This window comes from Ochotona curzoniae, unplaced genomic scaffold, assembly GCF_017591425.1.
Source record: "Ochotona curzoniae isolate NIBS_2020 unplaced genomic scaffold, NIBS_Ocur_1.0 contig_46, whole genome shotgun sequence".
NCBI lineage: Eukaryota > Metazoa > Chordata > Mammalia > Lagomorpha > Ochotonidae > Ochotona > Ochotona curzoniae.
In genome coordinates this window covers 3,435,472-3,507,560 of record NW_024466340.1, presented here as the reverse complement: position 1 = coordinate 3,507,560, position 72,089 = coordinate 3,435,472, and positions in this window count along the sequence as shown.

Here is a 72,089-nt window from a genome sequence, read left to right as displayed (position 1 = left end):
TGCATAGGTGGCACATTTATCCACTAGACCATAGCTTTGTTTCTATGAATATTCAAGGCAGCTGAAGTTTAAGAGGCTTATTTTGTTCAATGTGAGATTAGAGTCCAAGAATGGGCAAACCTGTTGGTTTGGCCTAAGATGAGAAAGAATCACATGAGCATAATGAGGAGGCTGAGGGCACCTGGGCTTCAACTCCGGGTTTTATAATAGCTCTCAAAACTTCCTCCGGAGGGCATGCCTCCAATGACCTAAGAACCTTCCTATATCTCAAACTAATGCTTAGGAGGTGAGTTTCTGTACCCTTAATACCATTCATTTATAACAGGCTTACATTCCTGTAGAAGGTTAGTGGCTAGATAATAAACCATAACTCCCTGTTCTCTTTTCCTTGCCACACTTGAGCTCAGTTCAGAAGTCCCCTTCCTCCAGGAAGTCTTCATCAGCTGTGAATTCCCTCTTGGTAATGTGCTCACACAGATCTGCTGGCTCTGTCAGATTGCCCCATATGCCTAGCCTAACGTCCCTCCATTCCCTGTGTAGCTCAGTAACGTTCATAGTTTTAAAGGATTGAAGGCCATGGCCGGGAGTCTAGGAAGGGTCATCCTCATTCGAATTAAGGCTGCTGGGCCCTACACTGCAGCTCAGCTCAGTCCCACTGCTAGCTCCTGCACCTCCTCTTCGGAGGTGGACATCAATTGTCCCCAGTGGCACTAGTCAATGTATTAAAGTAGAAGCTGAGTAGGACAGCTGCAAATTTACACCTAATGCTCTGGACAAGCTGAAGGACAGTCTAGTAAGGGCATGGCTTGAGTATGTAGGATCTCATGAAATGCTCTGAGTAGCTTGAGTCTCATGTCACTCAAAAAGGGCTTTAATGAGTGGCTTTGCTTAAGGTTTTAGAGCAGGTGAAAGGCAGAACTAAGATCTGACAACTAACCTGTGCTTGTAGGCATCAGTTCCCCAGTTCCCCCTGGCTTATCTCTGCATCAATCTCAGGATGAGCCATGGGCCTTGATTCCCATTTCCATGATGTAAAATGTCAGTGCATGACTGAACATTATCAGTCCCCTGTTAGCTGAAGTAGAGCCAAATTTGTTTGGAACCATCTCATTTCACTTGAGCTTTACATCAAGGTCCCAGTTATGCCTCTTAATGTAGAGCCACACTTCATTAAAGCTGTACAGGTTAGCCAAGAAAGGCTCTTTGTAGAAGAGACCATGAAATCCCAGGGCAGTAGGGGAAGATAACCTGAGCCAACACTGTGTGACTGAGCATGAAGCCTCGGTAACAGTAAGGTGCCTGTGCTTCCCAGGGAATGGGAGCCTGCTGTTACTGTATACATCAGCAAAAGGGACCCAATTTTTACTATCAAGCACCATAGCTAAGAACTCTTAGCTATGCAAGAGTAAATGCAAATGTTAGGTCATTGCCAAGGGTAGCTCTGAAGTGCGAAGATAGATTGGGATTTGATTATACACTTGTGCAAGTTCCTTACTCCCATTTTACAGCTGAGAAAACCAAGGCTCTGAAGCTGAGCAGTTCCTGTCTATCTCCCAGCTAGTCCCTTCAAGGTCTTTTATGAAGCACACTTGATTTTCTTAGCATGTCCATGTCTCTGAAACCAAGCAGAAGGGAGTATCTCTCCTCAGCCATGGAGTCTGAATGTCAGGAGGCTCTTTCATATTCTTGTATAGGGCTCCTGGAGAAGGCATTTCTAAGTCCTATCTCTGTACGTGGGATTGACTAACCCCGATTTGTCATTTTCCCCAAACTAGTCAGATCAGTAAGCATAAGGGGTCTGATTTAGGGTCACATTTGCGAGTTAAGTCAGCCTTTGTCTTGACAGAATTTCTGTTCTCTGAATGTTCATGTGAAAGGTGTGTATCCCTCCACATCTTCCAGGCAGGATTGCAGATCTGCCATGATCCCTGTTGGTTATTCTCCAGAAGCTCTTTAAGTAGCAGTCATTCATTTTGCCCAAGAAACTGGGGTGGGAACAGTTAGGGGATGGCTTGTCCCGTTATCGGTTGGGACAACTTAACAGCATCTTTCAAGTAACTTTCTCACCCTCACTCAGTCAATACAGGTTACTGATTCCTTCTTCAGTGGTGCCTGGACTTCACTTTAAGTTCAGTTCTGTGTCCCCTAATCCCATTTCAAGGCTTTCAATTCCTTTGTTGTTCTCCCAGAAGAGCGAGCCAGTACTGGGCAGCTCAGGAACTAGGGGTTTGACTGTGGCAGTTTAGCTTTTATAGACTGTCTAACCTTGCAAGGTTCACTAGGTGTGTGGTTTCTGGCTCTGTCTCTTGGCTTCTGGAGGAGCTATGAAGATTCAGTTTGTTGAAAGGATGACTGGTACCTCCAGGAACTGACTGCCACTAGAATCCTAGAACCTTAACTAGGTTGCTGTTACACATGTTATAATGAACACATCACCCTGGATTGCTCCAGCAAACTTGGATTCTTAGCAGGGAGGGTGGTAGGAGTGTCCCCATGGGGCAGCCCTGGAAGCATGCTGCTTGAAGTTAAGAGTGAGCTGGCCATGCAGTTGTAATGACCACATGTAGTGCTTTGACACCATCGTAGCATTCACTGTGCCCTCCATCTTCCCTGGCAACAGCAGCTAAGGGCATATTGAGCATAGCCAGGCCCTATTCCAACACAGGACAGCCTCATGAGCAGTCTCCATAGCACCCTGATGGGGCTGCAGAAGTTTTCATGCCTGCATGACAGCCTTATGGCTGACTCTGCTTATGTCTGCTCCTCTTTCTCCTTCACAGGCTTTATCTACTGCCAGCATATATTGTTTGGATTCCCAGCTTCTGGGCTCTTCTAGATGGTTGCTTACACAAATGGAAGCACTCCCCAGGCAGGGTAGTGGCCACTGTCCAACTCTTAGCTTGTGTGCAAGGATTTGGATCTTGACAGTAACAGCAAGCACTTTATGGCCAGTGTTAGATTAAGAAACTCCTTCAGTTCAGCTTCCTTTATTGGTTTCACGCCTCATCTGCCTCCCCTATCAGAGCAAAACCATCCTAGGGAGGTTCTACCCCAGCCCCTCCCGCAGGGTTCTTAAAGCTACAATCGTTGACCCAGGATGTATGGGTGCCGAGTTTATCAAGCAACTCAACACCAGCATTCTTCAGCTTGAGCGCCAAAACTAATGTAAACACCCAGCTCCTCATTTATTTCTCTAATTCCATCAGCAAGATGACCAGGCCTGACCTCATCTGGAGCCTGATTTATGGCCTTACCAACAGATGCTGTGGCTGAACACAGAGGCAGGCACCTGGTACCTGGAAGGAGCATGGTTCAAGAGGGATGTCAGCTTCCAACATCCATTGTGGGTAGATTTAAGCAGCTAGGCATCTCGCAGGATGAAAACGACAGTTAGGGATTTCTACTCCAGATAACCTTTCTGCGTCTCCTCCCCTTCCTCCCCGAAAATAGCCGATCTGGAAGAGGGGAGAATCAACTCTGGAGTATATGGTCAGTGATGTAAATAGCAGGCATGAAAGTTCTTACTCCTTCATCCACTCACTTCCATGATTATGCAGAAGATGTCAAATCCTGTTATTTTGGTACTACGACAGGATGGAAAAAGCACTCAGTTACATTCTAATGTTACCTCATTGTCACCTGTTAGTACTTACACTTGATTGTTACACCTCTGAGTTTGAGTGAACTCAAATGTACAGCTGTAATTATGAAGCCATCCTTGTACTAGGGTTCTTTGTACAAAGCTGCTTGAAGAATGTTCCTACATGCTGGAAAACTCACTTGGTATGTACTTTACAAGGTCTTGATTTGGGCAGGGGGACCACTGAAATAAGGATCTGGGGAGTCTGCAGCATGTGGCCTTCTAGAATTATTAGAACTGTGTAGATACAGTGTTGTGTCGTCCAAATTTCACCCCCGTTGTATCAACGAGTTTGTGTGATGTCAACGAGTTTTTGAACCATGGTTCAAACTCGAGTTCCATCTCTACTGTTTTCATCAAGTCCTAAGCACATCCAGGAGTGAATGCCAAGCTTCAAGTTCATCTACTGCCTGCCAATCTTTGCCATGCCTTATGCTTCAGGAGGATCAGCTCCCTGTTCACTGCAACACAGAAGCAGAGAGAAAAAGTTAGGGGCTTCAGAAGTGCACTAGCAAGAGACAAGCTCAAGTATTCAGTCTTCCTCTTCTTCCCAGAGTCTGGATCCATGAGTGGTTTTACTTTCTGTGACAACAGCTCAGTTTGATCCAAGAGTGCTGGTTACTTCCCTTACCCTTTTCAGTTGTTACAGTGGTGACAATGTTGGTTTCCTCAACTCTGACCCTTTCCTGGAAAAAGTTGGCCACAGTGGATCCCAGAGGGGGAAGGGTAATTGTGGTTGAGGATTGGATTCATTCCTGAGAGCACTAAGTGAAACAGGTGCACTAAGTCAATTCCTTGATGTCAGTTCATGGGCCAGCAAGCCTTTGCAATGAGTAGGGACATCCCTGCCATGAGTTGGCTGCAACTCAAAAGCTCTCCCTTTAAATGTCATTAAGACATAAAAGCTTCAGTGCGTGAGGACACTACTCAGTAATCTGATTCAGGGGGAAATAAGATACATTAAAAGGTGTCCTTTGAAGAGGGCTTTTTGACCTAGCATCAGGGAAGGGCCGACTCAAGTGAAGGATTCAAGTCCACAGGTTAACCCATTTTATTCTAGTAACTTATTCTGGGAAGACCTCTGAACAGAACTAGAGCAAGATTGCTTGAAGCCAAGTCAACATTCATATTATAGATGAATAGATCCCTTTAGTTTAGCAGAGAAAACCAAGGATGACCCGCATCAGGACTATTAGAGAACTTGGTTCTATAGTTTAAGTATTCGAGAAGAGAGCTCACCACTACAATACAAAATCAGTATCTTGTATTCTTGTTAAACACAACAGGGACCATGAATTAGTACCACTACAGATCGGTTCTTCATGTTTGAGATAACAGGTTGGAGGTTTGTGTGTGAAGTCCTCATAACATCTTCGGGTTGCCCAAGGCTCCCCAATAGAGTTTGAACCTGCACACAAGATCAGATCCTTATGCCCACATGTAGTCAGGAATGGAACAGCTCTTATTCAGAATGGGTCAAACCCAAGGTGACATCAGCTAACACTCCCAAGGGATACAGGCCAATAAACTCATCTTGGGGGAATTCTAAGGCATTATTAATTCCATAATGGAACCACCCAGTGAGTCCAATGGCCTTGAAGATTAGACTGAGTGAACCCAGGCTGAGCACCAATTTTTCTAGAAGCAGCCTTTTATAACCAAGAGCTACTGAAAACCCATGTGACTCAGTTGGCAAATTCAGGATTTTTCCTCATCTGAGAACTTTGACAAGGCTAAATGCCTCTCAGTTGTCAGAAACTGCAGGGTTATAGCATTGCAAGTGGATCTGCAAGTGATTTGGACACCAAGATGTAACTATTCTTGTGAGGACTTAGGACCCTTGCCATTCATCTGTCTAGTGTGTGGTTCTAAACTTGTGCTGGTGGAATCACTTGAGATAAGGCACCATCGGAAGCTTGATTGGGACTCCAGTTTCTCAAGCAGTGTACTTCACTTTCAAACCCAGGCCTTCCCATTGTTTAGCTAAAGGTTTCATGTGTCTTCTTAGACTTCGAAGATTTTACCTGAAGAGGCATAGGAATGCTGCCATCTTTTGGTTCACTCCAAGTGCCTGCAATGCCCGAGTCTGGGCCAGGCTTAAGCTAGGAACTCAATCTGGGTTTATCATCTAATAACTTGAGCCATTCCTACTGCTTCCCACGATGTACATTAGCCTATGCTAGTGAGCTGTTGGGGATGGACACAGTGGGAAACTCACAGGCCCCCTTACTTCAGGGACTAATAGCAAATAGAGAGCAGCTCAGGTGTCTTATGAGACCCTGCCTCGTTGAACCCTATTAGGGCTCCCAGCATTTGGCTCAAGGAGCATTTACTCCACAAATAAAGGGATTGCAAGAAGGAAGTATCCCCTACCTGGCGCTCAAGGAACTTGTTCTCAGCATGAAGTATGCTAGGGGCAGGATGAGCAATGCTGATGTCCCACCCTGCCCTATGACAAGTCTCTGCTTGGGAGATGGGCAGGAAAAGCAGTCCTTTCCTGAATACGCCCTGCTGAAGCCTTCCTTCTTGCTGAGCAAGGGTGGGAAAGGCAGTCCTGGGTTCTAGGTTTAAGTTCATCTTATGTGTCTGCTTAGGATTTTAGGGCTATTCCCAGAGACCTTTCAGAAGTTTAAGGATCAGCGACTATGTAGACTGGGTACACCCTGGAGCTCCTCATGTTTCAATATTAGGACTTCAAGGAAAATCAAAGCATTTGCTTCTGAGATAGGATGTGACATGCTTGCCTTGAACAGTTCAGCGACTCAGTATTTCAGAAAGGATACTTGGGGAAATGACTTCCCAACTCTATGGAATGTGGTATTTCTAGATATTTTCACATGGTGGTATGTGATCCTTATAGCATCACAGTTCAGTGCACATGTCACTGGGAAGGTTAGGCATCACAACCATAGGCTTCCTTCCAGTATGACAATGTGCCCCTAGATCTGATCAGTACTTGATGTCAGAAGGAAACTTGCCTATGGATTGGAGTATTTGATGTAGAGTGTTAGATTATGATTTCTACCACATACAAATTCATCTATGCCCAATCCTCAAAGAGGTCTGACAGTTATTCAAAGTTGACTGCCCTAGTTCTGAGGAGACAGCTGTAGGGCTATTGGAGGGCCGAATTCTGCAAGGATATTGAAGATTGAGAGTTACTCTGTAGTAAGAATAGCCGTAGTGGTTGCCCAAGATGCCAGGCAGCCATCACTACCCAAAGGTGGGAGGCATTCGATGCAAGTCAGGTTTCATTTCTTATGGGAAATAGTCTTCCAGGGGACAGAAATGGGAAGTGAGAACAGTCATAGCCACTCCTATGTCTATTTCCATCACGATGCTCGTTTTTAGATTGAGAAGGCAATGGCACGCTTCTCTTGTGGCTTCAGTGAGCTTGGCCGATTTGTTTCTCTGGAAGAAGTTCAGGTCCACGTTGGAAACCGGGATGCGCTAGATCTGTGCTGGAGATGCAGTTTCAGTGGAATCAGCAGATTAAGACCTTGGTAGCACCAAGTGTAGAATTCCAAATTCTTAGAATTTGACTCATTACTGAAACCTAACAAGAGAAAATTGTAGTCTGTATGTTTAGATAAAACTTATCTACTTTATCTGGCTAAGCTAATACAGGATTCTGTCATGACCACTGTTCATTTCTCTACTCATCGTTAGCTGTTTCAGGCTTGATTTCCAACTTGTTTCCAAAACAGTCAACCACTGCAGAATTCTCATAGTATAGGAACGAATGCATCACAACTCAGATTTAGTTTTAGCTCCTCGATATTCAGGATTCATTTGAACATGGAATCACCACTTTACAGTAGTTACCTGCACATTACCTTCCGAAGGCTAAGGAGGAAGCTTGAGTCAGTCCCCAATAGGAGATGACAGCAGGGAAGGGATCAGGACATGAAGTCTTAGGAATTTATTAAGGTCCAAGTTAGGATGGATCACATTCGCTAGATAAAGTGATTGAGCAACTCAAGCAGGGTAGGGGAAGTATTTTCCCACATGATCCATTTAAAATGGTGGTCGTGGCTATTTCCGTGAGATACAAGGGTGTTATGGAGACTAGCATGCTCATTCCTGTTTCTAGGCATGCTATCACTTGTAAAGACCCCAGATACTTGTGTGAAGACTCGTTATACTGTCAAATGCCCATCTCAGTTCAAGTGGTTAGAGACCTGCACCTCTGCAAACCTTTTCCTGCTTATTTCTTTGTTATACTCTGGTAATTAAGAACATTGGGGTTACTGGACTTTGAGTAGAAGTCAAATTCCTAGCATGAACAGCATCATCTTCCAAGTAAAGCTGGTATCACTCCAATTTTGCTCCATAGGGGTCTGATGATACCCGCTTTAGAATGTCCTCATTTCCCTTGGCCTTTGATGAATGCTCAGTTCCATACTATTGGCTGTGACTCAGGATTACACAAAAATGATAGTGATTTAAGGTGGGTCAGTTGTGTTACAGGAACTGATTTTGAAATATTCTGCAGGACTTCAAAGCCAATATGGAATAGTCCATGGAGTTACCCTACTTTTCTTCTAGACTAATGCTGATAGTCTAATGCTGTCCTGAGAAGTGATGCTAGTTGGCCTCTTCAGGCAATGTCCATTAGTCTTTAGGTACCCATGCAATCTGTGCTGGTTCACTATAGAAGGACTGTTATTCATGTACATACCTTGAGTAATATGCTCTGGCATGCTATTACATAGTAACTTGACAGAAAATGACACTGTTGTAAATCTTGAGGTTAATATTTAATGTAATGGAGACAGGTATTTCCCAAGTGGACATTACGGTGTACACAAAAACAAATGGACTTCCCATGTGTTTCCTGTGTCAGTGATCTTGCAATTCTATGTAAACAGCTATAGGTGAAAACCATCGCACAAGCAAAAGTGAGGAATGGCTTGCTAGCAACACCAGGTCTACGTTTCCATCGCTCAGCTTCTCTTAAGCCAACCAAGAATTTGGATTGAGCAGCCATAGAAACAGTGCAAAATGTAAGAATATTAAGAAGTACCTCTTAATTTTGGGACATCTCTAGACCCATGCAAATCCAAGACAAGCACTTTAACTACTGACATCTTGATTGACATGAATGCTATAATTTAAGCCCAATATTTCAATGTTAATGGCATCAATGGGCACAATTGAAGTTTCTTATGGGAAAGGAATACAGGCCCTGTTACCAGGCAGGTCTCCCCAGAGGGAGACAATTGGGGAATGCACAGCTATGATTTGGCACTAAGTATGCCATATTTCAAGTAGCTCCACTTAAGAGTCAAAGTCTTCAGGTTTGGGTAAAATCCTCCATCTCAAATGGTAGAACCGAATTCTTAAAGTCATCCATGGACTAATTCTATTCAAATGTTTAGTTTCAGGAACCCTTAAGCTCACTGCTGGAAAGACATTAGTTATGCTAGAGAGACTACCACAGCTTTGCTAGTTCTGTCTGGACTGTCAGTCCATATTATGGGAGTTACCCTTAGCACAACATGTAAAGCTATAGATCAAGACAATCATTTTAGACAACCTTGAATTTGTGGCAGAAAGAGACTGTCAGGCACAACTTGGAAGCCCATGTTATTCATAAAGGCCATTGTATTGGATTATAGTCCAATTTGTTCAGGATGAATTAGACACAAGGTCACATCCTTTCTATCTCCTTGACGATTTTGGTCGAGGTTACGTGACTGGTTTTTGTGAAGATGCTGAAACTTAGTAAGTTCAGTTTCTTGCCAGAAGAAAGCATCAATATTGTAAATCCAGGTTTGTAATACATTCCTATGTTATTTCTGTAAGTCCCCAGAATATGTTTGCATATTCTTTGCCTACCTCAAACACTGCTCTTCCACCTTAAGCAGAATGGTTATTACATCAAAGGCTAGTGGTAAACCACTATTTAGACAGAGTTGAGGATTAAAGCTCTATGGTAAATTGAAGAGTCTCAGAACCATGTGTATTGGGGGATGGGAAGCTCAGTAGACACAAAGAACATCCAAGGTCCATCAATATGACTTTCATAAGCAGACTATGGGATTAAAGAAGACTTCAGAGAAAGTCAAAAGATCCATTTCCTAGCCTTAGGGTAACCAAACCACATTTAATATAAATTAAGGTTTTCTGAGTCAAAGAGACCAAGCCTGAGCAGGTCAAGGAACATAGCTATACTGAAAAGCTAACCTATGAAGAATATGCCATATCCTTTTGGCATTCCAAACAACTGGATACACAGAGATACGAGGCTGTGAGCTTGGCACACCTAGGTCATTCATTCAAGATATGTCCCATGAATGAGGATGTGCTTCTAAGATTAGAATCCCCATGACGGTCCCATCTGGACTTACATGGTGACTAAACTACCAGTCCCTGCCTCAATTCACAGCACTCACAGGGATAGGGTGTCTTGCTTATGTAAGCTGTTCTAAGCATTCTAGTTTTGATTCCGTAAGATTTCTTGTGGGTATCCAACACCATTGCTTGGTCTCTGTACACCTAGCAGGGACTCATAACCCAACGCAATGCCAGGCAGAGTTCTCAGGAGCCACAGGCTGACTCAATTCTTTGCATTCTTGGCATCATTTATGCAGTTGATGTGCATAGGAATTCCAAGTCTGATGTCTCAAGGTACTGTATAAGTTAGGAGGCTGCATCAAAATTTCAGAAAGCAACTCTCAAGGCTGAAAGAATGACCAGTGTTCTTGGGTTTTCAAAAATATTGGCAGGTTCTTAAATGGCTTGGGTGCTCTCATAGCTTTTAGTTCTACATATCTTTGCATACTTGTAAGTTATGAACTTGAAGTTGTATGGGTGGAATTGCTTAAGAGATGTGAAGGAGACACATGAAGATTTTAGAGCCTTGAGTGAAGGCTTTTCTGACCATCCTGGGTAGTGGACTGGGAACCCTTCAAAGCATTCTGACTCATTTTCAGCCCAGTTCTTCCAGCACAGTGGCTCAAGCCTGAAGACTTTGGGATTCTAGGCCTGGGTCAGAGTGACCGTGACATAAGGTTACAGCTGCCAAGGAACAATTGCCTTGGAGGTTCATAATTTCTTATGTTGTACAGTTAGTTTGGTCATTTGTCTCAATTATCTATGACCTTGAGATCAATTGTAGAGTTCCTCTGAGGACTACTGTCTGGAGAAAAATCACGATTCAAGTTTCTGGACCCCTCTAGGAGGGCAGTGGAGGAAGCGACTATTATGATCTCCCACTCTGTCATGGGTCTCAGCGGCTGGCAGCTTCTCTAGGTTTTCATTCAGTTGTGTGAGCTGACAGGCTCCTTTTCATTTGCCAATAGAGCTTTATGCTATACTAGAAGATGAAGGATTCCTTCATCCCTCTTAGTATCGTGTAGGTTTCCAATGACTAATTGGAGATCCCCTCTTTCATTACAAGAAATGTGGGAATTTGTTGTGAACTTAGAGCTCAAGTCACTTCCAAAAAATCAACTACGTTGTGATGTCTTAAAAATGTAGTTCCATTAGTCCTTAGGTATGCTCTCCTATAGGAGAGAATTCAGCTGGTATGTTTTCAAAGTTGGCAAGAGCTTTGTAGTCCAGTTGGTTATGTTGCAGTGAAGGAACCTGAGGACCTAGATGGCGCATGCGTGCATGTACTGTTCCATTTTCCACATGGGGTTTTCCCAGAGCAGTTCCAACAGTGAATTTGTTCTCCGTGATGTCGGATGGTTAGGAAGTTGTCAGGCTTGTTGGAACCTGGGGATAAGCCCTGCCCCCAGCGTGTCAGACCTGGACTCTGGGTTACACTTGGCTGGGCTGAGATTTGAGGAGAAAACTTTCAAAGCGACAGACAAGAATGACACCATCCATAAGAATGAGCCATCCAGATGGCTCAGTTTAGAGGTAAATGCAGAGTCATTCTGACCTGCAAAGCTATTTTTAAGTTGGAAGAGTTTGCTTTGGAACTGAATTTCTCTAATCATGCAGAATGCAAGAGGAAAGGGGTTGAACTTAAGAATTTCAGAAATGAGGAGCATGAGAATTCGATTTAAGTATGTATCACTACAAGTTAACTACAACAGTATCTAGAGTACCTACTCTATCTGCATCAGGTATTAAGATTAATTGCCAAAGATCCATGGGAAGCCAGAAAGTTTGGTCTGACATTGGCAGGATGGCATGACAAGGACCTCTGAAAGTGACAATCCCAACACCCTGCTGCTCATTAAATTGGGGCCCAGCTGTGTGGGCCCAAAGCCATCTGTTAAACTCAATACCAGAGGCTGAAGTTATTTGTCTACATGAACTGCTTATAGCAAAAAGGGTTATTTCTGATCAGGATATCAGGAATAAAGGATCAGTAGGATAGACAATGACTGGCAGGCAAAGGAGAAGTGTGAGAATAGAACAGTGGCAACTACTCCAGTGGAGTTACCTTCCCTGACTGGGTCTGCCACTCATGAGGCAGTGAACCATGGTGACAGCTATTACTCAGGAGACTGTTGGCCTTCACAAACAGGGCCAGGGTGGTAGAGATGACAATCAGGACTATGGCAACAGGTGCTACTGAGATCCTTGGAATTTCACTGGAAAGGCCAGTGTTTGGACTACTTCCTGCTAGACACACCTTGATTTCCAAGATAGACATCTCTGCAATTGCTTCCTGCGATTTTCTACCCTTGCAACAATTACGCAGTGTATTACCCTGTTCTTGCCTCTTGGACTGGTCTTTCATGCGTGTTATATATATGCTGGTAAGGGGAAGAGTGAGAATAAGGATTTTTCACTCTTGTTTTGCCTTGGCGACAACATACTATGGATCCTCCCAACTGCTTTCATGGACGGCTCCCGTGAGCCAAGGTTCAATGCAACCAACTGTCCTGTACCACTTGGACAATCATGCTTTGATAGAACGTTCTGAGTTCAACTGGCTCGTGAGAGGACAATTAGCTAGGGATTGCCTTTGTTGCCTGACCACTTCTCTGCAGCGTGATGAACGGCTTCATCTTCAGAAGTTCGAAAGCATAGTGTGTCCAGTCATTGACACGATCTGGTTGGACATGTTCTAATGTGGTAGAGGTTTCAAAATACAGGCGGTTGACTCACCCAAGTCTCCTGTTGTCAAGACCAAGTCAGTATCAATTGAGGGAGATGGCTGTAGATTACCTAGAACCTCTCAAACTAGGTTGAAACTACTGTGTTCTTCATTTGAGAATTTGTATTCAGCAACAAGATAGGGTGTTAGGAGCCAGCAACCAGTCAGGTTGCCGGTGAGATAGTGAATCAATGGCTACAGCAGCATCTCTGGTAAAGTTAAATCCGTTTCCAATTATCATTGGTCCTAGAAGTCAATGGGTCTTTAGTCTAAACCCTGTCCTCAGTGCCACACAGCCATGGTGAGGGACTTCCCTAGCTCTGGGTCCCTGTCTGAGAGGGACTTACTCCATTACCCAGGATAAGCCTCAGAATCCAAGCACCCACCCAGTTCTGGAGAACATGTTCGATGGGATCCATGAAGCGACAAATATGGGCATATGATGTAGACAGTATGGGGCCATCTCTAGAATATTGATCTTTCAAATGCCTGTAGTGAGCAGAGGAAAGGTGACCAGGTTGTAGAGGCAGCAGTTCATTGTAATCTAGTCCCGATTTAAACTTGAAGTTTGTTACAAGGAGCAGTTCAACATCAAGTTCTAGTTACAGTCAAGGAGTTGTGGCGTAAACTGGGTTCCAACTCTAAAGTGATTTGGATAAAGTACCTTCCCATCTTTGGAAGTACACATACTGTAGTGTGAAAGCCCAAGCTCGGCTTCACAGGACTCAAGGCAGCTAGGGGCACAGATGAGTCCAGACTACTTGTGCCAAATATTGGGTGTGATGAGCTGACCTGTTCAGTTTTGGATAGGCCTGCAGATTTCCAGATGAGATTCAGGCCAAGTTTTCTAGGGCACCCAGAAGGGAGTATTCATGACTCACAGGTTCAGGGACCACAGGGAAGGTATTTTTTGAGGGCTTACAGTAAAGCTTCTCATGTTCAAGTTTTGGGGAAATCAGGAATTCTGTGTCCATGGCAAGATTGTATGTCGGATTTAGTGCTTCATTTTGCTTTCCTTTGTTAATGAGGAATCTACATGGTCAATGGGAAGCTGTTGCAAACAAACTGCCTACATTGAGACTGAGGCAAGCTAACAGTTGCTTCATTAACATTCATTAGGCCTTCCAAATGACTCAGGGGCAATGACAATCGTTCACTATCAACAGAAGGTAGTATCTGCCAACTGAGCAGTTGTAGTGACTGTCACAATGAGAATTGAGCATAGAGCACCACATTTACTCCATTTCAAGGCCCATTTGCAGGCCCAAATAGAAGTCCAAGTACAATTCAAGGCCAAAATTTTGAAATACTTAAGGTGACCAAACTCTTCAAATTAGGGTGTCATATTTCTAACTCTTTCCAAGAACTTAGTCCCTCTAGTATCAATTCCTGTATCATAGACATTAAGACCATTGGACTGCTAGTCATGTAGCAAGTCAAAGCTGTTTGCCAGCATGGACAGAGCAGAATTTCCTAGAAGCATAGGAACAGTATAATTCCCAGGAATATTTCTCATTTAACCTCCCAATGATACAAAGCTTGGTGCATTATTTAGTGAAACCAATTCCTGCTTAATGTCCTCAGCCAGAACCAATGGTATGAACTCTGAGTTGAGGGTAAGGACATGGTTGCCATTTTTTCCAAATTCAGTTTGAAATATTCTTTCAGACTGAAGGACCATGGCACAGAATTCAAAGCCACTACACTGTTACTTTAGTATCAGCAGGGCAGAGGTATAGGTTTCTTTGCACCAAGAAGTGGCGCATTCTTTTATGTTGAAGCCTACACACACATCCAGGTCTGTGCTGGCTGATGAGGGGCTTCAAGTAGTACCTTTCCTGAGAAGGAAGTATTTCCTTCAGGCTAATGACTACACATAGTGTCACAGAAGGCAAGACTGGCTCTTGTCAGGTATTAGCAGCTTTCTATAATGTTTGTCTTAGGGCAACCTAGAGTTTTAGTGAAACAAATACGTGATGGAAAAACAATCTAATGTGAAATGAGCAGCATAACAACCAGAAACGGGTCTGAAAATATGGGCTCGTATCTAGACCTATTTGGGAAAACAAATTCGAGAAACCAAGAAGCTTAAGGTTTTATTACAGGACGTCTCTCCTGATTATGAGCGTGCCAACAGGAATGCTGGCAATGGCAGTGTCTCAAGTGAGGCTGTTTGCCTTTCTAGAAGGTGAACAGGAACTCCAATAAATCCAAGTCCATCTACTGTTCCTGCTCATGTGAATTGCCTGGTCTTGGGAAACCATGCATTCACTGGTGGGAAAGCAAAGACCATCCCAGCTCCAGATAGGGTCCTACGGAAACTAACCATAGGCTCTTCCATGCCTGCCTAGATCTTCCCATTCAGGTCATGTCATTGTATCTGGTGCAAGTATCTACTCAGCTATAGATAGGCTGGATCTGTAACCAATCACATTACAACCGAAATAATCTGAAGACTAACAATGTGTTAGTTCATGAAACTAGCCTTAGGCCACACTTCAGGTAACTGATTCAGAAGGTGGAAACTCACGCACTAATATGGCTTCCAGATTGGAGTCCCTTGTGTTATGTATTAAGGTTTTATGGAAAAGGTAATGAACTATCAGTTTAGTTAAAATCTGTCACTGTTGTAACGTTGAGATAACACAAGCATGCCTTCTTCCCACGAATTCCCAGGTGATGCCTTTAGCTTTCTGCTCCTTGGTTTGGTGGTTCTGCTTTCCTCAAACCCACCTTAAATGGAGCTGTTAGTGGATCAAAGACTAATGGCAAACCACAGTTTAAACAGAACTGAGGATTAAAGCTGTACGGTAATTTCCAGAATCACAGAACCATGTGTTGGGGGAAGGAGGCCTAGTAGGCACAAAGAACAGCCATTGTGGGCCAACATGACTTTCATGAGCAGACACTGGCTGTCATTGACGAGAACTTCAGAGGAATTCAGATGATCCATTTCCTAGCCTTGGGGTGAGCAAAACCACATTTGGCTCAGCAGGAGTTGGAGAATGTCCTTCCTCCTACCCTGAACACAGACAGCTCAAGTCAAGGGACATAGCTTCATTGTGTGTGCTCACCCACAAGCATGTCTTCTGGATTCAGGCTGCCAAGAAAAAACCAGTGCTTCTCAGGGGGTTTGAGTTAAAGTTTATATCAGAATTCATGCTTAGAGTTCACATACTCAATCTCATGGGCTATTCACACATGGAGATAACCAACCCAAATGAGAGGCCCAGAGGTCTTTTCACTGCACTGAAGTATGAACTCTGTTTCACCCAGACCTTAGAAGTAACTGAGGTTTGAAAGCAAGCACTGGCATTCCATCTGTGACAATGGAACATGTTCTGGCAGGTGACATACCCTATGCACCTGGATACAGTCATGGTGCTGGAAACAGATGTTGCTACATGCTAGGGAAGAGTCTCTCATGAATTATGGCATCTTCAATAGGTAAGATAAAACAGGAGCCCTTCCACAAGATCTAAACTTCCAGGAGACCTTTCAAATTTCCCTCATTTGCAGGTTAGTTTAAGAGCAGGTTTAGGATTTCAGATAAAATGGACCAGGCACAGGTTCAGTCCATACTAGCATTTGAGTAGTTGTGTGTGGGGTTGTCTGAGGTTCTCTACTGCTGGTTTTGCTTTCAATACTTCAGAAACATGTAGTTAGATTCATTAGGCCACCACCGAAATGGCAACTCAAGCCATTGCTGGCCTTTTGAGCCTCAGTTCTCTTGTGTTCATATCCAAGTGCATCCCTGTATTGAGGATGCCATAAAGTGGTTTGCGATTTAAAAGCAGAAAAAAGTGCAGTTAATAAGAGAACAAGGTATTTGCCAATTCTTGGTCAAGTTGTTTAGGACCTCACTGAAATCCCCCTTAAAGCCATGTTTGCACAGGTTTGATCGACCCTAGAAATCCCATTGTTCTTTTCATGAATCCCAAGCTTGCTCTACATTAAAATCTGGCTAGTTGGAGAACATCTAGTACTTCCCACAAGCCTCGTTTCTTTGCTTTCCCTGGGCTTTGAAGCAAGCCTTAGTGGATATAAGAAGGCAGACACCCTTTATTAGTAGCGCTAAGTTAAAAGCAGGGTTTTGCTTTAAAAGTAACTCCTTAGATCACTCTTCTAAAAACAAACTGCCTTTCATGTTAGTGCAACACTTCAGATGTTGAGAAAAAGTATGGTTGCTTAGCGAATCTCAATTTCTAGTCCAGCCTTGGTAGGTGGAATCAAACCGCTGACTGAAGTCATGCTTTGCAGGAATTGAGTACTTTCTGCAGCTTCTGTTGTCTTCCTTGGCTTGGTAAGTGATCATGCCAGTATTGCGATTACTCAGTACTGAGCAACTGAGCCTTCCCTTGCACCTTTTGCCAAGATCAAATTCTGCTCAAGTTTGGGAAGTTACTCTTTCTGGAGACTCATTTAGAGAGGCACTGGCAAGAATATACTGAAGGGTATTCAGGTTACAGAACAAGTCCTCAACTACTATTGAAACCTGTGGCCAACCCAATATTTTGGCCTAAGTTGGTGCCTGATAATTGATGCCATCCTTAGTTCCAGTCCATGCCACAGATAGTAAGTTTAGAGTTAGGATTCCTGCTTCATTTCTGTTCCATGTTACAAGTAGTGAGAATGGAAAGATGAAAATCCAAGACCAAGAATGTCTATCCCAGCCAAATGTGATGCACTTGAGCTCCATTCCTAAGAATCTGCACGTAAGCATCCAGATTCAATAAGCTTCAAGATTCAAAGCCAGTGGCAATGAGTATACGCTGTTATACATAGACAGCGTACCTTGGACGTTTGTTAGTCTGGGAGCAGAGAACATGAAGCATCCTGGGTCACGTCCCCCAACACAATGAAGGGGGGACTTCATGAGGAAGGAGTCAAAGTGACAGTTTGAAAGACCTCATTGTCTGCCACATAAGCCATAAATGTCTAGCACTTCCTAGCAGTGTGAAGGAAGATTGACATTTTGATCAACAGCTAACATCTGTTGATCTTTGTATTAAGGCCATTGAAGGATGTCACTTATCCTACATACTGACCACAAAATCAAGAACCAATGTAGAGCAAGCACGTTCAGGTTAACCAGGCAGCAGTATCCAACCCTGCAGCAAGAGCGTATTTTCGAGTACATGCCTCTAGACAAGACACTAGGACATTTCTATCACTTCTGTGGGACCACTGGACAACCTTCAGTCTATTCAGGCAGGAACTAGAAGAATCTAAGTCATTCATCTTGCATGTTCTACCTCATTCAGGATGAGCCCATTAAGAAAACCTGGCAAAGCACATTGCATCCTGTAAAGTTCTATCCTCTTGAAAGGTAGAAATGCTTAGCATTGCCAAGGCAACAGCCACATTTGAGGTCATATTGTATCAATGATGAGTGCATACACAAACCCTGATGACCAAATCCTCTTGTACTCGAGGTGAGTGGAGGAAGGGAAGATGCAGTTGCAGGATAGCCCTCTAGCAAGGTTCTGAAGTGTGAGCGCTTCGATTGTAGTTGGAAGTGTAGATCTTTTTGCAGAAGTCTAGTTACTGTTCTCTCCACCCTTAAACCAGTCCTCAGCACTACCTCCAGATGAAAGCCTTCACTGCAGAGACCTTGAGTTCCTCACGTTCAATGGAGAATCTCAAAGAGTAAGATGTAAACCCAACCAGAATGCTTTTGTCACAGGAAGTCGTGAGATGTTTAGATCCATGTGAACTAGATGTGTGCCACCTTCGAAGTGTTAGCCATCCTCTTTGGGTGAAACTTGAAAAGGCCAGACCAAGATGAAGGGGCACTTGTGATTTTAACCAACCACAAATATAATTCACTAAATTAGGACACCTGTGCATTTATGACTCGTTTTTAATGCTTAGTGATCATGGAACTCCAGTTGTTAAGACGTAGGTATAGGGAAGTTCCGATCCCTGCTTCAATGTTTCCCAGGAGTAAGAGGTATACCACAGCGGTGAATTCTGTTAGGCATGGTTCATGTTCACTTAGGAATAGCCTGTTTATTTGTAGTTTCTTTAAGTGGCACATCAAGGAAGCTTTCCAGGCTAGCCGAAAGTCCCCTAAAGTTATTTTGCCTTTCCTGTTGTCCTGACCCATTATGTCACTTCAACTAAAGGCTGTTTACTTTCATAGCAACAGTCTATGTGACCAGGATTACTTTCTAGGGGGCTAAGTGTGCTTTCTTTTTGGCTAATTCAGGCATGTTCAAATTGTCAACTTGAACTCCAAGGACTGTAAGGTTAATTAAGGACATTCACTATCGTGAATACACACTCGAGTTGTTACTGCACAGTGGCAGTGACAAGCATTCTAAAGACACCTGACAGCCAGGACAAGACTGGCATCAGCCAGGGATGTGAATGCCATGCAGGATGCTCCTGCCAAGTCTGATCACACATGCTGGAGTCATGGTGAGCGAGAACAGTGGCACTCCTAGGGAAGGGTTTGGCAGTATCTCACTCCATGAGGCTTCCACATCATGGCCCCAGTGTCAAGTCACTCCTCAAAAGACTGGTTTAGCGTTCTTCAAAGTGAGGAATTGCTCAGGGAGCCTACATCAGCTTTTGTTCTTTCTTCACTCTGGGATTTCAAGTTCCACATCGACTATTCTCATTGCTCAGGTAGATACTAGCTCTGAAGTCTCCGTCAAGTTCAGTTCACTAGCCTCTAAGCCTGGGGCATAGCCCCACTCCATGCTGACACAGAAGTGGGAATTAGTGACTAAATAGCTGAGAGTTACCACTTACATGCATTTGTCGTCAGAAAAAGACTTCCACTGGAGTGTGGTCCAGTTTGTCACCCAATTTAAGAACTATTTCTGTGGTTCTCTCAAGCTTCCCATGGAGCTAGAATTGAAAGTCAGAATGTCTTGTAGAAGTAGCATTCCACAAAACTCCCAGATCAATTGCAATGTGTTCCAGAACTGAATTAAGTCCTCCACAACCCAAATGTTTACCAAAATTGTTCCCCAGTTCAAGAGAATGCCACCAAATTGTTTAGAGTTACTGGACTTGGTATGGCAACAAGTTGCCGTTTGTCTTGTCCTGTGTCACTGCTTCGTCTTTTAGGAACTTTATAATCTAATGCAGGAAGCAACACAAACAATATTGTGTCATGGGCTCAGAAGTATGTGAGGGATATTGAATGATATGTGATAGTGGCTACCTTGACGAAGTTCCTGTTCTACAGGAGTTAAAAGCAAAAAGTTCTAGTACCCCTCAGGGATTAAGGAGAATTATTTCTACAGATCGATCTAGTTAGAAGTGTTGCTAAACTCCCAGCAGAGTTAGTGCTATAGCATTTGGAAAGCACTTCTCATTTTTTAGTGATGCAAAGTAATCCTACAGATCCTGGAAAACAAGTTCTCCCCGCAGGAGAGATGTTCAGCTCACTGAAAACCAACTCTGCCTCAACGGCAATGTTTCTCCATGTACTTCAACATTCAATGTACGAGACCCATCAATGACAAGTAGCCCTTCAGACACATTCTCAATCTTATGGTAAGCCTTTGACAAGTCAAGGTTAGTGGCGTTATAGGTTATCCTATGGTGTTAAAGTCCTCAAGCCAGATGACTTCAAGGGGATGAAGCTAGTATAGGTCTATAGTTCTTCCTGCATGCCTGAGAAGTGGCCTTTGATCAAGGTCAGACCCCACTAGAAGTTAGAAGTCTATTAGTCATTTTCTTTGAAGTAATATGATAGGGGCAATCCTTATGTGCACCCTACAGTTCCTTTAGCAGCTAGGATCGTAGTTAGATGTGGGCTCTCTTTAGGGTACATGAAGGATGTTTTCACTGCATCTCAGAATCAGACAAGGATCTGGAAATTATTCCTTGGAAGGAATTATTTGAATATCCCACCCTGGACCCAGCGCCATTCTTTCTCACAACTCATGAAGCTCACACCAGTCCAGCTGTGCATTAGTCAGACATTTCACCCGAGAATCTCACCCAGCCCCTTCCAACCCTGCCTGCTTACCAGTCATCCTTAGGCAATTACCTGTGAGTCTCAGGCACCAATCCCCTGGGACCTGCCCTCAAACCCTCCCAATCCCTGCCCCCTAAACCTTGTGGCTCACCTGTATGACATGAAAGCCCCCAGGTGCAGCTCTGGCCCTCTCTTCCTGGCTTCCCCTCCTCTCCCTTCATCTCCCACCACCTGTCTGGTTCCTGCCCTTCTAGAATACATCTTCCAAGATACCTCACTGCATCTGGCATTTTCAGCTCATGGAAGAACTAGGCTGCGGGTATTAGCTGCATGTAATAACGTAAGAACTAGACCTATCAGGAATGTTATTTAAGACAGTTAAAGACCAAGGCGTGATATGCTGCCAGAAAACCATCTATCCCCCAAAGCATTGTATTTGCCTTAGCTTGAGAACTTTCTTAGGTGAGTGAGTGCAGAAACAGTTGAGGATGCCCAGAAAGACAGTCATGTCTGTTCAAAGCAGCTTTGTAATTCTATCATGAAACTTTTAGATATGCCTATATGCCACAGACCATTTAAACCCTTAAGTCTTATTGCTGAGGTTTTAGATGGACAGCCATCTAATCCTAGCGTATTATGCTTCCTTTCAGGACCAGCTGTCATTCTCTTGACCTTAAGTCAATGACCTAGCCTGGAACAGACTCAGAGGAAACATGCCCAGGACTCTTAGCATAATCTCCCAGATACGCCCCCAGAGTTGGACAATTCCATAGGAGCAAAGGTAGAAGCTAAGATAGTGGTCACAGTAGTAACCAGGCTTAATATGGCTTAAGCTGGTTTCATGGTGACTACCCACATGTTATAGTCCCCAGAACATTCCTACCAGACAGGTGGGATAAAAACTGGACAGCCATGAAGGGAGCATCATGGACTCCATCGAGGGTAGACCAAGACCCAGTGAGGGTTCTTCAGCAGCTTCATTTTCTGGAATCCACATTTTCTGGTGAATTGATGGGAGAGGGCTGGCTTCTTCATTTCTACACAGAAGCTGGCACATGCTCCCGTGTTTTAGACGAGTACAATAGATTAGAAAACAAAGAGGGGATCCAAAATAGGACATCCTGGATTGGATGTTCGTTTACTCGGGACAATATTGTAGGGCAAACTGGTCTATTCGCAAGATATAGTGGGACTGCAGACTGAAGAGCATTCCAAGAGAAGGGAAAACAGAAGGGCAGCTCTTAATCCACCCCTCAGCATAAGATAATGTTGTGTGGCAGTGCTGAGGGGCACACTTGTTCCCCTGTAGAGAAAGACAGCCATCAAGGTAATCTTGGCAAATCCAGTCATCACCACCAGCAGGCAATAGCTACGGGGCATGGGGTGTTCAGAGCACACACCGAATAGTTACTGAATGGCCACAAGTTGAAGTGCAACCTTTTGATAGGAGGCAGGAGTTTAAGCAGAGACTTAAATCCTCATTTTAGGGCAAAGGTACATTGAGCCTAAGCAGAAGTTACTAGAGCACCACAGCCAAGGATGCAGTACCCCTGCTGTGATAGACATCTTGTCAGATCTGATTCACTGAATCAAGCTTTGTCTCAATGTATACACAGCTATAATAGAGGGTCTACCTGGGAAGGTTCAGTATGCATCATCTCCTCATGGTATGTTGAGGAATATACTGGCTGGGATCCTTAGCTCCTTTCACAAATGAGATCTGGGTCAAGGCTTGAGACTGGAGTTCTCTGTAGAAGCCCCCCGGACGCCCATACTAAGGCAAATTGAGCAAGGTGGCATCTCAGCTAGGTGAGACATCAATTGATCAAACGGAGGTGTGAATTCTAAACATACAGATTAACTTGGGGCAGACTCAAATGTTGAGGTTGACACCATGGCAGTCATAGAATAAGCCTATCTCACTTGCATGAGGACCCAGCATACAAGGCCTTTTCAATGGAAAATTGGAGGAAAAGCTGCAGGAGAGAGATGAAGTGGGGCAGTCTGCCACCCAATGGCTGTAGCACAGGATTTCTATGCCTGCAGTGTCTCTGCACGTACCTCCAATCTGTCATTCAATGAGGAATGCCAAGACGTTCAAGAAAGCCTATTTCTCTTTTTGGGAAATGGGGGAAGAACAGGGATCAGTTCTTTCTCAAGCTGCAGAGATCTGTCCAAGTGTAACTGGCCACTTGTTTCCCAGTATGCAAATTCTTTTCTTGCCATAAATCCAGATTCTAACTTATGGGGTATTTAGTGAAGCAATGTCTAAGTTACTACTCATGAAGTAGCACCAGACCATGTGAGGAACAGCTGTGCAAACGGCAAGGATGGTTTGGCATGCATGACCCGCTTCCCACAGCACCAAATCGCCTGGAAACGCCTTATGAATGTAAGCCTTGGGAAGCAAAGGCCACTGTGGATCTGAAACCTAATTGGTCTTCAGAGTTTGGGATGAGGGGTGAGAATAATGTCAACTCAGTTTTATTTGGCTGTGTCTGTAATGTCACTCAATTTGAAGCAAAGTAATTTAAGTGTGAGGCTAATGCAGACAGAGCCTGGTTCATTGGAGACTAAAGCATCGTTAAAGCTATGTATTACAGGGAACACCCATTAGGTTGCATTTTTCTTGGTCTATGAGTCAAGCATTGGGTTTTTTAAAACCTGTGGAAATACATTCTATATTAGCCACGAATGAATATTCATCTTGGTAGAGTGCTTGTGTGCACTTAGTTCTTTTGGTCAGACAACCAGAGTGAATCAGACAACTCCCGGGCTTTTGTAGCCTTCAGGGATCACACATGTTTTTAGAAGAGCTGACTAAAAAGCGCTACTACAGAACATGCTCAAGCCTCCAGGGTTGTACTGCAAACAGGTAGGTCTAAGCATCTCATTTAGAAAGTTGAGAATGCAAGCCGAGAGGCAATTCAACTGAAACCCAAGTTCCCCCAGCAACACGTGCAAGAGTGAGATAATCACACCCATTTACAATGTGCCAAGCACATTTCTCAGCAGTTGGCAACCTGGGGAGAGGAGGAGAATGTTATGTAGACACAGCCCTCACTGGTGAGTCTTGACTACTTGACTGTTAAGTAGCCTGAAGTCTTCATTCTGGGTCATACCATCGAGTTACATTCCTTCTTGGAGAAGGAGGTGGTGCAAGTTTAACTGGTTATTTCTTTGGCTCCTTCTTGGCATAATCCATCACTTCAACTGCCAAGACAAGGAATTTAGAAAGGCTAAAGCTTTGTCATTAGAAATACCCCTGACATTGCTAATAAATGGTTATTTAAGGACAGTCTGCTTTTGGTACCCTCAGTTTTCTGAGGGATGGTCTCAGGTTCAGGATTTGGTGACAGGTGTTTAAGCTGGATGTTAACATTCTGCCTGTGCACCCAAGGGAATGAGCATCCATAACTTTTGCCATCTGTACTCAGACCCAGACAAAGGAAATCGGGTACACTCTTACTGTCAAACAAACCAGATTGCGTGCAGAGTGGGTCACTTGTGGAAAGCCCCGAGTCTATGATGTATTGACCTTTCTTGGTCAAGGACAACAGGCACTTCACATTGCTAACCTAGAATTCATTCCACAGCCACTCACATGAGTGGGATTTCTCATCTCAGTAGGGTGTCCATGTTTGTTTCCCAGTCAAAAGCACCTACTCAGTGCAGTAGGCTGTGCTGGACTTACCCCTTCGGGAATCAGGGGGTGTCATTAGCATTTAGCTTTAATCTTAAGATGCAACCAACCATTTGAGTGCCGGAACACTCATGCACACATGTTTGAGGATTTCTTGGCATGTGTACTATGTTTAATTAAGCTTAAGATGGATCCAACTAGTTATGCAAATCACTAGTCTCTGGTGTTGCAGCATCTTTGCTGTGAAGCCATTTGGTCTGCTCAAGAGATTTATCAGTGCTGATGCAAACTGAGGGGCAACCGAACTCCAGAAATCTTTGCTTCCCAGCTTTAGTACGTACAGGGATGAGCAACTTTGCCATTGATGACTAACATGAGCTGGCTGGAAAAGGGTTAGACTTAAACTGGACATGGTGCCACAAACCCCTCTGGAGGAGCCACAGACCTTGCTTTCTGGCCTGGACCACCCAAGACCATCTACTTGAATTTTTGCCTATTGAAGTACCCTGGTAGAGTTGGCTGAAGCCGAGTAGTCTGTGGCACACATGCAGTTGAACAGTGAAGCTTCAACATAGTGGAACTTGAGGATCACGATCAGCATTGTTGCACGTTGCCCTCCTGCCATGAGCAATCCTAACATACACTTAGCAGCCACTAGAATAGCAAACCCAGAGGAACAGGATCCCCCAGATGTTAATTACAAATGCCAGTTGTGAGCATATCATGTAGTTCATCCACAGGCTTTAGGGATAAGAGCTCTGAAGAAAACGGGGCCCTTAGGCTCCAAGAAAATAGCCTCGTGAAAACCTAGTCCACAGTGGACACTTTCCTATTTTGGTAAGAGGTTGTTACAGTCCTGTGAGTTTTACTTCAGTGTAAGCGGTCTTCCTCAGGATGTGACCATATCTTGAACACAATGGAGGTTCGACATCCTTGCCTTTATTCCAGTAGCTTTGGAAGGTATTAGCATGTCAGGAATATTTTCTTGGGCTGGGCAAGAGTTCCATGAGCTCTGTAGAACAGCTCTTCTTGGCTACTTCTGCTTGCTATAGGGCTAAGTCACATAGTACAGTGTTATTAACAATAAAAAAACAAGCTGAGCAGACAAGCAGAAATGATCGTCTCTGGCTTCACTCTTAAAGGGTTCAGTCTTGGGAAGTGCAAGCAACTTGATCCATCCCAGATGAGCAAGGATGCAATTTAACCACGAGTCTAGTACCTGTTTCCTCCTGGAGAAGATCAAGTTGTACACAGATGCAGTCGTCTTCCTGTCAGACTTATGCTAGCTGATGCTTCTTCCTTTATACAGTGGTGTACCTGGGGAAGCTCGTGTTATGCTATCTCCAGAATACCTCCCTGCTCCGACCCCAGGTCTTCAGACAGGATGTTTTGAGCACCATAACCCTACAGGTGTACCACACATGGGCATCATCACACCTGTGTGATGCAGCAGTTAGGCTATGCTGATTAAGTAGGTGAGGCTGATGCTAACTTCCCATATACCTGAGGCCTTAAGTTTTCTGTGAGATGCTAGGATGTGGCTCAGTCACCTGGCTGTTCTGGACTGACATGTGGGAAGGCGCAGACTTTGAGGGGCCACCCAGGGAGTAGAGCAACATTAATGTAGTCTTCCACTACTGTTTTCCTTGGCTTTCCAGTCCCCTCCCTGGGTTTCTTTAGGGACAGTTTACATCAGAAAGGCGTCAGGGTTTCAGTTTTCTGCAGGAGTCAATGTTACTTCATGATTGTGTTCTAGATCATATTTCCTCATGAAGATTGCATCCCCATTTCACTTTTAGTAAAACGGAATGTTTTAAAGGGTGAGCAGGATTATGCTTCCAGGATCACAAGTATCTGATGTAGGATCTTCTCTGGGGTGTTGCTCTATTTACATCCTCCAGAGCTGGGAGAATTATAGCATCTCCTTTCCCATCACTCAGTATGAGCCTCTCACTGGGACCATTTACCACTTATGCCTCGAGTTATGGTATTGAGCACAAAGTGCAGAAGAATGAGAACCATGTACTGGTCACATCCTTTCAGAAAAACCTAAATAAATTTATCACTGCAAGGTCTACAGCCCAAGTTACAGGCCACATGTACTGCTGATCTGATAGCTGAAGCTTTATTGCATCAGTGTATTTTTGGCAAGCTTGTCTGATCTTCCCATGTATGTAAGGCAATTATTTCCTAGTCTAGAACAGAGGGTCATCTTGGCCTGAAATGTTCCTGCAGAGCTGGCCAGTTGGTGATCAAGAACAGGACCATCACCCCATTGAATAGTCATGGTGGCTACACTTGGCCTATGAGCAATATGCAGCATAGCCCCACGCTCAAGAGCAGTCCTTTGAGAACTGGGGCAGCCATGGCAACATTGAGCTGTAGTCTAGGGTAGCATACAGACACAATGTGTTTCCCAGTGGTGCCAGAGTCGTGCACTACCATCCAGCTAAGGAATCCCAATGGTGGCAGTTACTCATTTAGATGGAATCTGGGAGTTTCCTGTCCCATTTGTTTAGTCCCATGTGCTCAGCTAAGTGATGGGGAAGCTACAACCAAGAGTTTGAGTGAACATGACTAGCTACATGATTGCAAAGGTTTCCAGGAGTTAGGAATATGGTCAGTTCACACATCAGTCAGGTATCCCAAGAAAGGCAGGTGAAGTGTGTAAGAAGTCACTTCCTCATATCCATCCTCAGTTAAGATGGAGGATTTTGAAGAATTCCAAAGAGCCCCATCCACTCAAGTGAAATGGGCAACAGGTTCTCGGAAAAAAATCCGGGATCCAGAGGGCACCTTTGAGGTTGCTAGACTCAGTTTTTGGAATGGATGTTGAGATCATAAGTACATTTAACACGTACATGGTGCCTTCAGTGTGACGGTCATCTGAGAGCCTGTCATGTCTTCCCGTGTGGGAACCTAAGAGGCATCATACCTTATTACCATGTAGATCTGTGGCCAAGTCAGCTACTGTTTAACTGCATACCATGGGCAGATGCTGTGCAGGTTTAAGTTACCTGCTATGATCCCAGGTAAGTGCAAATGCTGATCATGAGCATCCAACAGCACCCCTAAGCTCCCAACCAAAACTGGGGCCACACTGGTCTAGGACCTTCTTGAAACCTGTACCTTTTGTCCAACATTCCTGTTGGTAGCGGCCATCTAGGTAAGCTTCCACTACGATCATCAGCCCAGATGTTTTAGAGTTGCCCATAGCTTATCTTACTCTCTTGGTCAGTCAACAGGACTATAAGGCTTGCCTCCTTGCCTCCAACTCAACTTCGAATGATATTGTCTGATGAACGCACTGTTGCAGTGCTCAAGGCTTCCATGAAATCCGAACAACCTTTCTTTGACCTGTTTTTTTTACATAGTTCTATAACCTTGCCTTTGGCCTGGGTGAGGCTACTTATGGCTGGGACTGGAGTGAAGAAGTGAGCAGCAGCACAGGAAGCGTCTGGCTTCTACTGGCCAGACTGCTTCTCAGAAGCAATTGTTACCACTAGCATTAGCTTGTGTGTTGACTGTACTGAAGGCAGTCTAACCTGAATCCTAACTTCTGAGGTTGAGTATAAGTTTGAGTGGTTTGCTATTTCACACTAATGCAAGGCAGAATTTTGCATGTATGGAGTGGAGTTGGGAGTCTGATTGTGTTTTTTTCCCCTCCTCAAAGCTGAGTGCAGAGGGGAGAACTCAGCTGGCTTGGGAAGACACTGAATATTTCAGCTGTACCCCCTCATTTCCTCACTGTATGAAGAGGCCAGTAGGCTGGGATGCTGCGCTTTTCAAAAGGTGAATTCTGTGTGTGGCAGAGTTCCCTCAAGCGGAACTATTTCCCCCACTGCATCACATCTCCTTCAGCATCCCTTTCAGTTCTTTCCACCAGGCACAGTGGCGTGAGATGAATACATCTTTACCCCCTTAAACCTACATCCTGTCAGATGAGAACCCCTCCATGTAATCAATGACTGAAGATGAAAAAGGATAGTGCCAGGCACAACCCTGGCTACGGCCAGAGGGTTCAAGGCCTGTATCTACTGCAGGTAACCTAAGTCCCCATACATTTGTTAAGCTAGCAGAGCCAGAAGACATGAAGCAAACATTAAGCAGAGGCTGCAAGAGAGGAACAATGAGCTCCAAGAAGCCCCAACTATGCAGCAGCCACCATTGGGAGAGTCACTTTGGAGATTTATAACCCTCATCTACCTGAACTGGAACATGAATTTGGGTCCTTGGCCAAAATGGACACGGATTTTAGTGCTTGCATTGGACAGTGATGGCAGTATAGAGAATATACCAGGTGGTTACTCTTACTGCATTTCAATGCAAGTGGATGTAGGAGAGGTTGCTCTGAACTAGATCATACCAAGTAAGGATAGCAGTGACATCAACATGAGTAATTGGTTTTCTTCCATTTCAGTCCCAGGTCACTTTAGGTAACCTAGCTAAAGGCTTGGGATAGTAGGGTCCTGGATCCATCCTTGAGGAATTTGGCACCTAGAACGTCTCTTCAGACTGCACCAGGAGTGCAGATAGATACACGCTTAGGGATACCCAAAATAGGTTCTTGTTGATGCTGCGGCATATGAAGTCCAGCACTGTTTCTGAGCCTGTGGTGGCCCACTGCAGCATCATGCTCATGTTGCTAGTGGAGGGTTACGAGCAACTGCATTTGGAAATTGTGCAGTAGCTCTTTACCTGGTTTCTGGTATTTGTGTCTCCTGCACCCAGTGGACACTTTTGATGCTGCTGCAGTTAAGTAGGGATGCTGGGTTTGAAGTCTGATACACTTTTGGGGGAGGGCTGAAGTGTCATTGAAATCTTTCCTAGACTGAAAGTTGCCCAAATCTCAATGGCCTTGTGTTCTGGTATGTAGCTCCCGCTCAAGTGCTGTTTCCAATACGTGGGCTGTTTAATAAAGATGCCACTGTGTTGGAAGTAGCTCCTGACCGCTCAGGAAGCATGGGTGTGGTCATTGCAAACACTAATTTCCTCCTCTTGGCCCACTTTCAACACACGGTGACTACTTGGGAGCAACCTTATGCATTTAAATCAGAGAGGTATAGATCACTTAGATTCCAGATCCAAACCAGAGACTATCCCTTGGCTAGGAATCGGTGTTTTTGTGTTCAGTCCAATTTGGTTGTGGTTAGTGTCATGTAACTGGGGAGTAACAAGCCCAAATGAGGCTAATGCAAAGCCCGAGTTTTCGCAATCCTAACCTGTTAAGACACTAGGTCATTGGGACATCAACTGGGTCATATTCTAGTAGACACTGGTTCATTTCTTGTAACACAAGGACATTGCTTATAAGCCACGTGAACAAATACTCATCTTGGTAGGATATCTACGCTTAGTGCTTTTGGCTGGAGATCAGAAGCTAATGATGAACTCCTGAGCTGTGATACTTTATTCCTGAATTCTCAATGCTTTTCCATTTCCCTAGTATCTCTGTCTAGTCCAAGAGCCAGACAAGTACAACATGCTGCAGCCTCTAAGTTTGCTCCTTTGCCCAATGCAAGTGCAGTAAGTCTGATCTGGTCACTTAACAGCGATCTGGAGTGATTGAGTAAGGCAATTCCACTGGAACAAGCTTCAGAACTGTCATGGACGTAGACATTTCCAGAACCCTTTGGGCAAGAGTAGGTTAGAGTATGAAGGTGCCAGGCTGGAGCTGTCGACCTTGACATGAAACCCTGGAAGTCCAGGCTAATCAATGTGTTTCAGTCTAGTTCATTCTCCCATGTCAATCACTTTTCTGACTTGCCTTGAAAACTAGAGGGTTTAAATGGTGACAGATGACTGACTTAGTGCAATCAGTTCTTGGCCATGGAGAACTTTAGTCTTGTTTTCAGACCAATCTTAATTGGGTTTTGTTCTGTTCCTTTTTACTACTTACGTCTGGAGTTGTAGGATTCAACTCAACAGAAACATGGGCTGCTATCAAGCGGCTCTATGCCCTTCTCAGAGCCACCCTGTCTGTCACTATTGTGTCCACATGTCACCTAACATTACTGGGTACACGGTAACAACTTCATATAGCTAGCAGTTCAGTATCACCCATTACGTTTTAGGGAAGTTGGTTATCCTACAGTCATTTGACTCGAGACAGATACAGGTGCCCCCTAGCCATGACCTTCATAGAGACTGTTTCACCAAGGTAAGCTCTTTACAGCAGGAAAGAGAAGGCAAGCCCAAGTTGTTACCCAATATGTAACCTCCTTTGCTATAAATCCCCATCTCCCAAACCCTACAAGAAATATTGTATCTAAGGATATTGGAAGATCAGAAGTCCCTCAGCCTGGGAAATAAAATTGTGGTCACCAATGGGATGTCTGGATGTTCACAGCCGAGTTCCTTCAAGCATGTGGACTTCAGAATAGATTTTGACAGCAAGTTTGAGGATTATTGCATCTGGAGATAAGCAGTACATACAGTTGTGACCTAGATTTGGCCCAGCCTTATTTGGCTGGTCCAGAGCTTAGTTCAACTTGAGGCCATAGTAATTGGGTAAGGTGAGGTCATACATATGCAGAGTGGTCAACACTCCATCATATGAAACAAATTTTGCTCAGGCTCCAGACAGCCTGTTGAGATTCAACACAATGACATCCGACATCGACTACCTGTGTGGCAATAGGAAGCTTGCAGGGAATCTGATTGCTCAGTGGGGATTTTGACCAGAGCCTAGAGATGTGAGGCACCTCCAGACACTTCAAGGTCAGGTAAACACCTGGGCCTCTCTCAAACGTGTGCCACGTCAACAAGTAGGCCAAGCCAAACAAGTATACGTAATTTCCTGTAGTCTCCGGTTTTATAGTAACTTGAAGGATTAAGGTCATCGACTTTGTCACTCGACAGGGGAGATTAGGATAGCATGGAGAGAAGTGAATTAGATTCGGAAGTCTATGCCCAAATTCCCAGGAATATTCATGTACCTAGATGCATTATGCTTTTCCTCCAAAGATTTCACTTGCAACAAGCCAGGTCAGTGTTCATGGAGTTGCTTGCCACTTCAGTTTGCTTCCAGCTAGGTCAGGCCTGTTCCTCTACTTGATCCCAAAAATGCAGCATAGAGATGAAGCTTTTGCTTCATAGCTTAATTATCTAAGTTAGAGTCTTGGATTTGAGGTTTTAGACCTAGTTCCTTTATTTCTTAATGTTTTGGCAGGAATTGGCTCCCAGGAACCTCTGGGCAACCACAAATGAGAAGCTACAGCAAGGCTCTCAGTCTGAGTAGCTACAAGACCAGTAGAGTCCACTATTCAGAGTGGCAGAGCAAAGGGTCTTGGCTTCCAATGCCACCAGCTTTAGTCTCATGATTTGCTGGGAAGCCACTTGTCACCTTGGAAAAGTGAGTTTTTAGGTGTGCATCTGTCCCTTACCAGGATGGGGTTAAAGTTGCAGCTGTAGCAGAGAACACATCTGGCAGGTTTCAGAGGATACCCATGCATCTACTGGCTCAGATTTCCTGCATTTAATAAGCAGGTCTACTTCCAGAAGCTTGTGTCATTTCCAAGCTTCTTAACCTGCTGATATTGTGGCTGCCAGCATTCCACTGCTGTTGTCACAGTATTTAGAACATGCCACACTGAGGCTATTGGGGAAGCATGGAAACCTCGCCGGAAGGCTTATGGGCTTTCAGGGTTCTGCCTGGTGATTTAATGGGGGTCTGTCGGGTCATCATCCTAATGGTTTTGAATTCATTCTAGTGATGTCTTTGCTGTAGTCTAGTCCCGTGAGGCCAAGACTAATGAGGGAACCACCCTTTGGCTCCAAATCGGGATTCTATCAGTCCTGTAGTGCGCACATTGACCGTGAGCTTTGCAACTCTTCATCCGATTAGCATAGTTGGCTAAAGCTTCCATGTGGTTTGACCACTTGCTTTGTCTACCCAATCCTGCTTCCTTGTACTGATCTTGCCAGAAGTGGCTGAGGTATCGGCATTTCTACACAAAGCAGGTACCAGGTAAGCAAAAATGCTGGGGTCCTTGTAATTCAGCATCCCACACCCCAAAGCTAAGCAATTTGGTTCCTGCTGGGAGAAGTTTCACAGTCTAAGGGCCCATCAACTACTTCAGCGGGTTTAAGAAGTTGCACATTCAGGAAGTTTATTCCCTTTCCAACAAGGATTACCTACAGGTGGAGCAGGGAATCTGCTTCAGTTCTAGTGTAGTAACCTGGACTACCTTTAGAAGTTGTCTTGCTTCAAGTTGCCTCGTCTAGTTAGCCTGATGCAGTGCTAGGAGACAGCCATCTGGATATGCTGACACTGACATATTGTAGCACCTAAGCCACACCTTTGAAGGAGTTGAAGTAACAGGCTTGCCAAGTCTCCTTGGCCCTGTAAGTGCTGGCAGGTGGTGTATGTAAGGATTCTTTTGAAGATTGTATCCTCACTGTCGTGCCCAACCCCCTAGTGTTCCTGCTTGAAGCTCCTTGGTTTTGACGTTATGCCCACGCTGATCCAGTGTACTAGAGCACCGTAGGCCTGGCTGTAGAACCATGGATAGGATCCCATTTTATTGGACTACGGCTGTATACGTGTTGAGTGCCACCGTCCATGGGCATGCCGAGTGGTGTGACAGGAACTCCTGTATTAATGGCATCTTTGCTCCCCTTAGGAAGCAGTTGCAGTTTCAATGAAGGCTTGAAGAAACAGTGAGTGCTTGACATTGGTTTCTTAGTCTAATGACAAAAGGTTTGAAATCGGCTAAGTATCTTGTAGCAGCCCATTTCCTTTTTCAACTCTGGTCTCAGGCACTGTAAGATGGGTAGTGCATCTCGGATGAATCTTACCACCTAGGCTTTTAACAAAGCAAAAAATACCGTCCCTGTAACTAATGTTAACCCAAGATCTTTATTCTGGAGAGGTCAAAATTGTATAGAACAGACTTCATAATCTGATAACCTAGGGTCTCCTGTTAATTTTCTTGTGGGAAACAAACTGATTCCTTTGGGTTGCGAATGGGCATGCCATTAGGTACAATTGTAAGTTTCATGATGAAACAGTAGCCGACTCCGATGACACAACGTACAGAATAGGCCTGACAGGGCCTGGTAAGCTGGTACAGAAGCCAGTACTGAGGTTTTAGTGTGACTGGTAAGCTCACTCCAGGTTGTCAGAATAGCGACTTCCGTTCTGCTGAGGGTAAACTCAAGGCTTAGATTTTTGAACCCATGAGCCTGAGGGGTGCCACAAGCCAATCTCAACTGCATGTCCCCTTTTAGAATCACCGATAGGCAAAGGTACCTCTTACACCTAGAGGTCCCAAACACCTATTTGGTGTTTGGTTCCCTCAGGGCCAGCCTGGATCCAAGGCAGGGCTTGGGCACTACTATGAGCTAGCTCACTTTCCCCAACTGCCACATTTTAGTTCCAAGCTTATTTATTCAGAGATGTTCTTGATATTAGCTCATTTTGTATTGAGAGCAGCAGTGAAGGCTTCAAGTCTATCATGGAAAAGGTGCTCTTCTCCTGGTGTGGGAACTTCAGGACAAAACGACCATGAGAGGCAGTCTCATGATGAGCTGCTGGAATAAAGCCATTGGTTGAAGACACTAGAGCAGCAGCACTTAATCACTTCACTATATCCTTGCACCTACAGGTCATGAGGGAACTACATGGTTGTTTGACAGAGGACTCTCCCATGTAGCACCTCACTAAGTATTGTATGTGGCACGGCCTTTGTCCCTGAAGGTCTATTTACGTGATGGATTCCAGCATGGAAGTATCAGAAGAGCAAGTCATTCTGTGCCCTTGAGCAGGTATTTGACTCATCCACAAGGCAGTTACACTAAAAACACTAACTTTGAAAGCTAGTGTCTTTATAGTTGTATATTTGTGGCTTTTAACTCACCCTTTGCACTTTTGGTCTATAGTTATGTGTTATCAGCCCACTCAGAAAGCTTACATCTTGACATGGGCCCAACACAGATGAGCCCAATTCCAGGCAACTCTGTCTGGCCTTGTCAATACTATTCTTTCAACATGGTGTTCCAAGGACTTATGTCAAGCCTTCTAGCATGTTTTGAGCAAATTTGTCATTGCATTGGTGAATAAGTTGACTAGTTGTTTGCCACTACCACGGTTACTGTCAGGACGTAAGCCAATTGTCAACAACTTTGTGAATCAATACCAGGCTGCAAGTACCGCCCATTGCTGACTGGCATGTTCACATTGGGAAATCTTAGTTGGAGCGTTTATGAAAATGTTCCTAGTTAAGCTCCAACAGATGCTGTGGGCACAGGAGGCATACCTAATGGACTGCAAGTCTCCATGTTAGGTGGTGGCCTTTTCCTTGGGGATAACTAGGCAAGGAACAGGGGGAAGCATTTCACTCATAGCCAAGAAGTCTTCGAAGCCAGCTAATAAGCCTAATATTTACCACTTACCCTTCCAGCTATTTGTTATGCAACAAAGCAGGTAGTAGAAAATGAGGGCAGGACACAGATTGCACCCTTCCTGACAAACGAATATCTGACCAGTGCTCTGAATTGGGTGCCATGGACACTTAAATGGAAGTCTAACCCATGTAGATTTCTAGAGGGTAGGTGCTTTCTGCTTCAGCTTACAAGTATTTGTGCTGATGGTGGATGGCGTCCAGGATGGATCAGTAGCAGTGCTTTTCCTGCATTTTTCCAGCTATTAGGAGACCAGACCTGGGGAACTGAAGCCGGGAGATGAAAACAATGTGCCCCTGAACAAGCCAAAACATGCTTGCCTGGATCTTGGCCTTAAGGAGAGAAATGCTGAAGATAGACCAACGTAACTCCTGCACTCTCCCCTATCAATAACTGGGATGCACAGGACTTAAGGTGAGTGGATGTGCCACAAGTGGTCTTGAGACCAAGCCTATGGAAGGCGCAAGTCAAGCTTCTGACATGAGTGTGGGGGTTAAGAGTTAACAGAAGCCGGGGGGGGGGTGGGAAGCTTGAGAAATCACATGCTTCGATCCCCATTCTACGCTGTGAAATAGGACCAAGTGGAGCTGAAGACCAGACAAGGCTCACTAGAGGCGATCAGGCATTTTCATAGCTGTGGAGAGCCCTGGTGAGAAGAGTGTTGAGCATGAAGAGGCTGAGAGGGTCCTAGACTCCTAGTAGCACATGCTCCTCAGGTATGACACCAGGAGCAAGGAACTCATTTGTGGGGTTTGGCAAGACCCATCCTTGCCCGTTAGCCTCGGAGGGAGCCCCCCCTTCAGTCTTTACACTGAGTCAGATTGCTTTGGAATTTGACTTTAATCCTGCTTTTAAGCTGATGCAAGACATGATACTCTTACAAGGGAGCCCATCTGTGGCCTTGAACAGCAGGGAAACAGACTTTTGTCCTGGGTCAGGGAGTGGATACTCTGGAGATGATCTGGCTCCCCAGCCCTTGCCCTCTCTGCCTCTCAGGTCTCAAGGCTAGAGTCTGGAGCCACTGTCAGGTCTAATTAGAGAAGCTAAGCATCTTTGCTTCCATTCTTATGATGGCAGACACTGGATAATCACCTCCACAGGGAGTTGAGGGGGTGGACACCTTAGACCAAGAACACAGCTCATTAGAGTCAGATGCAGAGGCAGTCACTCGTTGCCCACCGCTGCCCCCGCACCAGCTATCTTTGTTTGGATGCCTCACCATGGTCCAGAAGTTAATTGGTTTTGGCCATGGAGGCTCCATTGCTTATGGATGCATAGGCATCGTGAATGAACAGCCTGGGGGAATTTGAGCTTTCTCCTCTGGCATGCATTGTTTTTGGGCTTCACTATGTAGGAATTTTATCTGGCCAGGTTAACTGCAACAGGCTTGGAATGATCTCAGGGCCGAGTGCGAGTGGACTTAGAGCACAAGCTCGAGTTTGCAGGTTAGATTCTTCAGCTACACATGTTGTAGAGGTTTTATGCTTCCAAGATTAGCCATCTGGGTGCTTCTGTCATGAGGCTACAACAGAGAAGACAGGCTTAGAAGCCAGTAGACATTTTCCAGAAGATTCCAGAAGAAGCAGTCATGACCCAGATGTGTTACCTGCACCAGGTGAGCAACCATGATCAAATCAGGTACACAGACTTTAGTTTTGTTTACATGTTAAAAGAACATCCATGCCCATTCTCGTCTCAGTCCTGCTGTTCCGATTTCTGAGGTGGTGGGAGAGTAGGGGGGTGATCAGTTGGACAGGACAGTGCTTGCTTTGGCATCACAATATGCTAGAAAAGTTGGATAGGACATCCTGGTAGGATTGTTATGTGGCCCTAGACAAGGTTTGCAGAAACAGGGTTATGGCTCAAGTTCAGCCAAGGAAAACAAGTAGAGCCAGGTAAGTGACCCTCTGAGTAGTGGTCAAGGTCAACAAGGCGACCTCTAGAAATCAAAAATGGAGCAGGAAGTGTTAGCTACTTCCACTTGTCCATGTAAGTTCCAAGGTCATGCTAGCCCTAGAGGCCAGATTGGCAGCACTGGAATACAGACAGGCTGACTTGGGAAAGCCTTAGATTTGAGGTAGGCAGGGGTCAAGTCTTTCCCTATAGATACGTTTCTGAAAGAATCAACTCTTCAGCACTATCAGGCAGTTGCTTTCATTGTAGGAATTCACATCCCAAAGGCATGTTCGACTGGAAGCATCCATGGGAGAACCTAAGAACTGAAGGATGATCTAAGTGCTAGTGTGGTGATGGCGACGTCAGTGACTAAACTTTTTAAGTCTAACAACGTTGCTTCCATTCATTGAGTACAAGCATGCAAGATGCTTGGCTGTACCCAAACAGCTGTAACACTTTCCAGACATGCAGAGAGGGTTGACAAGAGGGTTGACAATGTGGTCTATCCCACATGAGCAAAGCTTACAAGCCTGACACTTACATTATCATTTATTCCTAACACAGGAAATGATAACCCTTTGTAGCAGTGTCCCTGAAGAAACAGGCCATCCCCAGCAGGGCAGCCTCAGAACCCAAGATGCTCCCCATTGCAGTGCTAGAGTTCAAAACTTGTTCCATCTTTCCTAGGTCCTTTCCTCCTTCACCCAGTAGAGGGTTATGCCATTTGAATCTTGCCACAAGTTGACTTGTCCTAGTAGTATATGCTCAGCTAAATGGGATTGAGGCCATTGACGTCCATGTTCAACAGGAGACTGAATTTATGTGTTGGAGTAATGCAGAGTGCCTTGTTGAGTTACCCTTGTCTGAAGGCTTCATTTAAATATTGTCAGAATGTGCCGACTCCGTGTTTCTCATTTGAGGTCACAGAACAGTGTCAGCAATCCGAGTACCCCTACGGTGACAGGGATGTGGCTTCCATGGAGCTCAAGAGCAGGAGGGCAGATGTTCTGTGCATAGGTGACATGGTGGGTGAGGAGCTATTGAGAATACAGCTGTAAGTACATGGGGTTCCAGCATCCAGCGTCATGTAAGTGACTTAGAACCCCAGCCAACAAGAACTACTGCGGTACTTGAGCAGACTTGATCAGGAACTTCTATGAAGATTTTTGATGGACAGTGACTCAGGAGTTGAACAAGTATCCAAACATGTAATTGCATTAGGTGATATATATGTCCTCTCTGCTATGATTTGCCATGCTATTACATCAGACCCTTCAGGGTTAGGAAGGACCATTACGTCAAGTTCAGATAGCAGTGTGTTTCTGCTCGTTTTAGCAGGCCAAGTTCGAGAAAACGCTGGTCTCCATTCACTCAGCTTAGAAAACCACTTTGAAAGGATTCCCTTGGAAGCAACTCTGACCATCTGGAATCATTTGCACTTAGCAACCCTCACGGCACCCTTCAGTCTGTACTGCAGGATGAACCGGCTTGAATCCAAGTTCATGATCAGCATCTACTGTACACAGCTGTTGAAAATGGATCCTGCAGGTGTGGCCCACCTGTTTAGCTGTTGAGGGTCCCCACGATGCTGGCAGCCTCTGACTAAGGTATTGAGATGGGTGTCTTGCAGAAAGACGACTTTTCAGTCAGGCCCAGATGTCCACACCACCCAAGATTCTTCTAGATGGCTTGTACACTCCACACTTGTGGGGAAGTCTGTCACAAGCCTACAAGGGGAGGTTTAATAGCCAAGCAACAGAAACTGGATACTTAGTTAAGGCTAGAAATGGGCATCAACTTCCCAGGCCAGTTTTCCACGTGAAGGTAGCCATTTCCTCACTTTAGTGGTTTGTTTCAGGGCTCAAGTCATCGACCAGACACTGCTGGTTAACCCTAGGTTTATGGTAGAACTTCTGGTCTTAGTTGGGGAAGGAAATCCAAGTAGTTTTACAGCCAGGCAAGATCATATCAAACTAGCTCTGATATAGTAGGCAGAGTCAGTTCAGGTATCAGGGAGCAGCTGCTAGGAACTCCTGTGAATTCTTCATTTTGTACTACGTGGGAAGTGACTGGGGCACCCATCACTTTTGCATGAGGAAGTTCAAGTGCACTGCTGCCTTAGAGCTAACAAAGCCGACGTAGCCTTGTCTCTGAACCGTGGACCATGCCAGTTCTACAGAACACCTTCGAGTGTTATTGAAGCCACCGTTGAAGGAAAGTTTTGCAGCTCATACCAGAAAAACCTGGGGCAAGGAAACACGCCACCTCATTGTCATATGCTGGCAAACATGGGGGTGCCTTGTGAAGAGCCAAGGTCATTTGCCATGCAGCCAGCCTTTCAATGTGCAATTGTGCGTCTCCACACGGCTTGTAGATGTGTGTGAAAGCCAGAGTTGTGGATGTGTATCATGTGGATTCCTATCATTGTGATGTGCATTCGGCCATCACATGCAAGCACCAGCTTGGTTATGGGGCCCCACGGACTTCAGAGAACATGGTTTGCAGGCTGATACCTAACGGGGAGGTGGCAGGCACGTAATATATTTCTGAAGTGATGGGGGGGCACATATGGTAGGCTGTTGGCTTGCGCCTCCTCATGCCAGACAAGAGGTGCTACACTATGCAGTAGTCAGGTGGGAGGACAGGGCAACCCGACTTGCAGCTATCCTGCCTCTCAAAAGGTAGTGTGGCAAGGGGAGAGGGGAGGGCCTACCTCCAACCCCTTTTGTATTTGCTCCATGTTTCTATATAGGTTAGCTGTTACAGCTATGTGGGGAAAGAGACTCCATTCTGATGTTCATTGGTATTTCCAAGGTCTTAGCAGCAGTAGGGGAAGATCTTGTTGACTTCCAGACATACTCCTCCCTGGGTTCAGATGAGTTAGATGTCATTCAGCCTAGGAAACTGTCGTCTACAACCCTGTCATTCCAGGGGGCTGAATCCAAGGGCTTTATAACAAGCCACAACACTGTCCTAACCTGTCGAGCACTGGGATGGCAGAATGGCAGAACAAGCAAGAGTTGACACGAGCACCAGAACCGAAGTGCTAAAGGCTCACTGAGCCTTGCAGCCCTAGGACAGGCTGTTCATTTCAGATCGAACAGGCTCAGAAGGTAATGACTCATTTCTGAGCGCATGGAGTTCAAGGTGGTTCTGGAATAAGACATGATCCCCAAACTCATGACCCTACTCATAGGAACCTTTGACATGGTGTTATGTACGTGGGAAGAATCCAATATGGCCGAGAAGGCTTGCACCGGGAAACTTCCCTTCAATGACTGCTGGAGTTAGCGCCAAGCCTTTCCTCTGGAGAGGATAGGAAGGTTATCCTTTCACTTTTGGAGTCTGAACAAGCCAGCATGAAACAGCATATGCTGGCTTAGCACCGACTAGCGTTCGTTAGCTTCTACCTACTTCTGGTAAAACCAACCTGGTCTATTTTCACCCAGGGTTTTCCCAGCAACTGGGCTTCTTAACCAGTCTGGGATTCGGATCCTATACCGAGTCAGCTTGCAATCCTTCCCACCCATGCAGTTAAGTAAAGACAGCTTTCTTTGCTTATTAAAAGCACATCCTAGATGGTTATGTATTTAGAGTTCAGGAACCCAATGCTTAGCAGATGAATTTTCCTAGGACAAGTGATGCTTAAGAGCTGGAGTCTTGCTGTGTCTAAGTCTGAGTACAGTAGGAATACAAACCCGAGTCCAGGTTGCCATATGGTTCTGAATTGGTAGCTAACCATCTGAACTTGTTTTCTGTAAGTACTCCTTCTGTGGTTATAGGATCTTTAGATTCCTGAAACCCAGGAGTCTAGTTCCTAAGAACTAGGCCAGCAGGTCAATTCAGCTTAAAGGCTTCCCCACATTCATTTCTACCAGTTCAGCATGAGAAGTGAGTCATTTAGTGGAACTGTCTCAGTTGAGAATTGACTCCGTCTTGACCTCCATGTCAATACCATGGGAGTATTTGTCAGTCTTAGACAAGGTGCAAGTAGCCAAGTGAGCCTCCAATTCCTTTCAGTAAATCCCAGTGGGTCTTCAGTTTAAGCTTGGTTGTATACATCCAAGCTAGTCAAGTGTTTTGACTCAACATTGAGGTCCATGATGAGAGGTTTCTTCTTCTGTCCTTGGGAATGCTTATGTGCTGAGAGGAAAAGCATTAGTGAAGCTTGATGCCAGAACAGATCAAATCCTTGTCCCAGGTGGGTTTGGAGCTTGGCTGGAGGTTGTCTGGGAAGGTGTCAATGTTGGTGTCAGCCGGGAGACCTTTCCTCCACCCCCTTGTAAAGCTTTAAGGAGTATCTGAAAGAGACAACTCCCCAGAGCCAGCACTGAATGACTGCCACTCGTCTATTCCAGGGCCATGGTGTGTTGGGTTTCTCAGCTAGTTATTTTACCCATTCAGGCTTCCCTCTAGAGGGCGCCTTTCTCCACTGTTAGCTGGCTACATTCCCCTACATCTATTTTCCGCAAGTTCTGCAGAATAGGTCAGTACACCTGCTTATCCCTTGAGTACTAAGTTCCTAGATCCCATGCAGCTTGGTCTTCTTGGAGGTGTTTGATACAGGTGCTCGTCACTTGTGTTTATGCCCAGACAACTACACCTTGGTCTGGAATGGCGCAACAATGTTCAAGCCGATACATGTCGCAGATGTTAGGACAAAGCTTCACAAATCCTTAGGATGAAATCTTGCAAGCAATGGGTGAAGGTCCATGGAGACCAACAGAGGCCATCTATGCCTGCACCGAAGTCTCAGAAGTGACCAAGGGATCACAAAGCATTGGCCAGGGAATTTAAGTAGCTAGATGTTGGTATTTGTCTTCACTAGGGCTTTAGAAGGTAGGCACCCAGCAGGTGCTATGAGGCAAGACAAGATGGGACATTAGTCAGAGGCTTCAGTGTAAGTAACACGAGCCTAAGTAGTTGTTTACTGCCACAGTGAACTCGAGCAAAATCCTTTCGTGTCCCGGTTGAGTTCTAGGCTTCGGAGCCAGTTAAGTGGCCTGCAGTTATGCTGTGCTTGATTAGATGCCAATTCCTTACATTAGGTGCTAGCTCTGCCACAGGTAGCAACTTGCCTATGCATAGAAGGCAAGGCCTTACATTCTAAGGCCTAAAAGGCCAAAATGATTAGGTCTTCAGGACTGATTTAAGAGCCAGCATGCACACATGGTATCCCATGATGGGACCTTAGTACAGGCATCAGCAGCCCAAGGTATGGTTAATCTCTGGTGTCACCATCTTTAAGTTGTCCTGTTAAGTCATGGAGCATCCACCATGACTATTTGGATTCAGAGACTCGGGTTTAACTTGTTTTCTAAAGGGATTTGCTCTGTCATGTTCCTTACTGCTACTGCTATTGGGCTTTAAGAAGGCTCAGCTCTTGTCAGCCAGTACTGCTGTCTGATATACCAGCCACTGTTGTAAGCGAATGACAGTGAGAAATTGAATGCAGGTAGACATGCCAGGAAACAGGCATCAGTTTCCTGGTGTCCCAGTCAGGGGGAGTTTTAATTGTTGGATTTGGGTTGAAGTGAGGTTAGTGGCACGCAAGTTGGTCTTGACAGGCCTGGAAGCCAGTTACCGTCTTCAGGTGTCAGGGCACCCGTGTGGTCCAAGTCCCTGTGAGGTCCCATCAGGACTCCACATGAGGTTCCGCCTATTGCTGATTCTCTGCAGCGGGATTGGGTGAGGGCTGTTGAAGCGTACATTCTTAGTCCATCCCCAATTAAGGAGATTGGAGAGCATGTTCAGTCCAAGGATTGTGTAAAAGGCATTATTGCCAATCTAGCTAGAGACGATGCATGGACTGAACTATTGACTTAGCTGCCTGCTCCATTGGAAGCTATTATGCCAGTTTCTGGGGTGGGGCAGTGCTGGTCTGGATTAGACTAGTACCCTGGAGACTTCAAGTGTTAGAATAGAACAAGGATAGATTCTAGAGTTTCTGCGACGAGCTGCCACAACAGTTCACAGTATGAACTATGTTGGTTTCAGGAGCCTGAGGTACAGTTCTAATATGCTCAGTATGGGTTCATGCTGAAGTTGTGCTGTACACACTTTGTACACCCATTGGGTTGAGTGGGATAGGTTTAGTCCATGCGTTTTAATGTATAGCTAGGAACAGCCTAGCATCTGACATTAGCTGGGATTCTGCAGGCTTTAGTCTTCATGAACGTATGTGGGGTTTTAGAAACCACTCGAGGATGTCATAGTGCGTTGTGGTCAGGAATTTGTCTTTGACTACCATGTGGAGTGTAATGCTCCAACATGTCCCTCAGGTCAGGCTAGCTCAAATCAGGGTAGCCCAGTCCCGAGTTTGAGGTGTTCCAGGAGCTGTTAGCAGCGACAGCTCCTCATTGGGTGTGGTGTTGATGGGATCCACTGGTGGCACTGGGATCATGCAGTAGCTTCTCACTGGGTATTCTGCCAACATTGCTTCAGGTATTGGGAGAGACACCCATACTTGGTGTTGTCTCCAGTAACATCCTCTCCATTTTTGCTAGTGAGCTGTTAAGACTTCTGCTTTAGGTCACTAGCACCTGGGTGTTTAGATTAGCCCTGAAGGATCATCTTATAGGCAGACTGTTATGGAGACATTGTAGCCCGAGTCAGTCTTCCGCAGAACCAAGGAATCTGAACTAGCCTGAGAACATTGTGCGAGAGTGCTATTTACCTTTAGGAATCAGGGCGCTAAGAAGGTATCCTTGTAGGTAAGATACATAAAGCATGTTATGTGCATTGGAGCCTAGTGGGATCACATGTACTTTGATTCTAATTGCACATGCTCGAAGTGCCTCACCTTGTTTAATATTTGATTAGTGATGTGGACAGATCAATAGCATTGCTAGAGCCAGCGCTATTCACGTTGACAGCTGTCTCCGCTTGTCTGGTTAAGACTATGCCAAACTTTCAGCTTCAGAAAGCTTACGTGGCCAGGAGATTGGCACCTTACCAGAACTCTAGTGCCCAAGTCCAGGGGCAGCTAGGAGCTCCATGAGGCCTTCATCTACTTCCCTGCTACCAGATCGTACTGCAACCTCCACATGCTGTTTTCCAAGCCTGTCCGTTTGTCGGTCCTGCATAGGTGCTGCCAATGGGCATTGAAGGTCATGTACATGAGCAGTTGAGATTCAGGTGTCTGATTTATCATATAACTTGGAATATTCTGCTTTGTTTCATGGTGTAGAGGCCAGGTTTGCAGAGAACCCCCACTTCAGCTGGCATCTAGATGCATAAGGAAGCAGCTGTCTGGCTGTTGATGTCTAGTGTGGTCCATGACGTCTGGTCCTGTGTGTTTAGACCTCAGAATCCTCCACATTTCAGTGCATTTGAGATTCTAGAGCTCCATGGTCAGCAATGTTATCAGATACAAAGGACCACATTTGCCATCATGGTTCCCGCCCCCCCTTCTGGTGTATTGAGAACTGAGGCTGGCCATTTGGCCCAGCGTTAGAAATTGAGGCTGATCCATTGTCTGTTAGCTGCACATCGCATAGTGTTAGAACTCGAAATCGCAAGTCCAAGTTGAGGCTGTTTAAGTAGCAAGCTTGGATTTTCCAAAGATGGACTCAGAGCCCCTGAGGATCTGCCTGTAAGGTTTTAGGTTTTGTGCTGTTTCATCAGGTACCCAGATCTACATCTGACCTTCCATCTAGCTTTTCCCATTTTATTGGTCCCATCTGCTCACACGGGTTGTCATTCTACATGTGACACTGTTCAGGAGTACTCCTACTTAATTTCACGAGGTAGAGGACATTTTATCACCAAGAAGCCTAGTACACAGTAGCTATTTTAGTGTTGCATGGACCTATGGAGTAAGTGCCAAGTACCTGCCTGGCACTACGGACAAGAGTTCAAGAATTCAGACCAAGCTGCCACTCTATGGCAGAAGAGCCATAGGGAGGTCTTCAGATTAGGTTGACATTTTGTTTTCTGGTCTTGCCAGCTCTGGACTGCGTGCTCTCCAGTCCCTTCGTTATCAGCCTTGGGTATAGGGCTGATATTGCGGATTCCGATAAAGCTCCCCGAGTGGCAGCAAGCTATAAACATTCCCGCTGATGCCATTGGATTAGCTGCCTAGGAAGATGGTTGAAGGTGGTCCTGGCTTGTCACAAGCAAGGGTGCCATGTGAGCTGTTGAAATCAGGCAGGTGGGGGCCTCCACCATGGAGTTGTATAAACACTTGGCTCTGAAGAGCACATGCTGTGATGCTGTAACATCTCCCAGGCTTTGGCTTTGTAGTTTGTCATCATCTGGGATGTATGTATAGCTTATATATTAGTGACTTATTGTGATAACGGGGAGAAAACCAGTTTTGTTCAATGCCTTCAGTTATATCCCTAGATGTAGGGGATATTTCTGTTGCCATTTATGATATGGCGAGGAGTTAGTGAGAAGACTTGATGGGCATGTTCCTAGGTTAAGGTGCTAGGACCGAATGCCCTCAATGCTAAGCTTCAGCGAGGTCATACCAACACCCCAGTTCAGGTGGGAAGCCATTTCCAGGAGGTAGGTGTGCACGAGCCTCAATCAGGTTTGCCTTCTTTAGTGTGCATGCAGGCATCTTGCAAGGAGCACTGCTTAACTATCCTGGGCAGACCGTACTCAGGAGTTCTGTAGCCTTAAGTTCAGTGCACATTGAGGACTCACAACCAGCCCTTTGTTCCTGCTCCTAGCAGGACAGTATTGGTATCTGCATGTCTCACGTATTAAGGGTTCGAGTTACTTGGGTAGTTTCCAGATAGCTTCAGGTGAGGTGCGAAGGGGTCTGTTAGCAATGGGACGTCAGTTGAGCTCTGGAAGGCAAGTTGGCAATGCTTCGATGAAGCTTGCCATATTAAGGCTGGCAGTTCCATTTCTGGGAATCCACCCCCGGTGGTAAAAGCACTGGTTCATAGGGCATGTTGCAAAAATGAAGCAGCCCATTTCTTGTTGTGGGCTAAGGAGTTGATTAGCACTCGTTAAGCTGAGCACCTACAGGAAATGGGCTGGTGGCTAAAAACAACTTGTCTGATTGGCATCCTATTGTTAGGTTAAAGGGCTTGAGGAAAAATTATGAAAGGAGTAATAAAGGGAGGCTTCAGAGAGACTTCCACCATCACTGGTCTCCTGTCAGTGCTTCATCCCCAGACCCTGTGTCCACGTTACTGGCTCTGCTGGCTGGAGCCATTTCTTAAAGAGGCATTGGAGACCATGCTGTGCTGGTACTCAAGCTTTGGCCAACTGAATCAATTCGTTTGGGTTAACTACAGAATCATGGTTACCTCCAAGGGACTCTTTCTAGTCTGATTAAAGCGATGGGAAAGAAATTCCATATGCTAAGCTTGTCAAGACAGTGAGCCATTAGCACGAGCTAAGTTAAAGGACAATGGAAATGATTTTACAGAGTCTGAGTGTTCAGATGAGGCAAGAGCTCATAGAATTGAAGGGTTAAGTCAGGCCCAAAGATGTGGTTGAACCAGTCAACTTGAATCCATTGAGGAGTAGCAGCACGTAGTCGAGCTTCCATGAGGTACTCTGCAGTGGGAGTCATGAGCGGTGACAACGAGGTCATTGACCAGCTTCGCTTAAGCAGTCTTAGTTCATGGTTAGAGATCTACCCTTGAACGTTGACTTCGGATTTGTGTTGCATACCAAAACACAGTTCAGGTACTCCTGAACCATGCTCATCCTTAGGACTCGATTTTAGGATTGAGTAGTGCAACAGGCCCAGGCATCATTTCCCAGGTTTTAGGATGTCCCAGGGGCAGATTGAAATTAAGCCTGCAGTATCTGAGAACTGCAGTACCTGAAGCATTTGTGACTTCAAAGTTGTCCGCCCTAGCTGCAGTAGCCCTATGCCTATATTGCTGCTCAACAGCCATCTTTCAGCCATTTTCTGGAATGCATTCAAGCCTATGACTGAACTTAAAGCTGTTAATCCAAAAGGGGTGAGTGGTGTGTCCTTTGAAGTCTCAACTATGAAGTCTGTCCTGTCAACATGGGTTTTGAAGTGGTCTTTAGACTACATTGTCACCCATGATACCAAGCAGAAGCTACCTCACCTGCCCCACAGCACCTGGGAATGAAGATTGGGGTCCTAGTTCCAGCTTCTGCCAACTTGGCAGCCATGCTTTTGTGAAGTACGCCTGGTTGGGCTCAGCTATGAGAGGTTCATGAGTCAGTAGCTAGCCAGTACATGGTTTAATGCAATGCTTCATAGAGATTGCCGCAGTCTTATCAGCTCGGCCCTAAATAGTACGTTTATGCAGTACAAGTAGCAAACAAGGTCAAGAGCTTAAGATACAGTGTTTAGGTGCCACCATATCCATGTTGCTCATCCTGCTCAAGATGCCCCAGGTAGCTCAGACATTGCTGCCCTGTTAACTTCCTCCCCTGCAGGAACCTTCTGGAAGGCATCCGAGACTCCCCAGAAGCTGGAAAGTTAACTCTGCAAACCAGGAACATGATTAAGAATGGAGAGCACAAACACCTTCAACTGATTCGTAGAAAGGAAAGACATTTCTTACTGTCTGCGGCTTGATTTTCCAAGTGATCATGATGGTCAGGGCTGGATCATGTTTAAGAACCAGGAGGTTTGAGTCTCCCAGGAGTCTAACTCAAGTGCTCCCACAGTTTCCCATTTACATCGACTTGAGAGGCAGATGGTAGCTTAGCCTGGTGTGCCACAGTGCCATTTCCTATTGCAGGGTGTTTCAGATCAATTTGGAGAGCAGAGCTACTAAGAAAGACATCTCCCATCTGGTTCACTCAAATAACCAGAATGAGCACAGATGAGCAAGTCTGGAGCCAGGAGTATTGCCTAGATTTCCAACTTGATTACAAGGTCGAGTGCTTGATACATCCTCCATTTCCTTTCCAGGCCTGTTATCTGGGAGTTGGATAAGTGGAGCATCCAGGATCTAGACTAATGACCATGTGGGATGCCAGTGGCTCTTTCCTAAACCAGCGTTGGTCCCCTTTGGTTTTTATTTGAAATGCAAAGTTTGAGAAAAAGGTGAAGAGTGAGAGGTCTTCACATCTGCAAGTTTACTCCCCACATGGCTGCAATGGCAAGTAGTAAGCCAATCCAGGGCCAGGAGCCTCTTCAACCATCCTGTTACTTTCCTGGGGCAAAAGCAAGATGCTGGACTGGAAGTGCATCGCTCAGGACATTAACCGCACCCATCTGGGATGCTCTTCAGTCCACAAATACTGACATCTTTAAGAGGTAACAGGCAGATTGTGAAAACACTTGTATGCCCCGTGCTTATTCCAGATGATACCCTGTGCTGGTTCCAAATTTGAAAAGCTTAACATAAGCGGTCCTTGAGTGCCATATTTAATGTTCGTTTCATCTTAAATTTCAGCAATGCCTAACTTCTGTTTGTGAACACTTAGTGAAGGACACTGTAGAGATGCTACATTTTAGAATCAGTTTCACGATGGCTTCAATCTTGGAGAGTTCCCCTTTTACTATTCCTTAGCCCTCCCACCTGTTTTCTCCTGATGATTTAGTCCCAATAGGACAGCATCTTGAACCAAGGCCAGGAGAGCTGAACCAAGCCTCGGAGACAAGCCAGGGTTTTGTGTACTGTTATATAGCCTTGTGTTTTGGTTACAAAACACGATCCTTTACCTGGAATTCCTGGAGGCCCAGGTAGAGACGTCCATCTGATCATGGCCACCAGTTTCTCCTCTCAAGCACTAGGCAGAGACTCCAAGTCACCACCATGGAATCAAAGTAGGATCATGGCTGCCTTGTCTGCTTATGTCACACCAGGAGAGCCCTCAATATGGAGCTCCCATGTGGTAGATCCAACTGGGCTGCAATAGCTTTGAAGTTTCGTGTTAAGATACTAAAACCCCTCCAACTGTTTCCCTAGGACCTCATTCACTCATGTAGCAGCCCTGCTTCATCTGCATAGTAGACACGTAGTATACTTGGGTCGAGACTCAGTACTGAGGAACTCAGCCATTTGTTTCTGCAGGACATTGCACCACTTGGCAGAAGACACTTAGATCCATCTTCTGTAGTCCATAGCTCCCGGTATGAAGCACATCCTTTTCTATTATGCCTTACAGCTTTCCCATCACCTTAACCATGTGGGCTCAGATGTACCCGAGTCCACATAGAGGCCATGAAGATATTAAGTTATCTTAGTGCAAATGGTCAGATCTTTTCAGTTGACAGGATAGCATGCAGGGAAGTCAGGCGACTATTGTCTTGAGATTCTCGGAAGGCTACTCCCTGGGAAAGGCATGATTATGGTTCCTTTGCCAGTTTATGGACTAGGCTTGTTCGTTTTTGGCATTTAGGTCTTTTGATGGGGCAGATTTTTGAGTAGAGTCCCAGCCATGATGTAACAGGTCTGATCCCACCTGATTAGGGAATTGTTCGTAAGATCTGTTCTCAGCTGAGTGCCCCTGGAGGCAATTCAGCATCTTCTGAGGGATGGAAAAAGATGTGGGTGGCAGGACTGCATTTGGCAGTTGCTCCACTGACATGCTGAAAGCCTGCATCTTAGGGTCACATCTTACCATCTAGGAGCCTACATTTAGATGCAAGTTTCACGAGCTTTCTTAGCTTCCTAAATCTACTGTGCTGAAGCTAGAACGGTCCAAGAGACTTTGGAACTACAGTCGTGAGATACTGCAAAGGTCTTGAGACCGGTTTTGTCCTAAGCTGGTCTAGGAAGTCAATCATTCTGGCTATTTCACAATGACAGTGGAAACCAAGCAAGATTCCTCTTCCTGAGGACATGTTGCTGTTGGGAGTCATGCTGGTGACTTGGAACCAGTTCTCATAGAGTAAAGCTATCAGGTTCAGTGCTTCAAGTGTTGTTCAGGTAAGATCTCCATGATATTTGAGCATCTTGGTAAATTAACCAAGTTACATATGCCAAGTTTGGGACCTCAGTGTAGCTTTTGTGTCCTTAAGTTTGCCTGATGCGATTGGGAAGCCGATTGTCTTCTGTAACTCATCTTCGAGCACAGGCATTCAGAAGTTTACGACTCCACTAGATACGTGGTCTTCCACTTTGCTGAGGCAGGTGACGAGAGCTTTCTAGTCAGAGGGTTACTTAAGCCCCTTGGTTTATAAGTTCTAGCAATAGTCTAAGGTTTTGAATACCAGAAGGCCAGTAAGTATCCCTACCAATGCTGGGTCACACAGTAGTGAACTGTTACGACAAAGTCCTGGGTATTGGTAGACTGTTAGAGCTATTGCTTAGGTTTACCTGTGCCTACTTCTATGTCCAGCTTCTAGAATGGAGCCATTATACAATTCATGCCCCAAGTATGTGTTTCCTTGGCACAGGCTGCCCAGGGCTTGGACATTCTGGCCCATGTTCAAACTGGAAGTCAACTTAACTAGAGCATGCAAGGTCAGTGTTCAGTCTGAGTTTATTTCAAAAACCTGCAACTGCCACAGGAGTCCTTGGGACATACTTGAGAGCTCGAGTTGAGGTTCTTGACTGGATCATCTGCTAAGTCAGCTAGGCTAGCTGCACCAAGTCTTACTTCTAGCCAATTCCCACCTGGCTTGCTTATTTGATTAGGTTAGTAGTCCTGAAGTTGAGGGAGCAGGTCCCTGTGCTTAAGTCCCTAAAATAAGGCTTAGCTTTTACTCTAGACATTAGACTGATTAGTACTGCTAGTTCTAGTTGCTGCCTTTACAGCTAGATTAGGGAGGTTTGACAAGCTTCAAGTAGTTGGTACACTTGATGCTTAAGACGCTGACGGCCAGTGTTACACTGGCTGTTTCCCCATTTTTAATATAGAGGTTCTGTAGTAATTGCCTTTAGTACTAGTACTAGTATTTTAGGCAAACTTGTGTTTTCCAAAGACAAATCTTAAGTAGCCTGAGCCAGTATCTAGATAACCTGTGAACGTTAGCTTTCCACTCTGCATGTAGCATGCTACAGCTGCAGTTGTATCCCAAGCTATGTGGACCCTTGTTGGCAGTGTCTTGTGGCACTTGCTGGTCAAGTCCACACCTAGCAAGGTGTGAGGTCTTTGTTTTAGTGAGCTATTAGGATCCTTGCCTGTCCAACCCAATGTAGTGAGGTCACGGTACTTCAACGGCAAGAATCCAATAAGCCTGGAGATCCTTTGTTCATGCTGTCTTATAACCTACTCTGCTAGGTGCTGAGTGGCACATGCAGGATTCACCTCAGGAGTCACATTGGTTAGAATTGGCTTAGAGGCCGTCACAGACCAGGTGAGGTCAGTGTGCTCAGGATAGCTTGGGAGGACTACTCCAGAAGCGTGAAAGGTGGAGGGCTTTGGAGCACATTCAGCTAGGTTCTTTTAGGTTCCTTTAAGAAGCCAACCCAAGTAAGATGAGCTAGGAAGCTCTTAATCCACGAGTTTGAGGTCATAAGGACTGCCAGTTTGCCAAGTTTATCCCAGCTGTTTCTGTTCTAACCTCTCCCTGCCATCCTCGACCAGCAGCCCCATTTGTTTGGAAACATCTGCAAGCAGGAAGTGCTACTGAGGTGGCTCAGGTTGGCTGGGAGGTCAAGCTCGAGTTCACATGTCTGAAGACTGACTTATGCTCCCATTCATTGTGCCAACCTTCTGTCCTCGTCAAGTTTTAGTGTTTTCCACACATGCAAAATATACAAGTGTTTTGCAGTCTGTACTTGATGTTCTGCTTGTATGCTCCTGAGTTAAGACCCAGCACACGTAGCGTAGAACTGGCCCTCCCACTAGTGAGCAAGTGGGCTGTTCATAGCATCAGGTGGTACCAGGAGCTAAAGCAGAGGTGAGCCCAACAGATGTTAATCGAGTCAAAAGAAGTCATGCTGAGGATCAGACTTCTATGACAGGTGGAGATAAGGCCAGCCATCTGAAGATCCAGCAGGATTGAGACCTCCTATCAAGGCTTGCACTGACAGATCCAGTCAAGCTCTGTTTTAGTACAACTACATGGAAAGCACAGCATTAGCACAGGACTTTAGTCCAGTCATTGTCTTCCCTGTCTGAACTCAGGGATGTCTAGACCGAACTGACACTAAGCTGGGAGATTGCCATGACTGAGCACTTGGGATCATCTTGGAGCAGCCTCTGTTCAGACTTGAAAAACCAGTGCACTTGAAATGCTACGTGTGCTGCAGGTGCTGCCTCGACACCTTGCAGAGGGAGCCTGGCGGGGAAGGACGGCTGTGCCCCTGCTGCCCCATGGTCTCCCGTCAGGAAGACACCTAGCCAGCTTGCCAGCTGGGGATGCTGGAGAAAGGCGTCCAGCAGCTAGAGCCTCACCTTAAGTTCTGCAGATGAACCAAAACATTCGGGAGTTGACACATCGACTGGAATGTCGACATAGCCAAGGAATACCTATTTGAGGACCGAGTGAGCCATGCATTTTCCCCTGACACACAGCAAGAGTGCTGGGAGCTGCTGCCCAGCAAGTCCTCCATGCTTCCTATAGAAGCATGGCTTATTTCACTCAATGCTCCTCCCTCGGTACATCTAAGCCCCAAGCAACAGTTTGAGCTCTGATGCCTCCCGTGGACACCAGGAGGAGTGGCAGGTGGGTGAGGGCAAGAGCCGCCTACTTCTGGTGCTGATGGGCATCTGGTCAGCCTCTCCGAGTTCTATGCTCACCTTGAACAGCCCTAGAAGCCTCTGGCCTTGTCTACTGTTTAGCTGGAAACCAGCATGAAGTAGCCAACACAACAGATTCAATGTCCATTTTTGCGTTCTGCAGTTGTTTGCGCCAAGCTTTAGGTGCAATCCCACATCCAGTCATGACGCAGGAGACTTGCCAGCCAGCCCATGAATAGAGCCAACTCAGATGCATCTATCACCCTCTTCTGAGGGCAGATCCCCCTCCACTTGTGGAGCCAGAGAAACTCAAATGGAATTTCCCAAGTTGCTGGTTTGTTCCATGTGGGCTCAAATGCACTGCCTCAGCTCAGTGTGTGAGGACCACACAGTGAAGGATCTCACAGACCCCAGAGGAGAGCATTCTGCTGCAGTTGGTAACGTCTCAACCCTGTAGGTGTCATTGATGGGGGCATTGTCTTCCTGAGCCACTTCTGTAAGAGTTCATGCAAAGTTACAGTCGGCGCTTGCCACCTCTGTCCCTGCAATGCCTGTTGGCTCATGCATCTATCCTGGGTCCTGTCTTGCAACCCTTAGACTGGCACCAGAAGTTATTGTATTGACACCAGCTGTTTCACTCCCGTTGATTTGGTTGCAATAATGGAGATGATTCATTAAAGCTGGAAGTTCACAGGTTCAGTAGTGGACCACTTGTAGGTCAAGTGAGGGATGGGCAAGGTCAAGTAATTTACTCAAGACCATAGCTTTAGAATGAGGATAGTACTAAGCCTGGTATTCCCTGCCCAGTCTCATGTTCTCACCATCATCTTGATCCACAGTGGTCCATGTGATCTTTGGCCATCTCCCCGCCTAGAGGATTTGAGAGGATAGTGATTGTTTTCACACCCAGGCTTCAGGGCGCTTGGGCCCGAGTTTTGCATCCTTTCCTACGGTCTACTGCTACCAGTAGCCTTCGTGTCTTGAAGGTTGAGAAACATTGGCCTTCAGCCTGCTTGAAAAATTACAGGTTCTAGTGAGCTTAGCTCTCCAAAGCCTTGTTCCATATTTAAATGTGGGCTTAAGCAAAAGATTTGATTACTATGATTAGGACCAAGTACTTTAAGGCTGGGCTTTGTCCTCAGTCTTGGCAGAGCCATTCACACCATTCCCCCCGCCCCAGAGACCTTGAAACCTTGGCGAGTCTTGACATGCTTCTGATGCTCTTTGGAAGATGTCACCACCCAGAAGAGGTGCCCGCCAGGGCATCAGTACTCTTTATGCAAATACCCATGGCAAGCACGAATGAAAACAAGGTTTTTGTAAATAGTTTAAGTTGGCTGCTGTATGGAAGAGTTGAGCCAACAATTCTTAGTCACATGTGACCTCCAGACATAGGAGTCATTTGTTCAAGAGCTTGACTCAAGCTAGCCACAGATCTTCCCAAGTCTGGAGTTCCATGTGTGAGTGTTAGATTGGAGTGCCTACCAGTAGCTGTTCCCTCTGACTAGGCTGACCCCAGCTTCACATGTTTTGCCTTAAATGCAATGGCTTGAGCCCAGAGCAGCCTCAGTTTTGACTTTGAGTTTCCTCATACACAATCTTAATCACGTTGAGCCTGGGTAAGGACTACAAAAAGCAGCAACATGTCAGGAGACCTGCTGATCTGTGTTGGTTCTGCAGCCTGAACAGACCCAGGGACTCATGGACTTGACCGCCTTCCTGTCTGTACAGCCTCTAGGACCACTTGTTAGGCACTCATCTCTAGCACTGTTTTGGTGTCATCTTTGACAACCAAGACCTCCCAGATACTCAGAATTACTGAGGTAGAGGCTGCCAACCATCTGGTCAATTTGAACCTGCATGCCTCCTTTACCTACCTCTGGGCTATTTCCACCACGACTATATGGCTCTGGAGCGTGGGCTACTTCCTCCCTGAGCTGGCTGAAGTGTGAGGGCACTGAGCATCTTTTGAAGATTCAAAACTAATGTGGTGGCCACACCCTCTTCTAGGATCTGGAGAAGCCGTCTCAAGAGTGGGGTGAAACCCCAAATGCCTTGGAAGACACCTTGGGCTTGAAGAACCTGAACTAAAACCAGGCCCTTCTGGAACTCCACCCCTTGGATTCTGCCCACAGAACCCCTTCATCTTCAGGAGTCTGACCTTGTCCAGGGACAACCACCTGATCAACATCTGCAGAGTCATTGGTCCCCAGGGAGTTCAGGCTGGCTTGGGTTAGTAGGTCTTCGGAAGGTTCACCCTGAGGCATGGGTACAGGTTGCATGAGCCTAATGGCCATGGGTGGGGCTCCCCTGCACCTCCTGGTATCCCAGGATGTGCTTGCCCACCCCCATGCAGCCACTACGCAGCATGTTAACAGCACCCCCCACCAACCCTCTTGAACTATGGACCAAATAGAAGTTGCAGCAAGAGTTAAAATGCAACAATCACCCAAGCTGACCCGCTGGGTAAATTGTTGAGGATTCCACACTGTCGACAACAGCAAGCCCTACACTGAAACCTACATTCTGCTAGTAGCAGTCTAGTGTTCAATTCATACAGAAGCTGTCGACTGTTGTGATGGATTGGTGTCAGCCTCAGATGCAAGAGGATGATATCAAGGCTAATGTGCCGTCAGCGATTTCTCACTGCAAAATTAGAGAACAGGTCTGCTTGAAGTATTGGCCCCCCTCAGATACCAGGGAGAATGCTGACAGAATGTACCCAATTGCTAACATTATAGGACCAGATTACTACCTATCAGTATTAGCCCCGATATTAAAGGGTATCCAGATTAGCCGACTGGATCAAAACAAAATGTATCCATTGCCCATGAGGCACATCAAGCTACGCAGGAGCAGTAGGATGGGCAAAGATGCCAGGATAGCAAGGAACGGTTGGTGTAGCCAGTTTAGACTTGGATGTGAAAGTGGAGATGACTATTGCCACCTCAGAATGATCAGCAGGAACACTTGTTTTTCATCTCCATTTTCACTTGGCTTCTCACTTTCGACAGCTTGGCTAGAAGTTGATTTTGCTCACGTTAAGCTCTTTTTGCAGTTTGTATTCTTCATTTTGGCCGATTTTACCTAGTTTCCTGATCGCTTTCTCCAACACGTCAATGGAGGTATTGTAAGCACCTGTTATCAATGCCTATTTTAATACCGTTTGCTGCATATCACGTAGCGTTGACTGATGGAGATCCTCACTGCGACACATGACCTTCAAGCTCCTTTCAGTTGAGCGTGTAGACATCCTTAGACTTGGCTCACGCACATATCGATTAACTCAGAAACCCCAGACTCATGGCTGACCTCAGGAAACTTTACAGGCCACAAGAGTGGAGCTACATTCCAGATTCACAGGAAACTTGGCCTAGAATGAGGCAGCCAGCAAAGCTTGGTCTTCTGAGACAGTTCTTCCACAGTAGAACTGTGGAAGAAAAATGGTCTTCCAAACTGGCCCTACAATGTTAAGTGCTCCGCTGACAGACTAGCACCCACAAAACCAGAGGCAAGCCTCCATTTGAGGTTGTGCTGGGCCTGGTTTCACCTAGAATTGAAAAACCAGTATGAAAGCTAATCCCCGACCTAAAGGGGGCAGCACCCACTTACGTAGGGTTCAACATTGGGAGACCGGAAGAGGCCCTACTCAGTCAGGGGTCCCAGCTCCTGTGCTGCTCCCTCTGGAGCTCAGGGTGTCCTCCCAGCCTCATCCAGAGCCAGAAGTTTCCGGCCTCCAAAGGCCTCCCCACTGGCCCAGACAGTCTCAACCGGGGACAGCACCGCAAGGGTTGTCATTGAGGACAACAGGATGAGCAGTATGTCCCTAGGGACTCCTGCACTTGACAGAAAACAGCCTGCTGAGATGAGGCCTTGGCCATTCTTTGGATCTTCCTAGAGATGTTCCCTGTGCTCTTTGTGGAGGCCTTCAACAGGAGGCTGCTGAACATCCTGAAGGCCATGGCGAGGATCTGGCCCTTCAACTTCCTGCTGGGCACCCTCAAAGTGGCCTTAAGTGGACATCCTGAAAGCCATGTTGAATCGTCTCGACATGCTACACACCCAGAAATTGACTCCAGGTGCCTGAAGAGCCCCCCCGGAGGCCTGTATCGGCCTGCTTTCTGCACAGTAGGTATCAGCTTTGTCCCAGTGTCGAAGCCTCAGCTCAAGTGTCTGACCCTGCGTGGTGTTCCACTGACCCATGTCAGCCCGGAGCCCTTTGAGTACTGCCGGGGAAAGCGCCAACCACCCTCATGACCCTCAACTTGCCGGGCTGTGAGGCCACCAACTCCCCCATCAAGACGGCATCCTGCCGGCCTTGAGCCAGTGGTACCAGCTCACCACCTGTAGCTTCTATGGAACACAATCTTCATGGCCATAATAGTGAAGCTGGTAGAGCACACACGCAAGCTCAGTGCGCTCAGACTTGAGCTGTATCCAGCTCCTCTGGGGAGCTACGAGACTTAAGGCATCACCCACTGGGGGATGTTTTTCCATCTCTACAGATCTGATGGACATGCTGAAAAGATAAAGAGCCTACGACGCAGGTTGTGTTTAGCACTGACCCCTGCTGGAAGCATGCACTGTGGATGCTGTTTGGCCTGGATCTCCATTATCAGTGCCACTGCTACCTGCTGGACTAATTGGGTGCACATGTCCAGGTTTTACTTCTGGATGCTTGCAAGGACTTGTGATGGTGGTGGGTAGGAAGAGCTCAGACTAGCTGCATCATGAAGGGAGAAAGCAGCCTGGGAAGCAGGGCTTGCCAGGCCCAGGCAGTCGGCCTGGGTGGGGAGGGTTGCAGGCAAAGTCTGAACGAGATGATTTGATCAGACCTCAGATTGTTTTTGTTTTAATGGGAAGTAGGCAACTGTTGCATTGCAATGTGAGCATGGATTGTCCAATGCTAACGAAGCATCAAAATGCCAAAGGTTGGAGACCCTGAAGTCCTTTTGCTATTTGCATTGGCAGATATTCTAGTTGCCTCAGTGCCTGGAAGCCACAGGTGAGGCTGGTAAGAGCAAAGCCAGTGTTTCAGCAAGGAGGGAGGGATGCTGGCACAGGCTTGGTCTCAGGATTAAGCACAAGGAGGTGGTTTGACATGTTACCCAGTCATCTTGGCAAGAGATTCATCTTTAGTACCTTGCCAGACAGACATTGCTTTAAGGTACTATTAGCCCACCAAGATTTTTAGTCCAAATCCTCAAAGTCGCGAGCCCAGAACTCATAACAGTGGATGAGATGTTGCAGTGCTAAATACAGAAGAGCCAACCTCAGTTCATGTGACAAAGTAGGAGTCGGCCACAGCATTGCCAGGTGTGGGCACAACATGCACACGGAAGAACATCACATGGCAAAAGGTCACTGTGGACCAGCCTGGTCTGAATGCATCAGTATTTGTGGAGGGATGGGGGGGCGGTTCTGAGCATCAGTACTGGAACCTGAGGAGTCAGCATTACCAACTGGTTTTCTGAGTGCCTAGAACCCAAGGTAGGCATACATCAGTCCTGACAAGGTAACAGCAAGAACTCAGGAGATGGTCCCCCTGTGTCCTCCAAGTAAGGAGGTCCAGCTGACACATGTTAGCCTGGACAGTCAGTCTGGCCTCCTAGCCAAGCCAGCTGACCTGTTGAACCGTGAACAGGTATCCCAACCAAGTGCACTAAGCTGTGAAGAGCTATTTCACCTGTTTCCTAATGCCACATAGGTCAAACCTGGCTAGCCATGTCTCACATCTTCAGCAATTGCAACGTTCTTGCCTTGCAAGGATTCTTGGTCGACTTTCAATAACCATGAAGTTACAGCTCAGTCTCCACCACTGTTAAATATCAGAATCTGAGCTTTCTCAGCAAGGCTCATTGGAGGAAAAGCAAGTTGGGCGCGTTTATCCAGCCGAGGTTCCAGTCAGCATTAAGCCTCAGATCCCCAGGCAATTTTACTCAGGGCAGCTCAGCTGTCCTTTACTAGTCTGGGTCATCCAGTACCATAGAATGCTCTGAGAAGCGTGCATCTACCATTCCATGGTCTGAGCCAAGTTTGCTGCGTGTCCGTTCCCAGTACTCCACCTGGATTTGAACCCTTGTCTGTTTAGACCTCACCTCATAGGATGTCGTTTCAGTATTGATGGAGGGGATTGCTGTGTACCTGACTGCATGCCAGGAGCTATAGCTGCTAGTCCCACTGTATGAGGCTAGGGGAAGGCAGGGATCAGAGTTGGCCACTATGGCTACTTCCTGCTTCACTGATCCTTGGGGTCCTGTAGTATAGTAGTAGCCAACTTCAACCTTCAAGTTCATTAGGGCAACAGCTGCCCAATGAAGGCCACAGCAGATACCTTGTGGCAAGCCAAGACCCTTCCGATTTAAGGCTCTGGGGCTTTCATCTACTGGCTTCAGTTTGAAGAATGCTTCTCCAAGTGCAAGAATTAACTCCCAAATGGGCACAGCCGAGGCAAGCTAGCTGGAGTTACTTGCGTTCTCCCAGACATCTTTGTATGCCACAGCCGAGTAGAGCAAGGCCTGCTTTTTTGTTCCCATTTCATGAGTACTCCAGGACCTGCTGCTAGGCCTGTTTAGTTCATTACCATGGGCCCCATGCCTGGTATGCCAGCAGCTGGGAAGGCAAGGGAGCCACAGGTTCAGTATTCCACCTTCCTGGAGGTGGACTGACAGTATCACACTCAAAGTCTCTCATCCACTTGCAGGGTGACGCCTTTTCCGAGCCCATGGCATCTGATCTAAGCCCTGCTCTGTAGTTCACTTTGGGACAGCATTGTCTGCTGTTACCTTGCAGAAAACCCTGCTACCTTGGGTCTGCACACAGCTCCTCTGCTTCCAGAGTTCAAAGAAGCTTCGGCCAGGTTAAAGCAATTGTGAGGGATCCCACCAGACACTGACCGGGTTCACTGGGTGTTCGTACTCCAAACCCATGCCAGATACGGGAGGCATTATTTCCCCAGCAGCTGGCATGTGGTAGGGGGTATGAAGCTCAAGATGCAAAGCTGGATACTATACAAGTCTGCCAGAGCAGCTGCACCAAGGTTCAGCGGGTGCACCAGCAGTTAAAACCCTAAGAGGCTGCAGCATGACTGCACGGGGCTTTGTTCCATGGGGCACCGAGCGCTGGAGCTCAGGCGTCCATGGTTGTTGGCCACCGTGTTCCCACCACCTGTTGTGCTGACAGCTGCCCTGTGCTCCCTGGTGCTCATTGAGTAAGACTCTAAGCCATGCAGTATTTGCCAGTTTGGAGTTCCATTAAGGTACCCATGGGTCAATTAGCTTGCTTCTTCTGGGTCCCTCATAGAAAGGCTTGAGACCGTGACCCAGTCATTTCAGCCAAGTGAAACTCTAGTTATCTGGGTTCAGAGTAAGACATTGCCACCTTCGACAGCCAAGTAGTGCTCGGTTTGCACTCACTGAGCAAGGTGTGACCATCAGGCCCCCAGGATCTGAGAACTCCACTTCCACCTTGAGTCGTTTCTACTTCCTAGAAATGCTTCAGTAATCTGAGTTTGTGTGGTTCAGCCCAAGAGGTCTCCAGCAACATTGGCCTTCTGGAGTCACGTGTCCAGAACATGGACCAGTACGGCTTACAACTTTCCCATCCATCCGGTCATTACTAGCGCCTCATGCTTGTAGAAATGGCTTGAGCAGCGCAGGTGTCGCTAGTTCGTGAACTGCTTCGTTTAGCACTGCAGCAGTCATCTGAGTCATCTTGCTCAAAGTTCAAGTGCAAGTTCCACCTATGCCTGTTTGGGAGCTAGGAGAGCTTTACAGGTACCAACATACTGCATCATCCAGGATATTGCTAGGGGGTGATCCTGGTTACCCTGGTGGTAGCTCGGCTCCTGTTAAGACCCGCACAGACAAGGTCATTCTGCCCTGTCTTCTGCTTGGCATGGTCATGAGTCTCACCCATCTGAACTTGTTCCCATCTCAGATCTTAGCACCAGCTATTCAAGTGCTTTTCCTGGAATGTCAGACTGCTTCGAGCATCTGCTCATAGGCCGTTTCAGCTCCCACTCCTCAGCCTTAGATATTTGACCAGCAACAGAAGGCTAGATTATTCCCTCTTCGTCACTACCTGTAAGTTACCTGCGCTCAATTACTCAAGTCATTTGAGTTACATGGAGGGTGATGGCTGCCTCAGGGGCTGCAGGGCAGAGATTGCTTCCAACCAAACCTGGTACAGAAGGCCGAGTTATCCACAGGTACAGGCGTCCTGAGGCCATTTCCCCATCTCTTCCCCCACTCTCCCCCTGAGCTCATTCCTTCACATCTATCTGCTGCATGGGGTAGAAGCCTGTGACCGTTTCCCTGAAATAAAGGCTGTCAAAGTTTTATCTGGATGAGTTGTTCATTCCCTCGTGAGCGGCGAGTCTAATAGGGAAGCCCGCTCGCTGGTAACAGGTGCCCCGTCATGTTCGTGCAACTTGAGGTTAGTGCAAGAGGAACAGGCCTGGAACACATTCAGCTCCATTTTTATTTGGGAGACAAGACGAGTAACGTCAAATGCTTTTGGTCTTACCAACTTACCCAGGAGCATGAGCACTCTGATCTGCCTAACCTCAATACCCTCAGGGCTGCTACTGAGAACAGGTCCAGCTGAGTGGTAGCCATCACATGCTGTCTGCCAAGAAACTCCACGCAGTTTGGTCTCCGTGGTTGGAGACCGAAGCCAAGGCAGCGCATGGATAAACTGGTGATGCACTTAGCCTCAGCTTCATTTGAATGCGTTCAGGGACCTGTGCTTCCGTGTAGCTCGGTCTTCTGATTTCTCGTGTGCATAGCAACTGGAGTCCATCTACAGCCAGTGACCTGAAAGGGCAGTCCGTTTCCCCAGGTAGCCACTGTGGCCAGGAGTTTCCACTTACACTTTCTCGTTACTCCTTTATCCTAGCCACTTCTGAAGTTTCCAGAGTTAACGTGTACTGAATGTTGAGACTCCTGTGGGTAACTCATGGCATCCCATGGCAGGCAGTAAGTAGGTAACAGGAGGGGCCCTGGTCTGTTACTAGGGCTTCTAATGTGGCTTGAGCACAGGGCACTCTGGAAAGGGTTTGCCACGAGGGGCCAGTACCTTGAAGATATAGCATGGTTCCAGAGTCAACTGGTAAGCTCTCACTGGCCCCTGAGAATCCCAGAGGGTATGACAAATGCACTCCACGAGTGGAGTGATCCCAGAGAAGCTGGTGGCAACCTCAAATAGAGTTTCCAGTTACTTGCTTTAAACATGCTCGCTCGTCAATTGGCCTGAGGGAAATAGGTTAACATGCACCTAATCAGTGATGGGAAACTGCTGGCTATGGAAACGTTAAGAGCTTCAAAACCTCCAACTTCAGCTACGGAGTGCAGCGATTCTCGCAAGAGCTGCTGTTGCTGAGCTTGGCTGAGCTCTTCCTTGCATCCTGTGCTTGTATACCAGTGTGCTACCTCTAGACTGTAGAGGTCAAGTCCAAGATGTGGGTCAAGGAAGCATGTTGAAGTGCACAGCTGGTAGACGTTAAGGGTCACACACCCGAGCAAGGCACATAGGACGCGTGCCTTGTAGCAGCCGTTAACATTGGGCAACAGACTAAAGCCTTATCTGAATTTGCATAGTATCCGTTTGCCTATAATCTAGGAAACAGGTGTAAGGCTAGGGCAATCATTACCAGCTGAGTTCGAGCCTAGAAGTTTCCACACGAGTTTCAACATTCAGCCCACAGGCTTGCATCCCTCCATGGACACTCTAGGAAGTATTTGTTAGTGGATCCCAAGGATAGAGTTCCTGTGAGCTCACTTTCTCTGTGGTAGAACCAGCTGTGCTCAGACCATAGCTACCACCTTCAGCCCTCTAGCCTCGGATTGCGCCGGAGTGACCTGCCACAGTGGCCTTGGAAGAAGTGGGTCCTTTTTTCAGTGGGGTTGTTCGTTGCAGATACTATCATCAACTCCTGTTCACAGAGGGCATGTCCCCTTTCAGTGCAACCTCTCCTGGGATTCGTAAGGGCCACCCCAGGCCCACACTAGCCAGCTGTCCGACCCACAGTACTGCAGCGTGGCTCAATCTCACCATTCCTCCTTAAGGAGCACATGGGAGTGTTGTAGGCCTGCTTCAGTGAGCAGGTGAGGACTGTCAGTACTCAGGAGCGCCCCATGGCAGATGAAGGCCATGAGCAGACACCCAGCAGTGCTGGGCTTCTGCATGTGATACCCGGAGTGGGCAGAGGAAGGGGGCAACCCTCTGGGTATGTCTGCTGTATGAAACAGCGTGTCTGCGAGTTCACAAGGCACATGCTACCACCGTCTTCTAGAGCGCCCAGTTCATAGGCTGCTGCTTGCTAGGGAGATTTCATAGGTCAGGCTAAGTCAATTTGTGCCAGTTATCAAGGTGTTGAGGGGTTAGGTGTTCAGCTGAGAGTCTTCGACGTTGCACGAAGCGTTCGTTGGGCTCCAGGGGTTGGGCAGAGTCCCAGTTACAGCTCAACCTTGCTGGAGTCGGAGAAACCTCAGGCTGTTAACTGAGACTACTGCTCGCCTGTCTTGCGATCGTGGGGGTTGAGATGTGCTGAGAAGGTCCCAGCTGCTGTGGATAACTGCGAGAACTACTAGAGCGCTGATGTTCCACTGCACTCCCAGGTGTCGAGACTTAGCTACTCGCAGCATGAGGACTGGAGGCTAGTCAAAGGGCTCCTCGGTGAGTGAGCACACCAGCCCCTCCCAGGGGCATTTGAATGTCTCATACAGGAAAAGGGATCCTGCTTGGGACAGCCCGCCTTGGCCACCATGTCTCAGGTATGAGGAATGCCTGTGTAACGAAACCTGACCCGCCAGGTGTCCCCTCTACGTTAGGGGTTGTGAGATCAAACAAGCCAAGGTCAGGAGTGGAGAACAGATACTTAGGGGCTAGGGTCAAGGGCTCCCTCCTGCAGATTCACGTGACTGGCTTAGGCCCAGGAAGGCAGAGGTGGGCTTTGCTTTCTGGGATTTGAAGCTTTATTCCCAAACCCCTGCTTCTTCCTAAAGATTGGTCTACCCCTGCGTGAGAAGCAGCGAGGTAGGCCTGTGGGCAAGTCTGCTTAAGTCTGTCAAGAAGCAACGATACAGCCTCCAACTTGAGCAGCCTCGCTTCTGTAATTCTTAACTCCTGTTAGACAAAGCAGTACAACTTCAACAGGACTTTCCCTGCTCCCAGTGCCTCCTAGGTCAGCCCATACTCCTTTTTGGTTGTGGGATTTGGGATCCCAAAGTCCTGAGGGCCTTGAGCTAGCTCAGCTGCAGTACATGCTCTAGGCCCGCTATCCCAATCCTGGAAGGGAAGGATGAATCCTACGTTTTAACCTCTTCACACCTACTGGTACTTTAGGCAGTATTGCCATTGTATCTCCCACCCTTCTGCAGGCAAGATTTTGGGCTCAGGATTGTGCTAGAAGTCGGTTTCCCACAGCAGGCAAACGCAACAGGAAGTGAAAGTACCATGTCAGCACCTTGGACTACAGCCTGGTTAAGTAGCTCACTTTCCTAAGCTACCCCCTGTCCCAGCAGTGCTTGCCTAGGCTGTGAAGACTCCCAGCAGGTGATCAGTGTGGACTCAACTACCAAGTGAAGCCTTTACAAACTCCCGTTCCCCTCCTGGGGCGTTTCCAAGGCCTTTCAGAGCGGTAAGAATTCTCAGCTCTGTGGCCCCCCAACCCCCGTTTTCCTTAGCCCTTGCTTAGTCCCCAGCAAAGGGCCTAGAGGAGCCGGATGTGCAGGTTGGAGTTAGACACCCCATTTCAGCACTCAGTCTACTCCTCTCTAACCCAAAGCAACTTCAGCTTTAAGTTTGTTCTTCCCCCCCCAACTTTAAGAAGGTATTAAAGCCCTTTTGCTTTACTGCCTAAACTCCGTAATAGCTTAGAAAAAAACCCAGCAAACTTCGCAGCTTTTTTTCCCAGTCCCCTCACCCCCCCAAAAGCAGGGCCGATCTGAACGACCATAAACAAAATCAGGAGCAAACAGCAAGACTACCGCGAGCAGAGTGAATGCGGTGGGAGAGGCCAGAGAGGGCCTTTTAAACTGTGCTCTGGGGGCTGTCCTTACTGCCCATTGGCTGGCTCCCCTCCTCCCTGGGTCCACGCCCCTTAGCGCCGGGGCCTATTTAACCCGGGACTCCTGGCTACACCTGCTCTCCGGCAGTCCACTTTCTGACGCCTCCCTCTTAGATAGTCACAGTGATTCCGTTTCTGCAAGTGCGTGGGTGGTGTTCTGCATGTGGGCTGGGGTTTGTCCAAGGCCTGTATTGTCAGATTCCCATCTAGGGTTAAACAAAGCACGGCTGAAGGGGGCACTGTAAATGTTGTGTAGGGATTTCTACAGCCGCTATCCATGAGCCATGGCTGTGCACTCGGCCTCCCAGGACCTAGCCCAAGCCTGCCTAATGAGACTGGCCCTCTTCCTGAATCTCTGGCTTCCTCCCTCTCACTCCACGTCCATTTTTTGCAAGCTGCTCCGTTCCTTTAGTTTTCGGTCCCTTGGAGTGGGAAGCATGGTCTTCACCTGTGGGTTTAAGTCCTCGTTAAGGCAAGCTTCTGGTTATCCTTTCAGTTTCGAATCTCAACTCAGCTACTGACGGGCTGTTACTCCAGTTCTGTTCCTTGGCCTTCCATGCCTCTTCCCCATGTGATCCAGGGGTGGTACTGGGATACTGTTGAGGTAGTAATTATTCCTTTTGGCTCTGTTCTATTGGTTCAGGGATTTCTCCTTTCCCATTCTTCTCCCACCCCAACTGATCTACCCTACATTACAAGGCATAGTTAAACAATTATTCTGCCTTTAAAGTATGTCGTGACATTGTAGGTTAACGCAGCGGTAAGAAGTTGAGCATCTTATTGTTGACACACATTTAATACTGTCAACAGGAGCTCATCGTTCACTCAGGAGTAAATACACATACTGCAGTGTATCTTACTCCTTAGAACAGTACTTGAGACATAAGTGCTGCTGCGGGCTCGGCGTGGCAGCCTAGTGGCTAAAGTCCTTGCCTTGCACGTGTCGGGATCCCCTTGTGGGCACCTGTTCTTCTCCTGGCAGCCCCACTTTGCATCCAGTCCCCTGCTTGTGGGCTGGAAAAGCAGTAGATGGCCCAAAGCTTTGAGACCTGGAAGAAGCTCCTGGCTTCAGATAAGCTCAGCTCCGGCCTGTGTAGCCACTTATGGAGTGAATCATTACAGATCTTCCCTTCTCTGGTTTTCCAATTAAAAAAACCCTTATAAAATGCTGCTGCAAGTGCCACTAATTAACAATTAGGGGATGAAGACTAGAAAGGGGCCTGTTGTGTAAGGTCCTCCCATGAGCCAGCTTGTTACGCTGCATGCCTTGACTTATGGCATGCCGACATCTTGGAGTGACTGCTATCTACAACTCCATTTCACAGAAAATGCGTATCTGTAGGTTAAGGCATAAGCGTAGGATCACCAACCCCCAAACCAGGTGGTTTGCTTTTGAACCTGGATCCTGCACCTGAACCTGCTGCACTGCACTCACAAGCTTATGCTGGGTGGATGCTCAGCTGCAGACCCTTGCATTAGAGGCATCCTGGCTCCTGCACTTGGGAGTCTGCTCAAGTGCCAACTTTGCCTGCTTAGAATCCTCTCATAGGATCTCCTGCACTGCAGAAGGGTTGTGGCACAGTTGCAGAGCCCTGGGTGTGCCCCTCTGGGACAGTTCATTTTCAGAAGTGTGTTGGGGCATGAAACCAAGAGGAAGGCTCCTCTCCCAGTTCTTCCTGTTAGTCCTTCAGTGTATCTAGTCTGAGGAGCAGTCTGGCTGAAAGTTCAAGGATTGTCAAAGGAGCTGCTGTGACATCTGCAAGAGCAGCGGCTTCAAGGGCTTTGGGTTTCTGTTCCTGGTTCTGTGCCGAGAACCAGCCTGGCAAACAGCAGTTGCTCAGTAAACCTAGGTCTGATGAAGGCATGACTGGTGGCGTGAATAGGATGGAAGTGGTGGTGCCAGTTGGATAAGATTTGTTTTTAAATGCCTCTGTTGGAGAGGGAGAGGAAAGTGGGGAGAAGATTCACTAAATGGAGTAACCACCAACACTAGGCTAGGTCAAAGCCAGCAGCCACACAGGTAAAGGGTACCTGAGCCATCACTGCCTCCCAGGTACATGAGTTGGTCCGGAGGCAGAGGTGGCACTTGAACCCAGGTTAAGCCCTGATGAGTGGGGTTTAACCCTTGTGCCACAGTATCCTCTGAGAGGATAACTTTTAGCGGCACAGATACTATTTCACCTGACTCTGCTGCGAGCATCCCAGATTTGGCTTTGAAAGTCCTTCATCCTGGGAAACGGCCCATGTCAAACAGCCTAGCTGATCACACCGTCAGTGAATCGCCAGACCTCACGCAGGCCACTCGCCTTCTCCAAGCCTGGCTCCCAGCTGTGCCCGGGGACAACACTGCTATTCTCACGGGTCATTGTGCAGTTCACATGAGACCGCATGCCCGGAATACTGTGGTGTTGAGCACACAGTTGAGTCCTGACTGGAGGTCACTACAGCTATCACCTCCATGGATGCCTGGGTCTTCACAACACATCCTTCCTATTGTGCTGCTGAACCTACTCCAGGAAAGACAGAATTTCACAGCAGAGGAAGATAGACCCTATCAGAGCCAGAACCAGCAGCAGTGTCTCTTGGACTCCCTGCTTTGCAGCCAAGTGGCCTCCCCTGGCCATCCCAGACTGTAGCCATTCTATCTGGCTGCTCTGTGCTGATTTCCAACAGATGTTCCTCTAATGAACCACGCTGTAATCTCAGGGCCTTAATATAGTGCCGGGGTGTGATAAATTCGAAAAGGCTGTCATCATGGCCTGTGAGGATGGTCTGGTCATTGTTTGAGACTGTCTCCCTCTGATTATTATGTGAAGGGGAATTTTCTTCAATCACCTCTTTGCCCTTCCCACCTGCCCCTGCTCATGCTGGGCCCCAGTCCCTGTCCAAATTAAGTGTGTGTCAGAACCTTCTAGAAAGTGCACAGTGCACTGTGAGGGGCTGACAGAGGGTGGAGCATGGGGGAGAATGGTAGCTCCATCGAGGCCTGAAATCAATATCTTTAGGCTGCAAACATGCGGAGTGGCTGAGTTGCGCAGGGGCCTGGCTCCTGGGGGAACGCGGCAGATGTTCCCTGAGCAGAAGGTATCAGACTCCAGCACAGGGAGGGACCTATGTGATGCAGCTGCAGCCTCAGCAGGGAACATCCATTTACAAATGCTCAGGGGGCCCTTCGCCTGAGCAGGAAGAAGCCTGAGGGGGGGGCACTTTAAACCCCTGTCTATTCATGTCCTGTTCATGCACATGATCTCAGAGCCCCAGTTGTGGCTCCGCTTCTCCCATCTTCCCCAGGTATAGGTAGAAAAAAGGTTGGGAACGGTATCATCCACTTAGCCCTCCTCCCCACCCTAATTAGAGGTCCCCATAGGTATGCATCCTCAACTATGTAAACATCAAATAAAAAGCTTACTATAAATTCTGAAACCATGTTACGCATAATTTGCTTTCGAATGATCGTGAGAATACAGGCTCAGCAAAATGCAAATCCAGAACTTCGTGAATCTTCAACTTTGCCTGTGTCAGTCCTGATGCTTAAAAGTCTTAGAGCATTTCAGATTGCAGGTTAGCCATGCTGATGCAGATACTCCAGAATCAGAAAACCAGAGATCTGTCTGAACCACGCCCAGTCCCAAACATTTTGGATAAGATCTATTCAACTGGAAATATCAAACATGACAGCAGCCATTTGAATTGCAGGCACTGGGCTCAGTGTTTGAGCATTTAATCTCACAATACCTTGTTGCCCTAGAAACTCGGATGAATTAAACCACCAGATCAAGACCTCCCCACTACTGAGCCAGCTTGGAACCGTCTGACTCCAGAACCTAACTTTAACCATGGAACAAAGTTGACACATTGAAATTCTGGCTATGCAAATTTTCTGGGTTCTAAGGTGATAGAACAAAAGCAAGCAAAATCCCTTCCTAGACACCTAAAACCTACTACTTAGCTCCATGCTTGATACAAGAGTGGGGCTGGGTTTTTCATCATGTACTCAGAGCAGCACAGAATTCAAAGAATCTGTTCCATAGATTTCTCATTTTATAGGAATTAACCTTGATCCGTGGTCTTTCTCTCTACAATAAGCTCTTCAATCCTCTGATACTCACTTGGGAAATTTAATCTGTAGAGAAGTCACACTGCACAGCCACTACCCCTTCAGAAAAGATCATGTAATGATTCCTGCATGGAAATATCATCGCTGCCCATGACATTGAAGGAGGGTGAGAGAAGCTGAAAACCAAACGCAGCAATAACGAGGGAGGACATAAATAACCCTGAGTCTTCCACGAGTTAGGCCGGGGGTCAGCAGTGTTGCTTCATGGAAGGCCAGGCAGTCCATATTTTAGGTCTGAGGAGCCTCTTTGGTTTCCATTGCCTCTGCAGCTGGGGCATGGAAAAGCTGTTCATATAGAACAAGTGCACGTGGGGCCCTGTCTCAACCAACTTGATTGGCAAGCATACGTGGTGGTCTTGAACTTGTTGGTCATGTACAGTTGAGGTCATTTAAATCAGGTTGACCCTACCCTGCAATATGTGATGAAGCTTTTTCCAAAGTGAAAGTAGAACATACAGAAATCCTAGTAAGTAGCTTCAGTTAAATGTTTTAAGTGGTCAGGGTCCTTTGATGCATCCACCTCCCTGCTTGTGGTCTGGGAAACAGTGGAACATGCCCCAAGGCCTTGGGACCCTGCACCCATGTGGGAGACCCAAGAGAGGCTCTGGGTTTTTGGATTGACTCAGCTTTAGCCACTGAGGCCATTTGGGGAGTGAAGAGCAGACAGAAGATGTTCCTCTTTCCTCTGTAGATCTGACTTTCTAATAAAAAAAACAGTGGGCTCTGTGGAGGTACCAAAAACTGCAGGAGATAAAGTCAAAATTAGGTACAGTGGGCTTGGTGCAATGGCTTAACTGTCCAATTCTCTGCCTTGCAAGCACCAGCATCCCATACAGGCACTGGTTCATGTCCTGGCTGCTCCACTTCCCATCCAGTTCCATACTTGTGGCCCAAGAAAGAGGATGACCGAATGATTTGGGAGCCCTGCACCCATGTGAGACCCAGAAGTTCCTGGCTTCAGATGGGCTCAGTTCTAGCAGTTGCAGTCACTTGGAGTTAACCAATGGATGGAAGATTTCTATACTGTCTTTCCAATCAAGTCTTAGTCAGTGCAGACAGCTTTTAACAAGCTCATGTTTAGAACTCCATCTTTCTATGTACCCTATTTTAAAATAGATGCTAATCGTTCAAAGCTCACTTTTGTGATATAACATTAAAACACAATAGTCATTAACAACGCTTCTAGAATATAGATTTCAAATGACTGCTTGTGAGGTTTTCATGACTGCTTAGCCAATTCCTTACTTTGGACGGGAGTTCATAGGATTATAAAGAATGAGGGAACCTTACATGTGCAAGTCAGGCAATTGTCTTGGTCAAACACAGGTGAGTCTTGCTGCAAAGGGTATATCACAGCCTCCAGAAAGTGCATGAGTCAAGTTGCTACAACCTGTGCCCTTTTCAGGCGCTCATTAGGGATTCTTAGTCCTGTTGGACAGCTTTCATTTTCTCTAATTGGGAGAGATGTTGCTAGCATACCATCCATGATGGTCACTAGAAATCCCTTTGATCTGCTCTAGGGAATGTCACAATGAGTTTGTCCCTTTCCCTCTGAAGGTACTTGGGAGTCGATTGTCCCAAGAGTTCTTTGTGTCCAACTATGGCTGACCTCATAGATGTTAGACTGGCCTGGGATGTGTTTGGAGCCAAGGCATCTACTACGCTGAGTCTGGCAGAGTACATGAGCTGCACCTGCCCACCCAGCCTGTGGGTACCCATGACTCAATGCTACTGAATGTTAGTGGTCCCGATGCATCTAACACAGCAATATACATGACCTGTTCAGGGTCCAGCATCCCCTCGTGGGCCACTGGTTCATCTTTCTTGCTGCCTGCTATATCCTTGCTCTCACCATTTCTGGCACCTGGGAAGGACGGGCTTCATGGGAGCGTCCTGTGTCTGCTCAGGTGCTGTCACACTGATCCTGAATGCTCTTTGATAAGTGAAGTCCAGTGGGACCACGGAACGTGTGTGAGCATGGAGAGGCAGGTGATGTGCACAGCTGCCATCCTGTGATGTCCTGTTTGCACACAGTGTTGGCAATGCCTCATGAGTACAGTTCCTTGGAGTTTAGTATGATTGTGGATGTGAGGAAGTGGGGTGTGTCTGACAGAGCAAAAGTGCTGTCAGTCTCTCCCAAGAGGTCATACTTCTTCCTGGGAAGCGAATCTTTGAACACAAAACAGGACAATGCCCCTGTAAGACAGGAACCTCGCACATCCTTTGCTACTCACGCGGATTCCTTTGTGAAGCAGTTGGGCAGTGCATGACACAAAAGGTAAAGCGGGCCAACCATAGTATCTCTTTTCCCCCTGTTCTTCCTGATATACTGACAGTACAGAGCCTTCATAGAATGCATGCGTGTAAGAGGTGAAACAGAGGCCACTGTCTTTGGCAGCATTCTTGGTCCTTTCATTTCTGATAAGATACACATTCATGCATGAGCTATATGAAGAGCATCTGAGAGATGCATTTAATATCGGCATCCCGTGATAAAGAAAATGGTTCAAAACCATCATCAGCTTTAAATTGTGAAGATATAGGAAAATGGCAAAACACATGGAGTAGTCCATGAAGAAACCAAAAGTAGAGACGTGATCATGAGTAACACTCTTACTCCCTTGCTTTTAAAACCAAGTCCCTGCCTTTTCAGTTACTAGTCCAGGCAAATTCTGCAGTTGGCTGTGACCTTGGGTGTTCTCCTGGCTTTCACCTTGAGCTGTATATTTTGTTAAATGTCATGACTATTTAAACACGTTCTATGTGATCTTTGCATCATCAGTACTAAACTGACTCTACTTTGCTTCTGTCACCTACCCTGCCTAAATCCCCCTTGCCTTGTCTAAGCTGTCAGGTGAAGTCTGAAAATAGAGCCCAGATGGAAGCTGGGCAGTAGCCTAATCAAGCTCAGGTCCCCAGGAACTGAGGAGCTGTGGCTGAAGGCTCTCCCTTGCCCCCTCTTTCTGCCTTTTTCATAAGGCCAGCTAGTGGTGATGCACCCACAAATCCAAGGGGGTCTTTATTAGTGAATGTATAATTGGGGTCAGGGCTAGGAACCCAGAGCAGTGGCTGTGGCAAGAGATTGCTTGAAGTGAACAACTGGTTCCCCGTATGGTGAGCAAGGTTCCTTCCACAGAAGGGTGTTAGAAGGCTTTGGAGGGGCCAAAAGAGGAAAAAAACGGGCAAAAGTCTCCCCCACCACAGAAATGAAGGGCACATTTGGACTTCTGTCCAATCTCGGCTCCTTAGCTCCAGGCTGCTTTCATGAGATCCCAGCTGGTTTCCAGACATAGCAGGGCAGCTCCTGAGAGCTGGGTCATGCCCTCGCTCCAGGGGACCAATAACTTCTGCACCTGGAAAACTCATGCACAGCCACTAAATTAATGCATTTAATGAAGGAAGCGGGGGAATCGGCCATTGTCCAGCTTCTTTCTGGCTCCTCTCCTGGTTCCATGCAGTTCCTCCTTGCCCTTTAACAACCAGCCCCTCTACAGTCTTAATTCTGGAACATTCCAGGGCTGGGCATGGCACCTGTCCCATGGACTTGGAGGCTAGTGTGTTAGGGGAGTCTGAGAACCAAAAGCTTCAATCCCAAGGGAAGCCCCGGGCCACCCATCCAGGTTCTCAAATTTCACCCCTGCAACCTTAATTAAAACAATATACCATACCTGTCAGAAGCCTGTGTCAGCACTCAATACCTCCTGGACGTCTCGGGTCCATGCTTAAACCTGCAGTCCACTACTTCCTGGGCTGGACTTGTCTGGGTCTTACAGTATGGGGTGGGG